Here is a 58,043-nt window from a genome sequence, read left to right on the forward strand (position 1 = left end):
ATAACTTTACGAGAAAAAAGTCGTAATATTACGAAAATAAAGTCATAACTTTAAGAGAATAAATTCGTAATATTACAAGAATAAAGTCATAACTTTACGAGAAAAAAGTTGTAATATTACGAGAATAAAGTCATAACTTTACGAGAAAAAAGTCGTAATATTACGAAAATAAAGTCATAACTTTAAGAGAATAAATTCGTAATATTACAAGAATAAAGTCAGAACTTTACGAGAAAAAAGTTGTAATATTATGAGAATAAAGTCATAACTTTACGAGAAAAAAGTCGTAATATTACGAAAATAAAGTCATAACTTTAAGAGAATAAATTCGTAATATTACAAGAATAAAGTCAGAACTTTACAAGAATAAAGTCGTAAAAAAATTACGAGAATAAAGTCATAACTTTACGATAAAAAAGTAATATTACGAAAATAAAGTCATAACTTTAAGAGAATAAATTCGTAATATTACAAGAATAAAGTCATAACTTTACGAGATTAAATTCATAATATTACGAGAATAAAGTCGTAACTTTACGGGAAAAAAAGTCTTAATATTACGAGAATAAAGTCAAAACTTTACCAGAATAAAGTCATAATATTACGAGAATAAAGTCATAACTTTACAAGAATAAAGTCAGAACTTTACGAGAAAAAAGTTGTAATATTACGAGAATAAAGTCATAACTTTACGAGAAAAAAGTCGTAATATTACGAAAATAAAGTCATAACTTTAAGAGAATAAATTCGTAATATTACAAGAATAAAGTCAGAACTTTACGAGAAAAAAGTCGTAAAAAAATTACGAGAATAAAGTCATAACTTTACGATAAAAAAGTCGTAATATTACGAAAATAAAGTCATAACTTTACGAGATTAAATTCATAATATTACGAGAATAAAGTCGTAACTTTACGGGAAAAAAAGTCTTAATATTACGAGAATAAAGTCATAATTAAAAAAAAAACACGTAAAATTACTACTTTATAATATTCTGACTTTATTCTCATAATATTACCTACCATAGACCTACAACAATGATAAATAAAAATTAAAATGTAAACAAAAAAATAGTTATTCATTTCCATTTCTAAAAAAATCCACAGGGAGCCACTGGAGAGGAGCTAAAGAGCCGCATGTTGTAGACCCCTGGACTAGGATATATTTCAAAAGAAATTTGTGTTTTCATGGCAATATTCTCCATTAGTGGTTGAAACAGTGCCAGAATAAATATATATATATATATATATATTTATTCTGGCAATGAATAGCTTTATATATATATATATATATATATATATATATGTATTTATTCTGGCACTGTTTCAACATATATATAAAGCTATTCATTATTTACAAACCTCAAACGGGTCTATTGCGGTAAAAGACAGATGAAATAATTCCAGAAACAGAGTTAGCTTGTGTACTCACGGTGATTTTTTATTGTCATTGTTAAAACAAACACAAACAGTCATGAAAGACGTCATGAAGTGGTTAGTAAAGCTGTATGGTCCTCATATAATCAGGAGTAAGAGCGTCGACATGAACTGAACAGACAGGTTTTTCCTGATCTCTCCTCTACAGAAGGACTTCAGTGAGAGGCCACAGTGGAGTGGATCCAGTCAGTAAAATGGCAGACCTGTGGAGAACAAATTATAAATATTACTTTAAATAAAAGAAGATTGAGTTGGTTCAGTTTATATATTTTTTGGTGACATAAATAACAAGCAAGAAGAGAGACTTTAGGATGCTGCACTCAGATAACAGTTGACTGTCATCAACTAAATTACAATTTACTCATGTTTATATTTATTTTAACTGCACTATTTTATGCCTTAGATTAACATTTACTTTTACTTGTGTGATTTTTCCTTTTATATTATACGTATTTAATGAGCATTGTTTAAGGAACCTGAGACCAAAGATTTTCATTCACCAATGACAAATAAAGAACCTTGATATAATAAATCAGATATAATTAAGGTCAAAATGGCATTTGGATGAACATTGTGTAAGATATCAGTAATTTGAATATATTTTCTGTGCATATCAATTCCAAAATACAAGTTATTGTGTCCTCAGATATTACATTTTGGAGTCTAAATAACCTTCAGATATGACTGATTATAACACAACACAGCAACTCCCAATACAACAAACACATTCATTCATTTCACAAAACATGACACCAACTCTGACAAAATCCTCAAGAGATAAAAGTAAATAATTGCACTTTTTGAAGTGTTGTAATTCAAGTCCTTAACTGACAAAATGCCTGTGCACATTGGAGTATTTATTTAGTACGCACCTTGGCGTAAACCCCGGGACGATTCTCTTCAGCACAGCCCCATCCCCAGGACACCACACCCTGGAGCTCCCCGTTACACACCAGGGGGCCACCAGAATCTCCCTGATGGAGAAGGATGGAGAAATAGCACTCTATTAAACAATAACAATCATTAAAGAATAACAAAATGTAATAAGAGTAATAATAATAATAATAATAATGAGGAAAGAGGAAATAAAAAGAAGAAATATTGCAGTGCAATTTGAAAACCCGAATATAACCACACACCAATACATTGATATCAGTTTGGAAACACAAAAGCATATCAACAGATGGCGAAAACATGGGCGAAACCAAAAACATGACATAACACAAAAGCTCTAATATTGAATGAAAAAAATATATTTTGTCCAGGGCTGTCAAAGTTAACACAATAATAACGCGTCAAATTCATTTTAACGCCACTAATTTCTTCAACGCATAAACGCAAGTTGTGATTTTTAGGTTTTAGCGGCTCAGTTTTAAAGCTAGAGTGAAGATACTGGTATCATAAGAAACTACTAAACCTACTGTACCAACTGTCATACTAGTTTGTCATGAAGGAGGCTAAATAACGCTCCAAACTTGTGCATAATTTTGGCGAAGAAAAACTGGCATGGCCATTTTCAAAGGGGTCCCTTGACCTCTGACCTCTGACCTTATACATACATTTGCATAAAGCAGCATATCTGTCCACTCCTATGTTGATAAGAGTATCAAATACTTGACAAATCTCCCTTTAAATTAAATATTTTGATCGATTGACAGCCCTAATTGTGTCATATGAAACTGATTTAACAAGATGAAATCTGTGAAGGTACAACATTAACAGGATTATTATTATTATTATTAATATCAGAGGAACAGAATTATTCAAAACAAAAATCAAATTGACCGATGGTCTTTTGTATATTTGGGCCTTCATGTACCTGACAGGAGTCCTTTCCTCCCTCCAGGAAGCCGGCGCAGAACATGGAGGAGGTGATCCTGTTGGGGTAGGAGCGCTCACAGTCCAGCTGGGGCAGGATGGGCAGGTCCAGGCAGTGCAGGCATTTCAGACAACCGACTGAGTCACACAGACAGAATCAGAGAGACATTTTAATAGGCCTCATCATCTGCAGTCACACAATCAGATCATGAAGTAATCTTTGACCCGTGACACAGATTTCTCTCCTTGAACACATCTTTGGCACAGATAAAAACATCATGCCAGACTTACAGGGGCTCTGGGTGTTTCCCCATCCAGAGACCAGACACTGGGTTCCTGCGGGGGCACAGCTGCTGGGCAGGGCGACCGGCTGGACGTACTTATCAATCTTTGCTGGCTCAGCAAGTTTAATCAGCATGATGTCATTGTTGATGGTGTAACGGTCGTACTCCGGGTGGGGGATGATGACAGCGGGAGCGATGAACTGCTCGGGGCCGTCCTTGTAGCCGATGTGGTGCTCACCCAGACGCAGCTCAATATCCTCACCCCTGAGAGGCCACAGTGGGAACAGAGAGTGGAGCCATTTACCCACTGATACACCATGGGTATGTGGTATACGTACGCAGGCAAAAGAGTCCATTATCCAAGCAAAGTTTCTGTGTTTTTTATGATTTATTTCTCCAAAAACAAGCAAGTAAAGGAAAGAACAAATGTTTGTCGCTGCCTGTCTTGCTCTAGTAAAAAACCAAAGGCCCACCCAGGTGCATGATGGTCCTATACCTGCCTACCAACATATAGAACCGCAGTGTTACCCAATTCACAAACAAAATACTAATTACGCAAAAATTAAATATACTAAACAAGAAAATAATTAAACAAATAAGTATCAAAAGAAAACACTATAAAAAATATAATTAATTACTTATTATTAGTAAAACAACTAAACACTACTGACAAATAAATACTCTCTTACAGAGAGTGAGAAATGGAAGATAAGCACATGCAGATGGATACTGTCAGTACAGAATGGTGTGGTAGGTCTAAATCAGTCCCTAACTTACTTGTAGCAGTGTGCAGCAGTGACGACCCAGCGGTCGTTGATCAGGGTTCCTCCGCAGTAGTGCCAGCCGTTGTTGAGCGACACCTGCCAGGGGACGGAGTGATCCCTGCACTCGTAGCCACCGACGATCTTATCATCGAAGCCGAGGGCAGCTGTGCAGTCGGCGGCGAGAGAGAGGAGACGGGGAAAAGTGTATGAAATAAGCAGAACAGTGGCATGTTTGACTTGTTTGAATCACACGTGAAAATGCATCATGATCTGGAAAAGGTCATGACCCCGAAATGTAATTTACACTTTAGAAAATTTCTAAAACTGAGCATGCAAAAGAAAGATTAAGGCGTTTTAAATCTAAAGTGTAAAAGCTTTATTATCACTTAAACTCACCATTGGTGCCCACCAGCACAAGTAAAGCGAGGAGCAGCATCACGACTGTGGTTTGGACGTCTGCAGACGGGGAGGCGTCTCAGATTTAAGGTGTGTTTGCTCCCCACGTCAACATCACTGACAGCTGATAAGGAGGACTGACCAATAGAAGATGCTGTAGAAGAAGAAGAAGAAGAAGAGGGAACCGATGCCCAAAAAGCGCCACCATCATATACAGTATACTGTATGGGAACTCTGACAACTGCAACATGTGCAAACACCTGGTGTAGTTATCATGAGGGATGGGAAATGTCAAGCTGTGTTAAATAACTCTGAGGTTATCCTGCCCGTGGGGTTAAGGATTATTTTATCAGTAATAACAAGTTTGTGTTCAGTAATATTAACTGTCCACCCATGAAACTAAATTCAACATGGAGGTTTTACGATGTTTCTACATAATACACGCTAAAATAACCACAACTTAAAAAACATCTGGTTAAAATAACATTTCTGGTTTACATGTTTTACATAATCCTAACGGGGCCAAGGGGTTTATCAAGTGGCTGCACAGGTTGTTCTAACAGAGGAGGTAACACTCAGATTAGAGTCCTACTTAAGGCAGCAGTAGGCAGAATGTTTTTGGCATCATTTGGGCAAAAATTCCATAATAACCTTTCAGCATATTGTAATTCAAGTGTTCCGAGAGACTTCTGCACCTCCTCATGGCTGTTTTCAGGCTTTAAAAAAATCTAGCCCGTGACGGGAGTCTTTGGCCAATCACAGGTCATTTCCGAGAGAGAGAGCTTTCCTATTGGCTGTTCATTCAACGGAGGCAGCTGTCAATCACACGCAAACTCCGATCAAACGGTCAAACTAGGCAGCGTTGATCAAATATGAATCAATATCCTGTTACTGCAATGCCTATTTCTCGCATAAAACATCTTGTTGTTTCCAGAAACATCTTGTACTGTACTGTTCCGGCTGGTGGGCGGTGCTTGGTATTTCCTCAACTTGACGGCCGGGTCACAAACTTTCTCATTTTACAGCTAAACAGTACACTACAAGATGTTTCTGAAAACATTTGAGGTGATGAATAGGCACATGATTTTTTCTCATGCACTACTTTCACAATATAGCAACCGTTTTATAAAAATAACTTTTAAAAAAAAATCATATTTACTCCAACCTGCCTACTTTAGATTTAATAATATGTCAAAAAGCATCAAATAAACACAAGTGATCCCTGCAAGTTTGGATTTAATTCAGACTTTAAATATAACAACAGAGTTAAATATTTATATTAACAAAGATTAAGAAATCCTTTACAGTAGAACAAGCTACTTTCATAAGACACATCCACATACTCCTGGTGAACAAAACAATATAATGGTAATAGTAATAATAATAATAATAATAATACAGTGCATCTGGAATGTGTTTCCTGTGCGAGTAAACCTTTAATCCTGGTCAGTTTTTGCAGTAATGTAGGCAAAGCTTTTCTTTGCACACTTGAGCAGCACTTTAAATTTAAGGCACAACAGCTCCCTTCACTGACATACAGTATATCAGTTAAGGGACGACTGCAAGGGCTGGTTAGAGTGAACGTTCTGTCATTCTGTAATATTCTCAATGTGCGTTTTGATCTAAATCTTCAACATGTAAATCTTGGTAGAAAAATACTTGATTATTTTAGTCTTCATTAAGGATCATGTTAGAGCTGGTTTATAGAAAGTTAAAGTTTTTAGTTTAAATGTTGTGCAATAGAAGTTTCAAGTGCAGTGTTCCGAAGCTTCCTCTACTTTTACAGTTTCTGTTGCCTCCTCAAACTTTCCTTTTCTTAAATTCCCTCTCATCTCTCTCACATTATGTCAGATCTCTGTTTCATCCAAGAACAACAAAGTCCCACGAATGACCAGATAAATCAGCCTGATGGATCGACGCTCTGACTAGTCTCTTCCATCTTTGGCCGTTTGCGAAGAGCGGGGTTTTCCTCCTGAAAAATCTTCCTCATTTCATCCACGCAGATTGTTGCTGCGACATCCGTCTCCTTGGCGAGCTGCGTCAGGGCGAGGAAGCCGTGAGGCAGGTCCTCCACCACCGTCAGACTCACAGGCTGGCCCATGCCTCGCAGCTTCTTGGCAAACATCACAGAGTCGTCCAGCAAGGCATCCAGAGCAGAGGCCTGTGAGGACACACGCAGGAATCAGGAAACAAGGACTGGAAAAACACTCAAACCTTGTTGTGTTGCAATTGCTACTGATATATCTGCAATAAGCTAATATCGGCCAGGCAGATTTATCGGCCTAGCTCTATAATAGATCCAACAAATATGAAAATGAAGCTGTGTGTGTGTGTGCATGAAACTGGACCATACTGAGCCAGTAAACTGTTTTTCTCGCATGCTTTAGCAGAATTAATACTGCTGACCGTTTATCCAGCCTTTGGATGGCAATCACTTCTGTTGTGGAAACTGCTCAGAAACCCCCTTAGTGTTAATCTAGCTAGGAAAACCATCCATCCTCTGAATGCTCTAGGTCTCTAGTTTGTGGCTGTAAAGTTTCTCACTACAATGAAATGGCTACTATGGGGATTAACATCATCACACATGAATACAAGAGAGTCTCAGCTTTACAGTGATACCCAATTTATGTAATTCAAGACTGTTTATGGACTCTAGTATGCAGAAATCATTTTAGAATAGGTGAAAATAACACACTTATACAGCATTCAAAAAAGACTGCATGGTTTTTGCCCAGAACTGCATGTGATTATTATAAAGTGGGCATGTCTGTAAAGGGGAGACTCGTGGGTACCCATAGAACCCATTTTCATTCACATAACCTGAGGTCAGAGGTCAAGGGACCCCTCTGAAAATCACCAAGCTAGTTTTTCCTCGCCCAAATTTAGCATAAATTTCGAGTATTATCGAGTCTCCTTCCCAACAAGGTAACATTACATGGTTGATACCAATGGATTCATAGTTTCATATTATACCAGTACCTTCACTTTAGCTCTGAAACTGAGCCTACTACAGCCTATGAAAGACGGTAAAGTCGGTCATGATTGCCGGCGATCCCGTGGGTCTCAGAAGGTTAAGTAAAATGGCATCAGAGTCTGATTATTAGGCTAAAAATCGTACTCGTTGCCTCTATAATTTCCCCCGAGAACTTGTAGCTGTGCCTCCGCTGAAGTTACACACCCTGATGAAAATAAATGTTTAAATTGACATAGATGAGATTTTTCAAGAAAATATAAGCTCTTCCCTTTCTTACCACTATGTGAACAGGCGGCAGGCCTCTCAGCATGTCGTCAGGAGCCAGCAGGGGCGACACAAACGGGTTCCTGATTATGGGGCAGGACGTTGGGCGAACAAAAGCCAGGATCTTGGAGCGCAGGGGCTCAAAGCCTTCTGGGTAATCCACGTTACTTTCACAGTTTTGCGTGGCGCCGTGAGTCGCGTTGCTTTCAGACCTCCACGGCGAGGATGACAGCGAGCGTGCTCCACCTGTAGTCCGCATGGGGTCCAGAAAGGACTGGATCCAGTTGGAGGCTCCCTGGGTGAGATCACCGAGCAGCGCAGCGGTGTCTCTGCCCAGAGCGCCCAGGCTGCCGTTTCCCACTGCACGCTCAACCGTCTGACAGTCCGTACCTGGGAGGGAGATGATGGGACGTAAGCGGATGTGTCAGAGAAACAGACAAAAAGACACCAGAGAATTTCTTTGTGTAATGACAGCCTTAGTATTTATACGAAGGCTTTTTGGCCCTGTGGTCAAGGCTTTTCAATTTTGTCCTCAAATATCATTGATCATAATTTCTTATTTAATATGTTCAAATAACCACGTGGAACTAGTCAATATGTGCGGGTCGCATCAGGCACTGCTGGATAATACAGAGCATTTAAACCAATTATAGTAATCAGTCTACACACACACAGATTTATCTGCAAATGTAAAACCACAATCCTGTTTACTTTCAATGGGAAACAAAGCCTTCTCTCATACAGAGATCAGCTCTCTGGCATAGGATCTCCAACACCTGAGACGTGAGGATTAATCAAGTTTAAAAAGATATGAAGGCAATATGATAAAATCTGCTTCTCTTTTCTACATAGTTTAAGGTCACATAGCAACAATGAGTCACTACTCAGACTACTGGTTTGAGTCTCTCTATTCCAGGAAGAGAAAATGAACTGTTTATGTATTCAGCATTACACTGTTGGAGGATTCAGATAGCTCAGCGACAGACTCTCCAGAGGCTTTCAGTGTTTACAGTTGCAATGAGTAATATCAGGCTGACCAGCCAAACCAGTAAGCCAACTAGGTGGTGCCACAGTGGTGAGGATTAAGCCAAGTCAGACCATGGGTTGATACAGACTTTATATGTAGAGCAGGAGTGATTGTTGGTTTGACAGTGTACATGACAGCAGGTGTTTAATCATTATCATCTTCCTTTCCTCCCACGTTATCCGGTTTACACATAAATCCCTCTGAGATTCTGTTTTCTGTTCCAACAGCGCCGGAAAGTGCTCTCAAGTTAAATGAGGCGTGAAACAGCACACGGCTAATGCTGTGCACGCACCCACCCACATACCTGCATAGGCATTGATGCACTTTGTGAGAACACCAAGAGGCAACAGCGGGTCGATGAGCGTGAGCAGGCGGGACGGCGAGGCGTCAGTGGTGAGCAAGGTGGCGGGGTAGGCGGCCATGATGCCGTCGGCGACCCGGATGCCGGAGGACATGGCCTTCATGGACACGGTGATGCAGAGGTTTCCTCCAGCGCTGTCACCTGCCAGACAAACGCGCTCCGCTGTGGAGCCTGAGACACACACAGACACAACATGTAAATAATGATGATCATTTAAATCATATTAATAAAGAACAAGGATTTTATAACAGGCTGTTTCATAGATGTCACTTTGGGCATTTGTGATGGGAATCTTTCTGACATTTTATAGAAAAATCAATAACTGAAAACATCATTTAACTAGGGCTGTTAATCGATTCAAATATTTAATTGTGATTCGTCGCAAATTAATCACACATTTTTTATCTGTTAAAAATGAACCTTAAATGGAGATTTATCAAGTATTTAATTCTCTTATCAACATGTGAGTGGGCAAATATGTTTGCTTTATGCAAATGTATGTATATATTTGTTAATAGAAATCAATTAACAACACAAAACAATGATAGATATTGTCCAGAAACCCTCACAGGTTGCCAACATGGCAAACTGCAGCCCAACAGGCAACAACAGCTGTCAGTGTGTCAGTGTGCTGACTTGACTATGACTTGCCCCAAACTGCATGTGATTATCATAAAGTGGGCATGTCTGTAAAGGGGAGACTCGTGGGTACCCATAGAACCCATTTACATTCACATATCTTGAGGTCAGAGGTCAAGGGACCCCTTTGAAAATGGCCATACCTGCTTTTCCTCACCAAACTTTAGCGTAAGTATGGAACATTATTTAACCTCCATCGCATGACATGGTTGGTACCAATGGATTCATTAGGTTTTCTAGTTTCATATGATACCAGTATCTTCATTCTAGCTTTAAAACTGAGATCGCTACGACCTAAAAATCACATGTTGCGTTGCGTTATTATTGCGTTAACTTTGACAGCCTTATATTTAACAGATACTTATAATAAAAATAAGCATTAGTTACAGCCCTGATACCATTACATCTTTAATCCTGTCATAATCGGTTTTATAGTGTACCATATACTGTATCTTTATATTTTTCCACCTTTTCTGCATGTGAGCGGGCACACTTGACACTTTCCATGATCTGATAATATACAGATAACAAATCACGTGCCATGTTCTGTAACTGTGCTGCCCCTCCTCCCGTGGAGCCAACCAGTAGCGTCACATATGAAATTGGAACACTATGTACATGTGCTATCTACATCTGTGTCTGTGTTTACACATTCTCTATTGCTTTCTGTACAAATACAGCCGTCTGTAGAGCTGATTGTGTGAATACATGTGTGGCACAGACATTTGCATTTTAAATCCACACATTTTGTTATATTTATAAATACTCATTTGCATATATTCAAAACAGATTTTCCTCTCATATCAGGGCCGTTGTATATGTATATGTGTAATAACTGTAAGTAACTGCTGTGGTTTACTATTCTTTCATATTTCACTCTACTAATATTCTAACTGCCTTTTTCCTTGTGTTGAGTTCTCTCACTTCTGGGTTTCTTTACACTTTTCTATCTTAGGTTTCTTATCTTTTAAAAAAAGTAAAAAATAATAATAATAGTTAAACAGTAACTTTCTAAAAGGCAAATAACAAATAAAAGAACTGAAATCTTGAACACAAAAAAAAATTCCTACAGTAATAAATATACAGTTAGTCCCCAAATATTCACATATTAATCTGTTAAAATAAAAGACATGAATTCTCCCTATTGGTTTACTGTAGCTCTGCGTTGTCTGTCTTAGTAGGACGTACGTGGCACACATACCTAGCAGATGACAGTTCTTCAGAGCCCAGCAGTAGGCGTAGAAACATTCCTCCAGAGCTCTGGGAAAGGGCGCTTCGGGTGACAGAGAGTAGTCCACGGAGAGGATAGGTACGCTCAGCTCCTTCGACCAAGTCCGCAGATAATTCTGATTTATGAGGGGATGGACAGAGAGCAGAATAAACACGATTAATTTAAGTGTACTTAATAAATAATTTATGAAACACTTATAGGATTGAAAGATCTAGTGCTAAATATTTAATATTATATTATATTATTATAAGGAGATTAAGAGTATAAGTAGTAGTATTAACCCTATGATGACTTTTGCAAATATCTACTACAAATGAAGCTACAGTTAACACCAGCGTTGTGTACCTCATGGGATCTGGAAGTCTGGGCCACGAAGCCCCCTCCATGGAAGTGGATGAGCAGCCAGGGGGAGCGAGGCTGCTTCTGAACCCAGGGGAGGTGGGACGTGGTGACGGGGGGAGGAGTGTCTCGAGAATAAGCTAGCAGCTCTTCACTCTCCTATAAAGTTGGGGAGAAGTCATAAGGTAATTAATGATAAAGGACACGAAGCAACAAAACATTTCATGCTCTTCACACAATTAAGAGAACTAGTTCTTGGTCTCTAGTATTGCTGCTTGCAGTTTTCTCGAGAGCCGCTCATCCAAACACCTTCACACTCAACACTGCAATGTCGAGAAACTAAAAGTACAGAAATACATACATACATATATACAGAGACTCTTTCCATTTTAGCTAGATGACATAATGAAATTTTTCCCACCTTGACTAACATATTTTCTATGTCATTGCCTTTAGCTTGCATTCTTTCTAATAGCCAGCAGGGGGCGACTCCTCTGGTTGCAGAAAGAAGTCAGATTGTATAGAAGTCTATGAGAAAATGAGCTCACTTCTCACTTGATTTATTACCTCAGTAAACGTTGTAAAATCACAGGGTGACGTCACGGTGACATGCACTTCTTATAAAGAGTCTGTGGGCATAATGTACCACCACTTTATATTAAATTCCCCCCAAAAAATGTTGTATCAGAAATACAATACTTCTTCCATTTCCCCCCTCGTATAAAATAAAACATTTTTATCTCTCTTACTTGTTTCTCATTGGTTTACATTTTACAATAATTATGTCCAAATGCAGCATACACTTTCAAATGATATGTCATGGGTACTTACCTTGTGTTGTAGTAAATACACACATTGGTAATATATCGATTGGGGTCTGCTTGTACATTCATGTGTACACTATTATGCATTACACTGTATCTCTCATGCAACTGATTAGCTGATTGATTGGGCTTTCACATTTTAGCCATTGGGCTAAACTGTGGAGTTTTTTAGACTTTTTCTAACGAATGCAAAAATGCAAAATGCGAAACTTCACCAAAGTTGAACTCCACATGAATGTAAAGATGTGAATTTGCTTTGCCACCAGAAGCGAATGTTTTTCCGCCCCATTGCTTGCATAGAAGGGTAGTGAATGGGAAGCGAACGTTAATGTCATGCATGTGTGCCTTTAAAGGGAGATCCCTTTGTCAAAATCGGATCATATATAAGCAGATTGTATCACATGGCGGACAAAAGGAGACAGAAAATTCACGTACAAACTTCTGACACTTGATCAAAGATCACATTTTTTAGGACAATTTGTAATCATTAGATGCTCCATCTAAAACTATGTCTGGTCCAGATTTGTATTCCTGTACACGTTCCTCACCACATCCCCGTATTAGACCTGTGGAGCCTCACCTGTCCTTCTCGAAGCTCACAGGAGATGAGACGCATGTGGACCGGCCCGGGGCCCCAGTGGGCTATCGGAGGAGACACGGTGGCCGTTAGACTGGGGTCTGAGGCCAGTGGGAGGCGCAGAGTGACAGGAGGAACAGTCAGGGTGAAGTTCACCTGCACTGGGGTCGAGGCTATTCTGCTGAAGCCCTGGACAGAGGGAGACATGCAGGGTGGTTGACCAGTTAAAACATTAAAGAGGATTTCAGCTAATTTGAGAGTCAGAGGAAGAATATTTGACCCTGCCTACTGCTAAAAGGCCGGACTCTGTGAGGTTCCAGAAGGACTTCCAGAACTGCATGTCCAGGTTCTGGGTAATGCGTTCAAACTCGGCGCCCCGCAGCTCTGGATCGATGACGTACTTCCCTGATGTGAGGAGGGAAAGGGCTGCCAAACCTGGAAAAGGAGGGATGAATTTAAGCATGAACACATCTGAAAAGGCCACAACACGACCTTCCATCAATACCATGGAAAAAAACAGAGAATAAAAAAAAGACTAACCCAAACCAGACTGCTGTTTACCATACGTCTCTCCGTATGTAACCATGCTTATGACAACAGTCTGGAGGAACGGACGTAGAGTTGGCGAGAACTGTGGAAAGAGACAATGGACCGTTAATAATAAGAGCTTTGGTTTCAAATAATTAGAACAAGTGACACACACTTTTTCATTCTTAAAATACTATATTAATAAGATACTCATTTCTACAAAAATAGAATATTAAACTGGTTATCTGATGTTACATATTCAGAGAGCGATCAGAACACTCAACAGGCTTGTATCCAAGTTATTTGAATTACATTTTGGTGAGAAAACTAACTTTAACGTGCTGAAAATTGGACAAAATAAAACCAACTGGTGTGAAGTAAGTCTGTTTTAGTTGGCTGACCTGAAAGCCCAGACAGCGGCCGTAGAAGCAGGCTTTGTGCATGGAGCTGTACTCCTGCACAAACCTGCCGCTCAGGTCCCCGTCCTGCAGGGAGTACAGCTGGCCACATTCGTTTTCGTTGATCAGCTGCTGGGCGAGGTGGACCAGGGCACGCAGCTGACACAGCGCGCTGCAGTACGCCTCCATCTCAGAGGCATTGTGGTCTGCCCTGAAGAAGGCACTGTTGTAATTAGAGGCAATGTAGCGGCCCTTGTGGATGATGTGCATAAGGCAAGACAGCAAGACCTGAAAGAAAGAAAGAAAACTAATGTAACTTCTGCTGAGAAGGTAGGAAGTCTGCATTTAAAGGATAAGAGTGATATTCTATATTTTTGTTATTATGGACAAATCCCATGAAAAGACCAAAAACCAACATTGAATACCAAGTATAGTTGGTGTAGTCAAAGCTTGATCTAGCTTTCACTGTGCCATAAAGCTCCATTGTTCTCCAAAAATAACAAAACGAAACAAAGAGCCACACTGAGTGCCACAGACAGGGCAAGAAAGTACTAAGAGACAAACTAACACATTGTTGGTTTTGGTCTTCTAATGAAATTTTTGTCAATAATAAAAATACAGAATAAAAAACAATCCCCCCCAAAGTTAATCGTAAAAGTAAATTTTAAAGCAAACATAAAAAATCACTAGTTGCAGCTTCTCATGCGTGAATATTTGCTGGCTTTCTTTGTCTTCTATCATAACAAACAGAATAGTTTTGGGCTTTGTACTGTTGGTCAATACAAACAATTCAACTACGGTTTTGGGCAAGTTCTAAAATACTGTATATTTTTCACTATTTACTGACATTTTATAGACCAAATGATGAATAGATTCATCACAAAAACAATTAATAATGAAAATAATCATTAGTTGAAGCCCTTATGTTTTAATAATGATTTAAAATATTACACGTAACACCTTTAAAACACTGCTGTTAACAAACTACAAGCGAAATCAAACAGAAAATACACTGGCTTTTGTGTAACTCATTAGTAGAGAGTTCTCACAGCTCAGACATCAGCTGTGAGTGGAAAAGTGAGTGGGTTCAGTCATACCTTGACCAGGGTGCGGTAGCCATTCCCAGGCGTTTCTGCGTCCAAGTCATAATGATGGAATACAGTGGTGAAGCTGCCGACCACAGGCTCAAGGGCTCGGCCGTGCTCCTGAATCTGTCTCATACACGTTACCAGGCGCTTGGCAACAGCGCCGTACGGCAAATCAGACCCACACAAAAAAGAAATGTTGTCTTCACACACCGTCTCCAAGGCTGCGAACACAACCTTGTAATCCATATCTGAGGCTGGGAGAGAAAGAAGAGACAAGAGAAGCTTTATTGAACCTCCTTTATATCTGCCTCTGTAGCTCCCCGCACAGCAGACATGTGATGTGTGCTGTATATCTGGAAGAAAATAGATCATCACCCAAAGCCGGGTAAACACATAGATCTCAATGACCTCATCTACTGCAGCAAAACTCATTGCGTGATTATCGTCTGGTTATCTGTTTAGTCAGGGGTTGAAGTTCGATTACACCCTGAGGATTGTACTTAAATGACTTTAATCACAAGAAGAAACAATAGACCAGACAGATCATACACTCTAGGCTCTGTACATGTGATTACTCTTTTATGTCACTAACAACGAGGGATGATAGTGATGACACTGATACTGATAGCGATAACTGGACTTTGGGTATCGGCAGATACTGAGTACCGATCTGATACCAGTGTTTAATTAATAAAATGTATGCCTCACTGGGAGTGACTGGGATCATTCTTTTATGTGTAAGGCAACATCAGGCTTAAACATCGCTTTCTTAACTTTTTAAAACAAAATGTAATAAATGAATACGTAGCAATACATTTACTGAATTGATATTTATCATTAAAATAATAAATCGTTCGCCAGTAACTTGGTAAAAAATCTTCCAATTGCTCAAAACTTAAACAGGAATTAAATTTCCTGTCTATAATGTATATGGTATATAAACATAACACCGGTATCGGTGCATCCCTAATAACAACACAAAGACACGGACAAGGTGAAATGACTGGATGTCTTATTCAAACACGCATATCTGTTGTTAGATCGATTGCAAATATTGAAAACGTGTACATCAAGAGTCTGCTCTATTTCTAGATAGCTGACAAAGACTGAAAATGAATAAACAAATCATGTGCACTTTTTTTGATTTGCATGTACTGTACATACCACCATGCAAACAGGTATGAGTTTTACATGATCTACCCAAATCAAATCACACCCTAGAGGAGCCTCCATGAAAAATATACGGAGTACAATTTCACCACAAAAATAAAAAAAATATTCCCCAACCCCCAAGGCTTAACTGACATCTTTTAAATATTTTATAAAGGATTTAAAAAATATATTTTATATGGAATTTGACTACATCCGTGGGATGACATTAGTCATACATGTGTTGCCAAGCGACATTAAAGCCATCATGTTAACGTTCATGGATTGTAGACACTAGAGACGTTGTGCAGCGCGGCTTTAAATGTTATAAAAGTGGGAAATCTCTACTGTGTCAACAGCAGCTGTCAGTGTAAATAACATGGAGCAGAAACTGAAATCAGGACACTGTTCATAAACACTGAAGGCTTTATCACAGTTCTGATGCAAGCATGATAGCTTGATTCTGTTTGTCTATTTCTGCTCAGTAGCCAGTGTTTAAAGCAGGGGCGAGTCAGGTTATGTTTTTGTGTTATTGGGCAAAAATTCAATAATAACCTTTCAGCATATAATTCAAGAATTCAAGTGGTGCCCCGGGGAAGGCAGTTTTCTGGAAAAGTAAAAAAACAAAAAAACAAAAGCTAGAATTTGAAATTACAGCCCTCATCTTACAGCTCTCCTCTCTGTCCCACCAGACGAGCATGGGCACATTAACACAATTCATACAGTAGGCTAACCTACACGGTGCTAGTCATTCATTTCAGACATTATCCCGATCGTGGGTTGTGATCCCGATGATGTTATATAGCTGCATTTCCACAAGAATTACCATCCGAAGCGTTTCAGAGATGGAGAGAAAGGCTCCGCATACTTTTTCTTTTTACTTTTAGTACGTACTACAGCTGCCCTTACAAAGTATGTGCTGTTGCATGCAGTATGCAGACAATTGGGACATACTACTTATGTCAAAACATTGAGCCTTGAACTTTGACCATCTTACTCATATATAAGCTGTGCAGAGGATTGTGGGTCAGAATAGCCAGAAAAGTGTGCTGGCTTGCATGCTGCAAAATGTGACCGAATGTAGTAGGATATCCTGGTATTTTTTTGCATTCTGCATTTGACATATTATGTATAGGGACATGTTGTTCTGGCATACTAAATAGTATGCTAGTGTGGGTATTGGAATGCACAGAAAATGCCTTCTGTTAACCGTAGCAGCCATGGCTGCACCGCAGCAGTTAAGGCTAAACTATTAGAAAATGAATGCTTGCCCCGAGCTACCCCAGCCCTGTGAGAGTCACAGCCGTAAGCAGAAGGCTAAATTATTAGAAAATGAATGCTTGCCCCGAGCTACTGCCGTAGCTACCCCAGCCCTGTGAGAGTCACAGCCGTGAGCAGAAGGCTAAATATTAGCAGTATTTTCTCTCCATCTCTGAAATGCTTTGCCAATATTGTCAGACTCTCTTTTTGATGAGTCTGTCTTCCTTTGTGGGATGCTTTGCAGTTGTTGCCAATGCTGCAGTAGGAACTTCTCCTGCAGGAAATTCCGCCGTTGAGTCAGGCTTTCATCGAAGGGACATGCATGCACATCTGTATTTGTAGAACAGCCAACAGGAACGTTCTCTCTCTGAAATGACTTGTGATTGGCCAAAGTCTCCCGTCACGGGCTAGATTTTCTAAAGCCAGAAAACAGAGCCATGAGGAGGTGCAGAAGTCTAGTTATCTCTCAGAACACTTGAATTACAATATGCTGAAAGGTTATTATGGAATTTTTGCCATCTCGTAATATTAAGACTTTTTTCTCGTAAAGTTATGACTTTATTCTCGTAATATTAAGACTTTTTTCTCGTAAAGTTATGACTTTATTCTCGTAATATTATGACTTTTTTGTCTTTAAGTTATGACTTTTTTGTCATATCATGACTTTTTTCTCGTTAAGTTATGACTTTATTCTGGAAATCTCAGATTTTTTTCCCCTCAATGTGGCCCTAATACTCCTGCACTTGCGGGCCCTCACTGCATTAGACTTATATACTATATACTATTAACTGTGTTACCTTCATCACAAATCTCAAATGTTTTGCGGCTCCAGAATGTTTTTTCCTTTGCCTAAAATGGCTCTTTTGATAGTAAAGGTTGCTGACCTCTGGTCTATCTAAATGAAATCAAGGTTTTATTAGATAGATAGATAGATAGATAGATAGATAGATAGATAGATAGATAGATAGATAGATAGTAGCTTTATTGATTCCGAGGGAAATTCAAGTTTCCAGCATCACAGTTCCATAGTGCAAAACATGTTAGTAAAAAGGCAGTAAAAAAAGTTAGAAGTGCAAAGTAGAAAGTACAAAAGAATATACCAGATATAAAAATACAAGGAGATGAAGAAAACTGTTAAAAATGAGTATAGTGCAGGTTAACTCCAGTAGCTTAGTCTAGGAAAGTGCAGTTACATAGTACAGCTTAGTTTCTTTTTTACGTATTCAGTCCATGAGTTTCAGTTTCTGTTTTGCATAACACACTTCTTGAATCCCTTCATTCCTCCTGCTGAATCTCACCATTTAACCAAAATAAAACACCCAGGTTGTCCTCCAGCTGATAACTGACCTGTCAACAGGCTCGTCATCGCCTACGTCACCGTCACCGTTACTGTTACTGTCCCAACAACACTCATATCAGTTTCCAGCACAGATATCAGCTTCTCCTTCTGTTCTTCTCTCATTCAGGAGGTTTTGGGAGCAGCATCAGGCTTCTCCTGCTAGCTTGTTTCCATTCCCCTCACATAAACATCACTGACACATAACCGTTGTGTCTACAGTGTCTACCGAGCACCGGTTATCTTACCGGTGACAACTTCACCACCAAGTTTGTACCGACTTCGACCACCTTGTTTCTGTTCTTCTTACAGCCGTTTAAAACCGTTAAAATACAACGACATTGATTCATATTCGTCTCTAACATCCAGCGCCGCCATAACACGCTATAAATGTGCCAAAACACGACATAAAGGTGTATATAAGTGTATAAAATGTGCCTTCTCTTACCGACCTGCATCCTCTTCCTCCTTGATGTTTCTGTTGCTGTCAGAGCGCCCGCGCTGCATGCTGGGTAATGTGAGCTAGAGTGCGAGGCACCCGCCCACCGCGCGTGCACCAGTGAGCATGATGGATCAACAGGTAAACTACCTGTTAGCGAGCATATTCACACTTAGGCTGCATCCCAAAGCTCTTAATTTTCGTTTCCTCGCTCCTCGATCCTCGCTTGAACCGGAATTAGTTCTGGTGCGCCATTTTGAAGACCGTCCCAAAGCCCTTATTTGTGCATCGAGGAGCGAGGATCGAGGATCGAGGAGGCTTGCCGGAGGAGCTATGAGCGAGGATACACCAGTGTATCCTGCACGGAAGTCTTTTGCCGACCGACACGCCCCCTTATTGGAGATCAGTTACTGATTGGACGCTGCTGCCGATCAGACTGATCTGATAACTTTACCTCTCAACATCACTGGAGTTTTATACCGGAGTGAAAACAGATCACAGATTAAACGTTTTATAGTTTAGTTGTCTTCTGATTCACCATCTAGTTATAATCTGTGTTAATTGAAGCTCTGAGCAGCAGCAGAAGGATCTGCAGTAGCTCTCCTTCACACACCGTCAGTGAAGCAGCCTGACAGTCAGAGGGGTTTATAAAACCTGACAAACTGACTTAAAATAACTTTCTTTATTTATTAGAATGATTTTTCTTTTCATGATCTGTTATTTCCCCCGTTAACTTTTATTAATGAAACTATTAAAGTCAGAGCGAAAAGGAGAGTCTGTCTGTCTGTCAGCAACAAACACCTTTTACATCATTTATCATCATTTCCATTCAGTCACATGAGGCTGATGATTCCTGAACGTCGGTTTGATATGAGTTACATCATTTACATTTTCCCTTTAGCCTAATAAATAATGTCCAGTGTTCAAAAAACACCACAGTCATATTCTGGGTTATTAAATAATTAACTCACAATCAGAATATCAACAACTACAGACGCTAATAATGAATCAATAATATAAAGTTATTGTGCCAGTAGAGATGGTTCCTGGTCCTCTAAGCAGGACTCAGTCCATAGTAGAAATACAGGCTGCAGCTTGCACTTGTCTTTATTAGTATTAGTACAGTTCAGACACAAACAGCTGTTAAAGCTGACTGACAGCTGATCCAGCTGTGATCAGCTGCTGCTGTCATCAGAAACGGACGTCGCTTCACGTGACGCTTCAGAGGAAACGACCGTCCCATGTCGCTTAAATCGTATTTCCTCGTTTCCTCTCTCCTCGCATGGTTTCCTTGCGTCTCTCCATGCTTCCCTGGTGGGAGGGACTAAGACGCAAGGAAAAGACGCAAGTGAGGGAAACAGGGATGCAATTAAGAGCTTTGGAACGCAGCCAGAGAGTCAGTGCTGGGAATAACTAAGTACATTTACTCAAGTACTGTACTTAATAACAGTTTGTGCTTTACTTGAGTCTTTTCTTTTCATTCTACTTTTACTTTAATACATTTTCAGAGGGAAATGTTTTACTTTTTACTCCACTACATTTGTTAAGTACGACGGAGTATTAGGGCCACATGGAAGGAAATAAAATCTGAGATATCGAGAAAAAGTTGTGTTATTACGAGAATAAAGTCGTAATATTACGAGAATAAAGTCATAACTTTACGAGAAAAAAGTTGTGAAATTACGAGAATAAAGTCATAACTTTGCGAGAAAAAAGTCGTAAAATTACGAGAATAAAGTCGTAATATTACGAGATAAAAGTCATAACTTTACGAGAAAAAGGTCATAACTTTACAAGATAAAGTCTTAATATTACGAAAAGAAAGTCATAACTTTACAAGAAAAAAGTCGTAACTTTACAAGAAAAAAATTGTAAAATTACGAGGATAAAGTCATAATATTACGAGAATAAAGTCGTAATATTACGAGAATAAAGTCATAACTTTACGAGAAAAAAGTCGTAAAATTACAAGAAAAAAGTCGTAAAATTACAAGGATAAAGTCGTAAAATTACAAAAATAAAGTCGTAATATTACGAGAAAAAAGTCATAACTTTACAAGAAAAAAATCGTAAAAGTACGAGGATAAAGTCGTAATATTACGAGAATAAAGTCATAACTTTAGGAGAAAAAAGTCGTATTACGAGATTAAAGTCATAACTTTACGAGAAAAAAGTCGTAAAATTACGGGAATAAAGTCATAACTTTACGAGAAAAAAGTCGTAAAATTACGAGAATAAAGTTATAAATATGGAGGAAAAACACTCTTGTCAAAGTGCTATCACACAGTTTTTCATTTTAATGTCATGTCAAGCTATTTGCTTATTGAGGCGTCTTATTAAATAGAGCTTTTTCATAGCAGACAACACAGGTTTTACTAATGACACTAACTATGGCTCTGTTCTCTTCAAGTTGACAGCGTGATAATGTGCCAGCATGCACAATAACGGGACCCTGAAACTGAAGCAGCTAAATGGATTCAGCCATCATTAATAATAATGTCAAAGGTAGGTTCATAAGTAATGATTTCTGTGGAAAAAGGCCTATATACTTGTGTCCTGTCATCTTACAGACTTCTGTAGAAATTCTAGCACAGTTGTTGCTCCTCTTCGCTGTTATACAGGCACAGAAATATAACAAACAGTAATGAAATGGTGTGCATGAAGCATACTGTATACCGCAGCAGTATGTGATGTGATTGGTGATGGGAGTCTCTAGTGGCCATCAGATCAATTACAACACTCTGGATATGGGTGAAGTTTTGCTCTACAGAGTGCCTGGACTTGAACCTTAATGCCCACAGCTTCACTTAATAAAAACAGAACTGTTGGTCTTCTTGAATTTCGGTGAGGAACACAGAGTATTAATTCAGTTAAATATGGCCAAAAAAATATATTTAAGTATCTTCCTTGAAGATTGTCACCTTGGGCTCTGTTGTAATTGTGACTTTCTGACATCTAATAAACGATTAATACAAACAATTTATATAATACATATTACATTACATATTACATATGTTATATTATTAACATACATACATATTATCATTAATTCAATACTTTTTTTAATAGAAAACTCATTGTTTCCCTAATTAGGATTTATCTTACATGTATATCTCACATTCACGCACGTCAGGTGTACTGTATCCGGACTATGATTCGGTATTGACATGTAAATATCCTCAAATGTCGGAAATCCCCAAAAAATCCAAAAAATCCAGAAAAAGAAATGTCTGAAAAAAGTTTTTTAAAAATGTCCGAAAAAAAGTTAAAAAAAATGTCCAGAAAAATTGTTTTAAAAAGAAATGTCAGAAAAAAGTTTTTTTTTTTTTTTTAAATGTCAAAAAAAAAAGTCCAAAAAAAATTGTCCGAAGAAAAGTAAAAACAATTTCCTGAAAACTGTCTGAAAAAATGTTTTAAAAAAAGTTTTTTAAAAAATGTCCGAAAAAGTCAAAAAAAGATGTCCAGAAAATAGTTTTGAAAAGAAATGTCAGAAAAAAAGTTTTTTTTTCAAAAAATTGTCTAAAAAAAAGTTTTTTAGCTGTCCAAAAAAAAAGTAAAAAAACTTAGCCAGAAAAATGTCTGAAAAAAAGTTAAAATATTGGAATTAAAAAAAAAAAAATCTCTGAAAAAAAGTTTTTTAAAAAATGTCCGAAAAAAGTAAAAAAAAATTTCCAGAAAAATAGTTTTGAAAAGAAATGTCAGAAAAAAAAGTTTTTTTAAAAATTGTCTGAAAAAAAGTTTTTTAATTTTGTTTTTTAATTGTCCGAAAAAAAGTAAAAACAATTTCCAGAAAACTGTCTGAAAAAAAGTTTTTAAAAAAAAAATGTCAGAAAAAAAGTTTTAAAAAATGTCAGAAAAAATATTGGAATTAAAAAAAAAAAAAATGTCAGAAAAAAAGTTTTAAAAAATGTTGGAATTAAAAAAAAGAAAAAAATGTCTGAAAAAAAGTTTTTTAAAAAATGTCCGAAAAAAGTAAAAAAAAGATGTCCAGAAAATAGTTTTGAAAAGAAATTTTTTTTTAAAGATTGTCTGAAAAAAAGTTTTTTAATTGTCTGAAAAAAAGTTTAAAAAAAAATTTCCTGAAAAAAAGTTTAAAAAAAAAAATGACAGAACAAAAGATGGAATTAAAAAAAAAGAAAAAAAATTTCCTTTAAAAAATCCAAAAAAAGAAATGTCTGAAAAAAAGTTTTTTTAAAAAGTGTCTAAAGAAAAGTAAAACAAAATATGTCCAGAAAAATAGTTTTTAAAAACATGTCCAAAAAAAAGTTTTAAAGTCCAAAGAAAAAGTTTTTAAAGTCCATAAAAAAAATGTCTGAAGATTTCTTTCAAAAAATTATCTAAAAAAAAGTTTTTTAACTGTCCAAAAAAAGTAAAAAAAAATTAGCCAGAAAAATGTCAGAAAAAAAGTAAAAAAAAAAAAATGTCAGAAAAAATGTCAGAAAAAAGTAAAAAAAAATGTCCAGAAAGATAGTTTTTAAAAGAAATGTAAGAAAAAACGTGTTTTTTTTTAAAAAATGTCCAAAAAAAAGTTTTTAAAGTCCAAAAAGATAATGTCTGAAAAATGTCTGAAGATTTTTTTTTTTTAAATTGTTTGAAAAAAAGTTTTTTAATTGTCCGAAAAAAAGCAAAAAAAAAAAATGTCCAGAAAAATGTCTGAAAATAATTTAAAAAAAAAAAATGTCAGAAAAAAAATTTAAAAAAATGTCAGAAAAAATATCAGAATTAAAAAAAAAGTAAAAAAAAAAAACATCACCAATGTTGCATGACAACGCAAACGTTTGATAACGTTTTATCACAAAAATGATACTGACCGAATTTGAAGTAGTTCAAATGAATTCTGTAGGAGGAGTTTGTTACAGTACACTGCCTGTAAAACGCTAAAAATGGGCGAAAATATGGCACATTCAATGAAAAATGGCTGACTTCCTGTTGGGTTTTGGCAATACCTCCAAGAGGCTTTTTTTGTGAAGGTGAAATCTGAATGAGGGGCTTAATTTTTCCAACTTTGTATGGGGCGCCAGCGAACCATTTTGCAAAACCCAAGCCAGAGACCCATAAAAGATAAAATTTTCCACCACGTGTGATGAGTGTGCAAAGTTTAACAACTTTCTGAGCACCATAAGGCCCTCAAAATGCGATTCATTTTAATAATAACAATAATTCCTTCAGTTTCAATAGGGCCTTCGCTGCCCGACGTTGTCGTAGCTCGGGCCTTAATAATTTGAATAAATGCCCCAGAAATGCTAAATATCCTCTGAAGAAACCTTTCAGTATTGATGATCGCTGTCTCTTCTTGTGATATGATCCAAAATGTTTTGAGATCGGTTGGCAACCACATTTTTATCTAGAATAAATACATGTAAATAAATAAAAAGATGTTGAAGTTATACATCTCACCATGTGAAGTAAAATGTAAAATAAAGTTCAAAGGGTCAATGCAGGTGTATCATTTTGCAGCCTAATGTGTGGGAGTTATATTTTATAATCTTCTCTATTTGCTGTCTTACCTCATTGAACAGCATCACAGGGGCAAGACGAGGGTTTTTCCTCCGAACCATCAGCAATTAAGATTACAGACGGCGTCAGGAATGAAGTGAAGTTCAGTTGAAGTTCCCAAGGTGAGTGACTACGATTATAAAATTAAAAAAACAAATAGAAGTGACTCATGTTTTCTTCAGAATCAGTTGATTTATTTGGTGTGGTGTTTATTGTGGTCATTTTTTCCGTGTATGACACTGCATTAAAGTGTTGATACGACACTGTAGAAAGTATATTCAGAAAGATCGTGACATATCAAAGGTCACCTCAGTGATCTCGTGTTGCTTCAACATGTCTGTGTTATTCACTTGAACCGTAAACTTTGACGCGTCCGTCATCCGACTGATGTCCATGCAGGTTTCACTGCTCTTATTTAACATCCTCTCCTCGGCAATTTGACACCGTAATCAGACTGCGAGGCAGATGCACATGCAGCGACTTTTCCTAAACAGCTACATTGATTGTTGCCAAGTTTCAGTGTCATCTATCTGGAAAGTGTCAAGAACAATCAGTCGGTTTTATAAAAGAAAAAGAAAAAACAGCAGAGTCACTGCCTGGGCATTTATTGACAGACACAAGTCTAATAAGGTATTTTCTGGAACGAGCACTTATCCAAATATTAACACTGATCACGATCACAAGAATGACGTTCTTATACTATTTGTCTCGCACCAACAAAGCCAAAGAAAATTCCTCGTGTATACCCCTTACACCTGGCAATAAACACCTTTCTGATTCTGATTCTGATTCTGATTCTGATTCTTTGTGACCCGCTGGTGTTTCTTCCTCTCTGTGACTCAGCATTTTTCTACTGTAAACCATCCTATCACTTAACATGCAAGTCAGTACTAACGATGATTTTGGTGTCTTAGTGATAATCAAGTTTGAACTTTAACTTTTGAAAGTGATTTTAAGAGGAGAGATTTTAAACTCAAGTCGATTTTGTGACGAATGCTTTCACTTGAGTCACTCTCAGAGACAAAGTAACTGTACTTTGACTTTGAGTGTGGACTGTCAATACTTCCTCTAATTATATTTTCCATAATGTTTTAGACACAATACTGGTGCCAGCAGCAACACCAAAGAATGTCAGGACGTCCAAAAATACAGATTGCACTGCAAAACTTAAAGTTACCCTTGAACGCACTGAGGTCTGTTACGGACGACAGAGCTGGTCTTACAAACCCTATTTCATTTCCAATGCCTGAGTTAATTTGATATTGCATGTATGTCTGTACATTAGGGCTGCAACTAACAATTATTTTCATCGTCAATTAATGTGTTGATTATTTTCTCAATTGATTGATTAGTTGTTTGGTTTATAAAATGTCAGAAAATGGTGAAAAATGGTGTTGATGAGTGTTTCCCAAAGCCCAAGATGACGTCCTCAATTGATATTAAAAAAGATATTCAGTTTACTGTCACAGAGGAGTAAAGAAACCAGAAAATATTCACATTTTGGAAACTGCAATCAGAGAATTTAGACTTTTTACTCTTAAAAAATTATTCAAATCGATTATCAAAATAGTTGATAATTAAGTGAATAGCTGACAACTAATCGGCAAAATAAAATAATAAAGGCAAATTGACCAAAAAATAATCCTTAAAAAAAAAAAATGCTGAAAAAGTCAGTGGTTTTCATCGTACTTTCTTTTTCACATGATCATGAATTACATTCTGATGGTTGTCTAATTTTAGACTTTATTCTAGATGGCCACATCCATGAGGGGTTCCTGAAGCCACGTCAGGATCATGACTATTCCATGAATGTATCTGGTGCATCTCAGGTAGACATAACTATATGTCTCTATATCTTTACATAACAAATAGTAGTTTGCTGCTATATTAATGCTCTGAATATCAAATTTAGCACCTTTAATGGAATCAAGCAAATGCTGATTTACTGCGTTTGTGACTCTAGTAGATGTAATTCTGATGATATCAAATCAAGGTCATTCTTTTATTTATACCACAACCAGCATGGTGGCCTGGTGTGGGTCTGATCCGGTTCCTTCCAACCAGTTTCCTGTTGACGTCAGATGTTAAAGGTCAAATCACAACCACCGGTCTTTGTTGACTAATGCCCTCACATAAGACCCCTTCTCATCACCACTGACCTTAGATACGGGTGTCAGACCTACAGTATCTTAAGCCAGCGTAGCAATCAATGCAGCCAGTTTACTCATAAACTGTCAACAGAGCTGACGTGCAAACAGCTCCCCTGAAGTCCATGCTGGTGTTCCAACGGAAGAGAGCACCAGCATGAAAATGACTGTGCAGGTTTCAGTTCGGTTTGATGTGTTAAGAGTAGTTTTAATTTCTGCTTAAGGTAGTTCAACGTAACAAGGTGGGAGAGAGAGAGAGGGTCTTTTTGTCCCCTTTTGTTTGCCTCTTCACTGCACTTATTTGTAGAATAATTTTTCTGTCTGGTTATTGATAAATCTTAAACACTTGTTTACAGATTTTAAGGAAATGTAGTGAAAAGTTGGGCCATGGGATAAAGAAGGAGATTTTGGTGCAAATCCATGAAAAAATACCTGAACTTTTTACTTTTGCAGTACAATTCTGAACAATTTTTGCTATTTTCTTGTTATCTACCGCACTTCAGATCCAGATATGTCTTATAGATCCAGAAAATATGTCAAACTGAAGAGTCACATTAAGAATTCTGTTTCAGTCTTATTCATTGGAAGGCTAATACTGTACATAAAAGGTCTAATTTCGTCATTAAACATCACTAACTCTTTGCAAACAAGCCAAGGAACAGGAAACTAGTTATGAGTTAAACATTTATTTAAACGCTCTCTTCTGTGTACGTTTGTTCTGAGGGATTTCTGTAAAATACTGGATTCCCGGAAAGGGTCCGATTGCACATTTCCTCAACCTCCCAGGTGTGTGCTCTGACTTATCCAGAGTGAGAATGAATAAAGTATCCAGAGGTTCCCTCCAATGAGATTAGGAGCTGATATGGCTGTTTACATTTTAACTAAAGGGATTGTTCCAGCAGGGAGGCAAACCTTGATTAACGGCTCGTGGAAAAGAAACGGCACGTCCAAACTAAGGTTCATTTACGAGTCTCTGTCACGTAAACACACACGTATGGTGGCAATGAAGGCTCAACACAAGTCACTGTCGTGCAGTGTGGCCAAGAGGAGGGGATGTCGGAGGGGGTGTGTAGGTGCTCCTTTCCAATGAGGAAGACAAACGGGTCACACTGCCTTCCTGTCCTCATTTCATTTCATACTTACTTCTGCATTTATGTAAAACTCTGAGAAATACACGCAGAGTGATTGTCACAAGCAAACAAGGACACAGCGAGGGGATAGAAAGGTCGGTTTTACTGTGAGAGGCCACCTGGAGGCGGTGTCAGCTTTCCTTTTTATTCTTTATTTAGCCAGAAAGGTGCCATTAAGATACAGTAAGATATTTATTTTTCCAGAAAATCAGTCCATATGAATTTGATTTCAGAAGGCCACATGAAATACATACATGTAGATGGTATTTCTCTCACAAAAACGCAGTGAATATACCTGAAATGTGTGTTATATTGTTCTATTCGCCCTGCAAAACTGCATATACAGTGAAGCCATGGCTCCCTGTAACCTCTCATAACAGACTGCATAATGTCCATTAGTGGTGACCAGGCCAAACAAAGAGTGATGTTTTTGTCTCAAATTGTTTCATTTCAAGTGTCAGATAAGTGAAGACATATAATGAAATAGTCACCAAAGACATATGCATCATTTTGTGTGTGTTTGTGAAGGTTCTTAGTCATCCAGGTCATGGTATCCGAGTAAGGGTTAAATCAGCAGCAACTAGACTCGGTTAAGATCCATGAAGACGTTTCACTTTCTCATCCAAGAAGCTTCTTCAGTTCTGAAGAACTGAGGAGCTGAATAGGCTTCTTGGATGAGAAGTGAAACGTCTTCATGGATCTAAACCGAGTCCAGCAGCAACTAGACTCGGTTAAGATCCATGAAGACGTTTCACTTTCTCATCCAAGAAGCTTCTTCAGTTCTGAAGAACTGAGGAGCTGAATAGGCTTCTTGGATGAGAAGTGAAACGTCTTCATGGATCTAAACCGAGTCCAGCTGCTGCTGATTTAACCTTTACTTGGATCATTTTGTGTATTAAAGGTGCAGTGTGTAGGATTTGGCGGTATCTAGCGGTGAGGCTGCAGATTGCAACCAACAGAAACTTCTCTTGTGTGCCAATTGTGTTGGAGAACTACAGTGCCCGACGCGAAAAACGCGAATGGCCCTATCTAGAGCCAGTGTTTGGTTTGTCCGTTCTGAGCTACAGTAGAAACATGGCGGCCGAACCCACTCCATATGTAGAAGTAAACGGCTCGTTCTGAGCTAATGAAAACACAGCGATTCTTATTTTCAGGTGATTATACACTAAAGAAAACAGTTAGGTTGTCAAAGTTAACGCGATAATAACGCGTTAACGCAAATTTGTTTTAATGCCACCGATTTCTTTAACGCATTAACGCAATCGATCTTTCAGAGGTTGTAGCGAACTCAGTTTTAAAGCTAAGATTCTGGCATCATATGAAATCATAAGAAAACCTAAAGAATCCATTTGGTACCAACCATGTCATACTAGCTCGTTGCGAAGGAGGTTAAATAACGCTCCAAATTCGCAGCAGAGGCAGAGATGAGCCTGACTTTTAGTACCTAATATGGGTTAAGTTCCAGAGTCTTCTATCTTCATTAGAAACTCTCTGCCTGGTATATGCTCATGTCTTTCAGACTCTACACCCCCAGTTTGTGACGCGGGCTTCCCAATAAAAATGTGTAATATCGAAACTGAGATGACAATAATGACATCATCAGGTTCATGTTTTCACTTTGCATAGCTTCTTTATAGACACTAGGGCTGCAATTAACCATTATTTTCGTTATTGATTCATTTGCCACATATTTTCTCCATTAATGATTAATCTTTGGTCTATAAATTTCACGAAATACGGGAAAATGCCCATCCCATTGTCTTCTGTTCTCTACGTCACAGAGAAGCGTGGAACGCCTACGCCGTTTCCCAGCAAGACTTTCCCCAATCACTACACCATTGTTATGGTAAAGACACAAGGAACTCACATGTAGATATTCTTGCATGCACTTTTCACACATATGCGTCACCTAAATTAAATTCTCATAAAAACTAAACTGCATTCTCAACGAGGGAAACACACTTTTAAATTCATCCTTAACATTGTAAATTGAGACAAAACAAAACGAAAACGCAACAAAACTACTTGGTTTAGTAAAAAACATCATGGTTTGGCTTAAAATAAGTATGTTTGTTACGTTATTTAAGTTACGGATGTAAATTAAAATAAGTCAAAGTTGACTTTTGGTTTCACACGGGACACGAACAGTGCTGAAAGTCGTGTGTTGACCAACCAGCAAACCTCTGGAAGCTGCGGAATGAAGCCAACACGGAAGTGCCAAAAACAGTTCCTGCAGTTCCTCAAATGGCCACTTGATGCTCAAAAAAGCGAGTCAATCTCTATAGACCTCCATGTTATAATGCCCAACTTTACAGCAGAAATATGTAAGGGATAATGCACAGCCAGCCAGTCATTATTGTGAAAGATACCCAGACAGGGCGGTGCTGTCTCTCATCGCTCTGAAGGGGATTCTTTCACCACAATGACCCGCTAGCTGTACATTATCCCGCTTATTATACTTACTACTCACTGAAGAAATCAATATTTTGATACAAAAATGGTCCGCCAGAGTCCGACATCAGAGCCCCGCCCCTAGCGTCGGTCTGTTATAGAGAAATTACAGACCGCAGAGCGCCTTGATTGACCAATCAGAATCGAGTATTCAACACAGCCGTGTAATAAACATATTTATTTCCTCAAGTGGCCATTTGAGGAACTGCAGTTTTTGGCACTTCCATGTTGGCTTCATTCCGCAGCACCAGATGTTTGCCACTTGGTCAACACACGACTTTCAGCGCTGTTCACCAATCAGAAATTGAGTATTCAACACAGCCGTGTAATAAAATCTCTTAAGCTCGTGTTAACCACAGACCTTATTTCAGGCATTGACTTCGCTAAAATGCGAAACTCATATCCTACAAATGTGTTTACAAACAGAAACCAGAACGATACCAAAATCTTGCCCCGTTGCCTACAGATTCCACTGTTCAGATTAAGTAGTTTGTTTGTAAAAGGACTTTTTCAAACAAGGAATTGCTTCTAAAAATTAGAGTATTTTGCAATAAATTCCATACAAGCAGTTTAACATGATTGAAAACTTGCTCATAAAGCTTTCACAGCCAATAAATAAAGGACGAGAGCATCAAATCTTCCATTGAGTAAAGTGGACAAACTAGCTGGTCTGGATACAGAGTGGGAGGGGACAGCAAGCATCAGAATGGGCTGAGTTTCACCTGCTCCACAGAGGTGTATCCTTAGCAGAGAGGAGAGAGCAGAGAGGAGGCCACAACACTCAGGCCAGATAAAGATGTGGACCGTTAGTGAGAACAAAGTGAAAGTGACCTGAGAGGGAAGGAGGAGGCACAGGAGAGGAATGAAAGGCAGATAATCTGAGGTTGACCTGAGCACTTGAGTCAACAGTCTAAGGAACTTTTTTGCAGTTAGTGGAGCAGTCTTCCCCAGACATGGCACCCACATGGCGATTTGCACTTTTTCTCTGCATGTTGCTGATGTGCAGAGCCCCGAGCCTGGCCAGTGATGAAACGGGACACGACACTGGCACCGCAGGACACGACACAGGCACCAACGACCATGGGACAAACTCCAGCACCGGGCACGAGACGGACTCAGGCCATGACACTGAACATGAAGACAGTGATGATCACGGAGACAGTGGTGGTCACGGAGAAGGTGGTCACGGAGGAGGACCCATCACCACTCTACCTATTGTGAGCTGGAAGTGGTCCCACGTCAGGGTCCCGTACCTGGTGGCCCTGTGGATCCTGGTCAGCTGGCTCTGCAAAATCAGTGAGTCCTACCAACTCTTGTCCATGAAGGGAGTAGTACTCTTAGTACTAAGTACTCCTAAAAAAAATATTTTAATAGTAAATATGATTTAGTTTAGCATATTTTTATATAAACTTGTTGTGGTGACTTAATTAGATGTTACATTAGATTGTGATTAGTCAGTGAGTAGAGGGCAGAATTCACACTAGCAAGGTAAAGATGGTTGATAGCAGCGGCTGCGGAAGAAGTACTTAGATCCTTTAGTTAAGTAAAATATCAAAACCACAGTGTACTCCAAGTAAAAGTATCAATACTACAGTGTACTCCAAGTAAAAGTATCAAAATCACAGTGTACTCCAAATAAAATTATCAAAACCACAGTGTACTCCAAGTAAAAGTATCAATACTACAGTGTACTCCAAGTAAAAGTATCAAAATCACAGTGTACTCCAAATAAAATTATCAATACTACAGTGTACTCCAAGTAAAAGTATCAATACTACAGTATACTCCAAGTAACTGTATCAATACTACAGTATACTCCAAGTAAAAGTATCAATACTACAGTATACTCCAAGTAAAAGTATCAATACTACAGTATACTCCAAGTAACTGTATCAATACTACAGTATACTCCAAGTAAATGTATCAATACTACAGTGTACTCCAAGTAACTGTATCAATACCACAGTGTACTCCAAGTAAAATTAGCAATACTACAGTATACTCAAAGTTAAAGTATCAATACTACAGTGTACTCCAAGTAAAAGTATCAATACCACAGAGTACTCCATGTAAAAGTACAAATATTTACATTAAGACGTGCAATATATAACCACAGTGCAACAAAGTAAATACAAAATGCTTTTAAGTAAATAAAAAAATACTGAGAAATGGGATCTATTAAGTGTGTCAGTAGATAAATCCTGTAAATCCTGTTTTACCATAAAGCAGATATTTAAGGTCTGGTTTTCTAAGATGTCTGTGTTTCAAATTCAAACTCTTTGATTGGACAAAATCCACCTCTGAAATACTGAACTGGGACCTGAAGAGAGCTTGACCTCTGTTAAACATCTCACCAGATGAAGAAGAGAAAAGTACTCGTCTTGTCCTGGAACATCATTTAGCATTTCATGTATACACAACAGACGCAAATGGGTTGAGGCACTGTGGACAATGTAAATGAATGAGCATGTGTGTGTGTTTGTGTTCACCTTCCGCTGACATAAATATGGGACCGTTGTTTTGTCTGAATAGGATGCAGGAAATGACCGATGTTGATAACCAAACACTGAAATCAGACACAACTAACTGTAGTAGACAGGTTGGCAGCCTCGATGTTAATCTGCCTTTGGCTACAAATGTTACAGCCGTGTTTGTTACGGACATTAAATTGCATGAAATATTATTAGTAATAACAAAGAAATATAGTTATGTTTGGTTTTGGCACATTTTTCTGCAACTACTGCCATTAATCCTTTGAGTTTTTTTGCTTCCAAATTGCAAGTTTGAGAAGTTAGATACTTTAAATGTGGCTCAACATAGTTTGAATTTGTTTAAATCTAAAAACTGATGTGCAAGTATGGGTTTTTAACAATTTTCTTGAATTAGAAATTGCAAAGGACATAATTTATTCATCCTCACCAGTACTTTGAGGATATTTTGAGTTAACACTTGAAATTGTTTAAAGAAAAACATTAGAAAGAGCAAAGGCTGCATAGAAGAAAAAAACATTTACACAGGGATTATTGGACTAAATCTGCTATATCATATATGGATAAAACCTTTATTGATACAGAGATAATAGGACTCATAACTGTTTGATCGTTCTGCAGCGTGAACTTTAAATATGTTTAGAAACTTGACACACCCGTTAAGAGTGCGATGTGTTTCAAGAAGAACTGATGTGGCCGTTGGTTTGACAATCTTATCTTTAAAAGAGCTTAAACAAATCAGTTTCATAAAGTAGTCTTGCAAAAACTCAAACAATATGTGCACACTATAAATGTTGACTTTATACTTACTCATCGTAGCGCGCAGTGCGGACAATGGCAAATCTTATTTCCTCTTCACAGATTCACAGTGCTTGCTTTCTTTCGCCCTCCTCGCTGCAGTCGAGACAATGGACAATAAATGCAGGTTTAATGAATCTGTCACGGGCTGGAAAGCTCCCTTTTCACCTGCCAGTCTAGAAGGTAACCCACAAGTAACTCTTGCAGGACAGTTGAAGTTAGGCATTGACCTCGAATGGTTAAGTTTAGGATAGGTCGTCAGGTTACCTTCTAGACATGACTCTGCAGAGATTTTGTTTCCTGCATTCTGGTGACTTTTAAAGAATGAAAATAACAAAATAATAAATGTACTGCAACAGCATTTTTATGTTAAATAGGCCTACTTTTAAATTTACTTTTAATTCTCAAGAAGGAAATTTAATAATTAAATCTAATAGAATTAGGGCCACATTGAGGGTGGAAAAAATCTGAGATTTCGAGAATAAAGTCATAATATTATGAGAATAAAAGTCGTAATATTATTAAAATAAAGTTGTTATTTAATGAAAATAAAAGTCGTAATATTACGAGAATAAAGTCATAACTTTACGAGAAAAAAAGTGATTTCCTCCTCCACTAAAGAGTCAGTTTCCTCATCAGGTCCGTGTGGTTCTTTCTTCGGAATAAACTCAGTTTCTTGCTCAATCTTTTCAAGGTCCTGATACTGATGATAATGTGCTGCTGATGTGCCAAAGATGTATTTGGTTATTTGTGAAAGCTAAACTAAAGTATCACTTCACAAGATGCTCCACTTTCCTATTTTTCACACAGGCGGCACGCTGCTCTATTTCCCCTCTAAAATAACACGTAAAATGACTACTTTATAACATTATGATTTTATTCTCATAATATTACGACTTTTTTCGCGTGAAGTTATGACTTTATTCTTGTAATATTATGACTTTATTCTCGAAATCTCAGATTTATTTTTATTCCTCAATGTGGCCCTAATACTCCGTCGTAAAGAATTTGGCCCTCTGGTGTGGATTTGTGTAAATCTCTGGCATAAACTTGGCTAATATTAATCAGGTTTTTTTTGCCCCTGCTTGAGTATTTCTTTCTCTTAGTTCTCTCCATTACTCTCTCCGTCTCTCCCTCACTGAAGGCCCATTCAGACAAAATGTGACAACGGCACCGCTGTGCTCTGAAACAAATTACTTCTAATGGCAAGCACCACGCCACAACGGCTTTTCACTGTGTCGAGCAAAAGCCCAACTCGGGGAAACTACATTTGGTGTAGTTCTACTGTCATCTGGGTGGAAACAGGCTTATACACACTGTACAGTGCCAGAAACAGGTTGAGATAAGGAAAAGGAAAAAAAAATGTGAAAATGGGGAGAAATACGGGAGGATTGTGACCCCGGGAGGAAACCGGGGGAGGGCAATGAAAAACGTGAGTCACACAGGAAAATGGTGAGGGTTGGCAAGTATGCCTGGAAACCTTTTATATTATCAAAATGGAATTATTCCACATTTCAGAAGTTTGGGTTCCTTTTTTTTTCGTCAAAATTTTCAGGTCAGGCACATTTTTCACATTTGCTGTCACTCTCAGTGTCTTTCACTCCCAACAGGTCGCCCCCTTATCAGGTTAGTGATGTTGTAATTTAGGTATATTTTATTGTCATACTCACTTGACATTCTTCAAACTACATAGTGTCCGGTGAATACGTAAAATGTATTTTTATCTACATTTGTAACACTGAAGCGTTTGCTGGGTCACAAATGACACATCTCATTGAGCAATAATTTATTCTTCACAGCAGTCAGACAAACAATAACTCAACAATCTTTAACTGCAGCTACTGTACTGTACCTCCCAGTCTGAAAACAACCTCCATATGAACTGTTCACAGAGCTGTGGCCACTTTAGAATGATTCAAAGGGTTCAAAGTTAAAGGCCAGCCACTGTTCAGCAAGATGTATTAGGTCATTAGTTAATAAGGCTCAACAGGGCAGTTCATGCTTCACTGTGCAGGCTGGGTGTCTAAATGGATGCCAAATCCTACACACTGCACCTTTAAAGTAGAAATTGTAGGTACTTGTACTTTTTAATGCAACTTTATACTTACTTATACTTATACTTTATACTCAACTACATCTTATATAGTGTACTTGTTACTCCACTACAATTGTCTGACACCTTTAGTCACCAAAAAGTACTTACGAAGTAAGTCTAAAGAACGTATGGGAGGAATCTGTAGAGTAGTGAGTGGATGTTTGAAGATGTGCTGCATGGATGTTGTGCTTTTAAAACAAAGAAAAGGAACCAAATACCAAAGTACAGAGGTATGGTGTGAGAGGAGATCTGACAACCACAAGCATAGATGATCTTATAGAATATGATGCATTACTGTAGATTAAACTACCTAACAGTAAAAAAAAACATCTACAGCAGCAAAATGCAACATATACATTAATGCAGCAGTGACATTAATCCAGAAACATCAGATATATAATAGTAAAACACTGACAGCATTGATGACTTCATTTTACTGCACAATGAGTACTTTTACTTTTCATACAAGTACATTTTCCTGACAATACTTTTTACTTAGCAAGGTTCTGAATGCAGGACTTTTACTTGTAGTATTTTCACAGTGTGGTATTAGTACATTTACTTAAGTAAAGGATCTGAATACTTCTACCACTGTTAGAGACCAAGAAGATATCTATCAAATATAAAGCTGATTTAAAGGTCCCATATTGTAAAAAGTGAGATTTTCATATCTTTTATATTATAAAGCAGGTTTAACTGATATATAAATACTGTGAAAGTATCAAAACACTCAATCCATGGAGAAATACACACAGCCCGTACTCAGAAATTGTGCGTTTGAAACAAGCCGTTAGGATTTCTGTCCATTTGTGATGTCACAAATCTACAATATTTAGACCATTTCACGGTTTTAAACGTAAACATACTAAATGTGTCCCAGTTTATTCCTGGTTGCAGTGTATGTGAATGTCATCAGCTGACAGGAAGTACACATGGATCCAAGCTGTTGCCTAGCAACGCAATTCTGTTGCAATTTCGTCGCATTTCCGTCATAATGCGCTAAAATGGAGCGTTCCAGACAGAGGGTAAATACAGGAATATTCAGGCAAACAGTATGAGGAAAATAAAGTTTTTTTTGAACATTGCAGCATGTAAACATGTTCTAGTAGAAACCCAAAATACAAACATGAACCTGAAAATGAGCATAATATGGGACCTTTAATCATTCAATAAACAAAACTTAGTAGTAGTCGTCAAATTATGTAACTGGATGAACATATGCTCAATTACATCAAGTCAAATAATACAATATATTTCCATTTGAGCAACCCCGGATGTTTTTGTCTCTTAGCAGAGACGTACAGGTTCACACCTGTGCCGTGTGAGAGCTCATGTATCAAATCATCAAACCAGTCCATCTTACTAAGGAGGCTATTGTCCCTTGTCCTGCTCAAACAGGACGGGACACCTGCACAAAAAAAAAACATCCAGTCATAACATGACTGCTCTTGGACTTAAAAAATCAGTCATATGAAGTTAATGTCAACAAAATTCAGGACAAAACAAACGAATCAGCGTATTAAATGAATCATAGCTCCATTATCTCATAGCAGGAGTTTATTCCGGGACTGCTAGAGGACAGCTTTCTCATCTTTCTCACGTCAAGGGACTGGGAGTCTTTAACCAGGATTGAGTAACGTCAGCGTCAATCATTAGTAAGCATAAGGCTGTGAGACGAAACCAGTGGAAATGTTCCTAAACAAACACACACATACTCACACACACAGGTGTTCGTCAACATCAAATGACCTCTGCTCCATCACTTACTCCCTCGCTCACAGACACACAAACTTGAGTTGATGCGTTCAGAAACCGGAAAAAGCACAAACTGAGTAATGACTGGTGAGTGTTTCAACCGTGACTGAATAACCGGAGACCTTTCTTGAACATCCGTTGCTTCCCCGCTATAATCTTCCAACCTAAACACACACACTCACACCCTTCGTCAGAGAGATACTGTACATATAAAAGGCTGAGTCCGGGCTTCTGAATTCCCTGCACCGCTACTGACCACAGACCTTGGGAGGACATAAAGTTGCAGTCTGAGACAGAAAGATGGAACACTAGAGGGAAAAGAGTAGTGAAAAGATAGTAAGTGATAGTAAATAAGAGTGAGTAAGACGGAGGAAGCTCAAAGCTACAAAAAAAAGGAGGGACAAGAGGTGTGACAAACTGTCCGGCACTCCAGTCTGGCCTTGGTACGGACAGGTCACTTCCTTCACATCTCAGATAAAGGATTTTTTTGGGGCTCTCTTTTTTAACTCTATTTTTAATAGATTTTTTAATTTGATCAAATGCAACGCTGCGGATATGTACACCTCTTGCTGTTGGGGTCAGCGTTACTGATCATCTCAGGGGTCACGAGGGTGAACGGGGACGCGGCGGCGCATCGAGAGTCTGAAGAGCTGAAGCCGCCACCTGAGTCCAAATCGAATCAGACCGAACACGGCCATGGCTCCAGCGTCATCACAGGAATACCCGTCGTCACCTTTAAGTGGCACCACGTGGAGACGCCTTATCTTATTGCATTATGGATAGTGGTGGCTGGTTTGGGTAAATTGGGTACGTAACAAATAGGAAATAAAATGTCTATAAAAGTGTTTTTTTTAAATCATGTAGACGGGTAAATATGAACTACCAGTCACTGACTAGTTTCTCATCATATATGACGATTGATCTTGAGATGAGAAAAGAATAAAGTGCCAGCTTGTTAGAGTTACGTCATGGAGAGTTTGGATGTTGCAGTCTGACAGATTCCTCTGTCAAACAAGATAACGTCAGGCTATTTATAACCCACCTAGTGCCAAAATAATTACAATGTTATCCTGTTCTCACAAAGACTCTGATCTTCCACATGTTCAAACTCTATTTATATAGCACCTTTCAAACAAGTCAAATGCAATTCAAAGTGATGTACAGACGGTTGATAAAAATGTAGAGTGTTAAAACTGGATTTAGAGACTAATGCACACCAAAACAACCAATGTAAAAGTTCATTGAATAAGAAAGCAATAAAAGATGGGTATTTAAGATAATAAAAGATAAATAATATACAAGGAAATAAGAAATAGCAATAAAAATAAATAAATAAAAATTGTGAAACTACACATAAGCAGATTTCTATTAAAATAATGAAATGTTAATAAAATAAATAAAATAGAATAAAAGAGATAATAATAATATACAGCAATAAAATGTTGATTAAATGAAATAGAGTAAAATAAACACTATAATGATGATGATAAATAAAATAAATATAAACAATAAAACCATAAAATTATAAAATTATAAAACACTACATAAATTGCAATCTGCAACCTTACCGCTAGATGCTGCAAAATCCTGCACACTGCACCTTTAAGTTTAAAATCAAAAAATATTAATTTAATTATTTTTTTTTAAAAGCCCCTGAAAAAATTTATTTAACTTAAGTGTTTCTTTACGACATTGACTAAAAGCTCAAATTTGTATAAACAAAATATCCTTATTTTATTATTATTTATTATTATGTAACTTTAACACTCAGCTGATCTGCCTCATCGGGACTATAGGTATGGGTGTGTGGGTGTGGTTTGATCAGATTTGACTGACAGTGCTGGCAACTTAAGCAAACAACCACATAACTGTTGTCAGATTTTGATTTTAACTCACAAGAGCAAGAACAAAAACACAAATACAGAAATCTGTGATGTGAAATAACCGAAATTGTTCTAACTTTGGCTTTTATTTTATGTTCATCTACTAGGACCCCCATCATTAATAATGAATACGTTTATTCAGGACTTTTAACCATGAGAAAGTATGTTTTCTGAAAGCGAGATTTTTTTTAATTGCACCAGGACATGCCTCTGATATTGTAACAGAGTGTCGCCTCCTGCAGCAGTGAACAGTAGTTTGTGTTATCAACGCAGCACGCTGTTCTCGAGAACAGAAGAGTTTCTTCTGTCTGTACTGCATTAGAAACTTCACAGGTTACCAAGAGTTTATAATCATTGTTTTATTGAATAGCACAAAACTCATGTGCTGGAAGAAGAGAAGAATCATATTTACAGGTTACACCAATCATCTACTTGCTCTCTTCTTCGGGTTCCACTCTCGTGCACAAATATAAACACAGCATTGGAATATAACAGACCTCCTTATCTTAATCTTTTGAATGGAACATATCAGCAGAGCAAAAGTGGAGCCCCGTGGGCTGTGAAAGAGAAATTAAGATTTTAAAATCCTAATGGTTCAGCAGGTTTTATTATTAAATAATCTTAAGTGACACTTTGTCAGGCCATTAAGTCAAGTAACCTCAAGCAAAAGTCTGTCTTTAGTTATGCAGAGAGAGATTTATAAACCTTCATATGCACCACCATGCTGGTTAATCATATGCCCGGAACAAAAAACTGTCACTTTATCGGTCGAGTGCGACAGTTGATCATTTGCGAATTTTGCAACTTCACAAAGTTTTAGTTTAGTTATGGTTTAGTCAGGGGGGCGGCTGTGGCTCAGAGGTAGAGCGGGTCGTCCACCAAGCTCTTCTTTTTCAGCTAAGGCTTTTGTCCAAGGTGAAGGCCTATCTGTCTCCCATGCTTTTATCACCTCTCGGTCAGACTACTGTAATTCTTTGTATGTGGGTTTACAACAGTCGTCACTCCACCGGCTGCAGGTAGTACAGACTGCAGCTGCTCGCCTTCTGACTGGAAAACGTGATCACATATCACCAGTTCTGGCCTACCTCCCCTGGCTTCCTGTCCGTTTCCGGATTGATTTTAAGATTCGTATTGCTTGTTTTTAATGTTTTAAATGGGCTGGCACCACCTTATCTATCAGAACTGTTGCACCTCCATACTCCGGTCAGAGCACTGAGGTCGACCAATCAGATGCTCCTGGATGTCCCCAGAACTAGACTCAAAAACAGGAGGCGACCGGGCCTTTGCGGTGGCCGGCCCTGATCTCTGGAACAGCTCACCTCTTCATATTAAAACTGCTCAGACCATAGAGAGGTGGCTATGGCTCACAGGGTAGAGCAGGTTGTCCACCAATCGGAAGGTCGGTGCTCCGGGTCACATGTCGATGTGTCCTTGAGACAGATACTTAACCCCAAATTGCAATGTCTAAATATGAGTATTTAGATTAGATCCTGATGGGCAAAGCTGGCCCCTTAGCAGCCTCTGCCATCAGTGTATGAATGTGTGTGTGTGAATGGGTGAAAGCTGACATGTAGTGTAAAGTGCTTTGAGTGGTCGGAAGACTAGAAATGATCTATAGAAATGCAAGTCCATTTCCCATTGTAATGCAATGAGTTTTAAACTTTGTCAGCCCCAAAGACCCAAAAAATAATAATTATATACATTAAATTGTATTTGTTTCTCTTCTTCTCTTCTCTTCCCTTCGCTCAGTCATCGAGGCCAACCACCATGTGACCAGCGTGATTCCAGAGAGCGCCTTGCTCATCTGCTTCGGCTTCATCCTGGGCGGGATCATTTGGGGCGCGGACCAGGCGCAGACCTTCACGCTGACCCCGACGGTGTTCTTCTTCTACCTGTTGCCTCAAATCATCCTGGACGCGGGCTACGCCATGCCAAACAAGCTCTTCTTCAGCAACATGGGCGCCATCCTGATCTACGCCGTCATCGGGACCTGCTGGAACGCCGCCAGCTTAGGGCTGTCGCTGTGGGGGTGTCACCAGGGAGGAGCCATGGGTAAGAGACTTTAGACTTCAGCAGGCTGCCTGCTGCTCACTGTAAGAGGGGATGTTCAGATCGAGGGACCTGAAGCGGCATTTTGAGAGCAATGTTGTAGTTTTTTCTGTAGTTTGTTTTTGAAGGGTTGTAAGATAGGACGGGGTTATTCAGAGGGACAATATAAACTTTCTAAGATAGGGAAGAAGCATCAACTAGTGGGGGGGGAGACATAAGGCAAAGATACTATATGAGGTCAAAGGGACAGTTTCATGCTGGTGTTCTAAATAACAACAGGAAGTTAGTTATTTTAGTTTGGCCCAAGCCCCCAGGAAGAGCGCCAGGCTGTGAAGCAAATTGCCGTAGTGGCCACACGGCGGTACTACAACTTCTGTGTCCGTCACGTGATGCCATTGGGCCCAAAAATACTTTTCCCATAGACTTACATCGGGAAAGAGACGTCTGTAACTCAGCGGATAATTTTTTTTAAGGTAAATTAATATCCCAGTACGAACACTTGAATAGCCCTTATTCTTTTTTATTCTTATCGTTAGGTTCTAAAAGTTGTAAAACACAACTGAATCCAGAGTTATTTTCCTGCCTCCGTTCATGTGAATGAGCTCCAGAACGAGGATGGAGCGAGGGCTGGGGGGGACGGAGTTACCCAGTTCTCTTTATACATCCATGATTTGGCCCCTGATTTGGTCCGCAATTTGAGTCAAACAATCACAATCCTTCCCTGAAGACTCAGACATGATACACATATTCCTAGATTCAGTGTGACTCACACCTTCCAGGAATATCATTATCTCCAATCGCTAATAAACGTCCATTATTCTGCTTAGAAATCATAGACCAGAACTTGCCTGAGACTCCTTACGTTTTTAAGTTTTCTTCAGTATCAGAGTAATCCAGTGGTAGTTGTCTGTACATCCATAGGTACATTGCAAACAGGGAGTGCTAATGGTTAATTCTGCATACTTTTAATGGTGCCAATATGCCAAAGAATGTAAACAAATATATAGGCTTTAAAAAAACAGTGCCCGCAGTATCAGGCTCTGAAACCATTGGGTTTACTAGGTTGGGACATACGTTTACTAGGTTTGGAGAGAGGTCTGAGATGTTATACTACTATTCTATTTCATGACAATCCATCCAATAGTTGTTGAGATGTTACAGTCTGGACCAAAGCGGTGGATCGTCAGACCTACTTAGAGCCATGCTGCTGGTATGGCTTAAAAACATCAAATGAATAGAGAGCCAGGATTGATTCTCTTACAGCTTCTTTCAACTTCCCGCTCAGCTACATTCAATGAAAAGCCAAACTGAGTGCATCTCCTGTCCATCCTGTGTGCTGCGCTGTAGGCGACCTGGACATCGGTCTGCTGCAGTACCTCCTCTTCGGCAGCCTGATCGCTGCCGTGGACCCCGTGGCCGTCATCGCCGTGTTTGAGCAAGTCCACGTCAACGAGGTCCTCTTCATCCTGGTGTTTGGAGAGTCGCTGCTCAACGACGGCGTGACAGTGGTTCGTACGCTGCGATGTGTGTTTTTTTCTTTGTTACCTGAGAAGCAGAACAGTTTGTGCATTTGCTGAGACATCCATCCATCATTGGAAAGCACACTTACAAGACGTGAAGTGTAAAGAGTGCAAACAAGGTGCACTTCAAAGCGAGGACCTTTACCCCCGACTGAGGTCTCGTCACCTTACCTGAATTTGATCCCTCACTGGTCGATCAAACTGTTCTTTGAGGAGGTTGATCTAATGAGAAATAATGTTTGTATGTGTTATGAATCACTCTATTCATTGCTGAAACTAAAGTGAGGAGTGAAAGGGAACAGAAAGGTGTTGCTTTAAACTTTCCACGCCTTTCTGATGACAGATTTTTAAGTCTTTTGAAAAAAACATTGCACTGTTGTCACGTCAAAACTTTGCTGCTTCGATTTTTGGGGATTTTCATATGGTAATAATCAAAGATCTTCACACACATCCACACTTTTGTTGCAGGTGCTGGGTGTCAATAATCTGCACCAAAATATGGAAAAATACCTGCACCTTGTTGTTTAGTCCCCAGTTCTTCTTTCATTCTACATGGACATGACAGTGTTTTCACCCCAAAGGGCCTTTCTTCCTCATGTATAGAGTGTAAACACACCTTTATATACAGTGTAGATGAGCTCCATATGAGGGTAACATGCTCATACAATTATTTAACTGCTGGGAGTGAAAGAAAGACTTTTCTAAAATATGTTCAAAACATGTGGAGGGCAATTAAAAAAAGATATTCTGTAAACAAAAAGTTAAAGCTGCAGTAGGCAGATTCTAGCAAATATGATTAGAAAAAGTTATTTTTATAAAACGTTTGCTGTATCCTGACAGTAGTGCATGTTTAGTTCAGGTAATCTGACATAAATCACGTGCATCTCTGTCCTCCGATGTCCTCCGGTGTCCTCAGTGTCCTTTGGTGCTCCTAATGGCATCTGCAAGATTTCACAGACCGGAGGAAAACAACCAATCAGAGCCGAGCTGGAGCCTTGTCGTCTCTGAGCAGCTGTCAATCACTCACAAACTCCGATCCAACGGTCAAACTAGGCAGCGCTGATCAAATATGAATCAATATTCTGTTACTGTAATACCTATTTCTCGAGTAAAAGTTTGTGACCCTACCGCCATGTTGAGATCAGTTGAGGAAATACCAAGCACCGCCCACCAGCCGGAGCAAACTTTCTCATTTACAGCTAAACAGTACACTACAAGATGTTTCTGAAAACATTTGAGGAGAGAAATAGGCATTACAGTAACAGAATATTGATTATATAGTGATTGACAGCTGCCTCCGTTGAATGAACAGCCAATAGGAACGCTCTCTCTCTGAAATGACCTGTGATTGGCCAAAGTCTCCCGTCACGGCCTAGATCTTTTAAAGCCTGAAAACAGAGCCATGAGGAGGTGCAGAAGTCTCTCAGAACACTTGAATTACAATATACTGAAAGGTTATTATGGAATTTTTGCCCAAATGATGCCAAAATATTCTGCCTACTGCTGCTTTAAGTAAATGTATCTGCATAGCCTAATATCTAATATGCAGTCGCAATCAGCACTACAGGCCCAAATCACAGGGAAATTGAAGAAACCTAGTGACAGGCAATTCAAAGCATGTCGATGTAGGAGCTGTAGATAAGGAAGAAAACATTTAGATGTAGATCAGTCCAGTAATTATTATACTTTATTTTACCTCCAATAGATGAAAAAAAATTAATTTTCTCCTTCTTCTCTTAGGTGCTCTTCAATGTATTCGATGCGTTTGTGTCACTGGGAGGACCCCAAATTGATGCTGTGGAGATCATTAAAGGAATAAGTAAGGAGTGACATTTAACTATACATTAACAGGGAAGAATGTGGTCCTGCCTGGCTCCATAGACTCTACCAGGCTACACTGAATAAAAGTGTTAGATATGCTGAATATGAAAATAACTTTTTATTCACGTGTCCCCTCTCTCTCTCTCTCTCTCTCTTGCTCTCTCTCTGTCCAGTTTCCTTCTTCGTGGTGGCGTTCGGCGGTTCCCTCGTGGGCCTCATATTCGGCCTGCTGATCTCTCTTCTGACCAGATGCACTAAAAACGTCCAGATCATAGAGCCGGGCTTCGTCTTCGTCTTGGGGTACCTCGCCTATCTGACTGCTGAGATGCTCTCCCTGTCTGCCATCCTTTCGTGAGTAATCCGTGAAACAAACATCTCCTTTGTTTTAGTATTTCTGTATCCATTTTATTAGATTTATAGATGGAGGATTAAAAGCCATAAACATGTTTAGTGGTATTAAAGGGATAGTTTGGGTGTTTTTTAAGTGGGATTGTATGAAGTACCTCTCAGGTGTCTCAGAGACAGACTACCAGCACCGGAAGCAAAGTGATGTACTGCTGTGGACGGGGGGGGGGCAGCAGCAAAACATATTTTACACACCTAAAAGACAAAAAATCAGTTTAAGTGTACGTTATATTTAGAGTATTTTCACCGCTTTACCTTGCTATGAGAAAGCCCTTTACGACGGGGAACTGAAGCCGTAATCTATGCTCTCTTCAAACCCACCAGACTCCATTGAAAAAAACTGTAATTTTACCTTGCAGAACACAGGGGTTGCTGGTCTACCGCTGCCTTAATTGGTTAGTTTGTTTGTGCTATTGTGTGAGTTTTGAGACTCCGAACTAACCAAAGTCACACAATAAAGCAAACAACCTAACCGATCGAGGCGGCGGTAGACCAGCAACTCCCGTGTTCTGCGGGGTACAATTACAGTTTTTTTCAATGGGGTCTGGTTGCTTTGAAGGTAGCGTAGATAACAGCTTCAGTTCCCTGTCGGAAACATAGATTGTATAGCTGTCTCTCACGCCAAGGTAAAGCAGTTAAAATATTCTAAATATAGCGTACACTTAAACTGATATTAATTTATTGGTGTCTAAAATACATTTTGCTGCAGTACATTGCTTTGCTCCTGTTCTGGTACTCCTGTCTGTTTCTCCAATCTGGTGGTGTGCCGACCGCCATCTACTCTAGGTAATACACTGACTACGGATAAGTACCTCATACAACCCCACTTCAAAACACCCGAACTATCCCTTTAAATGAGTGTTTTTTGTTCTGTAGGATCGTCTTCTGCGGTATGGCCTGCCAGAAGTACATCAACGCAAACATGGACGAGAGGTCCGTCACCACAGTCAGATACGTCATGAAGGTTTTCGCCAACGGATCAGAAACCATCATCTTTGTGTTCCTCGGCATCTCGGCCATCGATAAGACAATCTGGGTGTGGAACACGGGCTTCATCCTCCTCACGCTCCTCTTCATCTTTGTGTACAGATTCATCGGTGAGATGTTTGTCTTTTTTCGCCGTCAGTTTTGAGTGCAAACAAGTCTGTTGGCTATCTGAAGTCAGAGGTCACACAACAGACTTTGTTTTGTGTGTACTCCAGGTGTCTTTTTCCTCACCTGGATCCTGAACAAGTTCAGGCTGGTCCCCGTGGAGTTTATGGATCAGGTGATTATGAGCTACGGTGGCCTGCGAGGGGCTGTCGCATATGGCCTGGCTACGATGCTGGATGAGAACAAGATAAAGGAGAAGAACCTGATGGTCTGCACGTCTCTCATAGTAGTGTACTTCACTGTCATTCTTCAGGTGACCACTTTTCTGTCTCGTTACCGAGCTATGCTTGTTTTTTGTAGCTTTCTTACACAAAATGAACAACAGCTCACTTATGAATCTCTTTTTGTCGCAGGGAATAACGATGAAACCTCTGGTGAACTGGCTTAAAGTAAAGAGAGCTGCAGTGACGGAGCTCACACTCGTAGAAAAACTGCAGAACAAGGTAGTAAAGCTCAAAATGAAACCACAGTACGAACCATAAAGTACCCGGCTGCAGTCCAACTATCACAGCATCTCTGTTCTTGTTCAGGTGTTTGATCACATGCTTGTCGCCATAGAAGATGTATCTGGACAAATAGGACATAACTACATGAGAGACAAGTATGTAAAGACGCCTCAGAACCATTTAACTAGTACAATTTAAACTGTTCTTTAATAAAGCTACAATTCTCTCACTGTGAAGGTGGAATCACTTTGAGGAGAAGTGGATGTCGAGGATTCTGATGAAGCCGTCGGCGAGGAAGAACCGCGACTACGTCTTCAACGTCTTCCATAAGCTGAACCTCAAGGACGCTATGAGCTACGTGGCTGAGGTGAGGGCCAAACAGCTGCACACGTTTCAAGTATATTTCAGTGTATTTTTGTTCGAGTGTTCGCCGGTCTGTGGCAGCCGGTGAAGGAAGTCCTCTGGTCTCGATGTTGCAGGGTGAACGCAGAGGCTCTCTGGAGTTTGTCCGCAATGAGACCGCGTTCATCGACTTCAAGAAGAAGTTTGGTGACGAATACTCCGAGTGTATGCCTGACATGATGGCCGACACGTCAGACGATCAAGACGCAATGTCCTCTATAAGGTGAGCAAATGCTCCTCTTTATCTGATTTACACCACAATCACAGGAGAGCCTGCGAGGTAGTCTAAAGACATGTTTATTTAAAGAGGACCGATCATGCTCATAGGTTTCTTTAAATATAAGACACCAAAAACATATGAACTATTTAGAAGTTGAAAACTAGAGTTGATCTACTGATTTGATTGAACATTAGATCTCTCATCAGACACTGCTCCCTGGTGACCACAAGCAGTCACAGCATTTTTCTAGCAGAAATGATCTTGCACTCACCAGCTAACTCCAATTCTCCACCATATTTTGCATGAGAAGTCTAAATTAGTGATTTTTCTTCCTGCTGTAGAAGAGACCCTGTGCCGTCAGTGAGCCTGGAGATGCACGACCAGATCATGAACGGTATGAGAGAAACAGAGGACATTAACACTCACCACCTGCTGCAGCAGCATCTGTACAAGGGCAGGAAACTGGTCAGTCACATCACTATACACATGATATTCATAACATCACACTCCACTTTCATATAGTTGAATAACTCACAAGAGAGATTTTAATGGTTAAAATTGATGCAGCAGAGCCAAAATATCCTGATTTTTAGTCCCTAATTTGCCTCAATGCTGTATCCTACGTTTCCCATAATGCAACACAGTAGCATGTTTTGTTATTTGCCCACTTCTTTCAGACCTTAAACCCTCAGTTTGTAATGTAAAATAACCCATTATTAGTCTTTTTTCTAACTTATAAGCCATAGAAGAGTGTCCCTTTAAAAAACAATGTTTGAAATTTCTGATAAACTTTCTGGATGAATAATGAGTTACTTGTCCTCTTTGTCTTCTTAAACCTCGGCTCTCAAATTCTCATACTGACTCTTTTAATTTTTGTTTCCTGGTGTACAGCACCGGCACAGATACAGCCGGAGCCATTTCGATGTCAACAAAGATGAAAACGAGGTGCAGGAGATCTTCCAGAGGACCATGAGGAGTCGCTTGGAGTCCTTTAAGTCCGGAAAGATGGGCGTCGCTCCACCAAAGATGATTACCAAGCACTCAAAGAAAGACCAGCAGCAAAAGGTCATTTTTATTCAGACAATCTACAGTATGACATGCATCAAAAGGGCTGGGTATTAAACCGCAATAATTGTTTGGGGAGCAACCGAAATGTGTTTATAGCGTATCAAAAACTGTCGACGAAAGCTGTCATCAAATATCTATAGAGATTGATAATTCCAGTGTGCCTAGAAGCACAAGGCAAAGCCTTGTGCAAAGCACACTGGTCTATTATTCGACGCGTTTATTCCAGTGTGCCTAGAAGCACAAGGCAAAGCCTTGTGCAAAGCACACTGGTTTATTATCCTGCGGGCTTATTCCAGTGTGCCTAGAAGCACAAGGCAAAGCCTTGTGCAAAGCACACTGGTCTATTATTCGTCGGGCTTATTCCAGTGTGCCTAGAAGCACAAGGCAAAGCCTTGTGCAAAGCACACTGGTCTATTATTCGTCGGGCTTATTCTTATTCAGACTTCTGCCTAAACTTTGGCGCGCTACTCCTCCGGCAGCGTTGCCAACACCTGTACAAAAAGTACATCAAAACGTGCGGAATGATCGGGAATCGCGTGCTAAGAGATTCGCGCAGCGGTGTCCGAGCAAATCGCGCGAAAGCGCGATTTTTTTCTCCATTGGAATGCATTGAAAATCGATGTGAAGAGTGCTCAAAAGCACTCCTCTTTGGGGCCATACAGAATCGCCATACTTTAACGTACAAGCGTGATTAAAAGTTTAAACGGGTCACGAGACATGGGACTTTATTTGGCCAAATGGAAATTTTTTGATAGCTGGCACGGTTTTCACGAAATCGTCCACTACTCATACACAATTAATACATCAAAACGTAGGTATTTTTGTGCCGGTCGCAAACATGTAGCTATGGAATCAGTCGGACTTACACATTTGGCGACACATGCCTGAACGTGAGAGCAACTGCAGGCTTCGCTCCCATATGCCGCGCTACTCCTCCCTCAGCGTTGCCAACAATGCCTGGAAGGCACGTTCACATTCATCATTCCATATCACTTTCGAGGTTGATTTTTTTGTTAGTTCGGTGAGTGGTGCCGCCAATGTAGAGAAATGGGGAACAAACCTTCTGTACCACCCCACCAGTCCTAAAAAGGATCTCACTTGCTTCTTGGTCAGGGGTCTTGGAATCATCTGTATGGCCTTTATCTTCTCTATTTGTGGCCTTATCTGCCCACGGCCGACCAGGTACCCAAGGTATTTCACCTCCTCCTGAGCCCAGGAACACTTGTTTGCATTCAGGGTCAGCCCAGCTTCCTGTATCTTGCTTAGGACGATTTCAAGATGCTGCAAGTGTTCTTCCCAGGATTCACTGTAGATTACCACATCATCAAGATAGGCAGCTGAAAACCTGGAGCAATCATTAAGAACAATGTCCATTAATCTTTGAAAGGTCGCAGGTGCGCCATGAAGGCCAAAGAGTAACACAGTGTACTGGAACAAGCCCATCCCTGGAATCTGGAACGCTGTGTATTCTTTGCAAGATGGGTCAAGAGGCACTTGCCAGTAACCTTCATCCATCATCAAGATAGGCAGCTGAAAACCTGCAGCAATCATTAAGAACAATGTCCATTAATCTTTGAAAGGTCGCAGGTGCGCCATGAAGGCCAAAGAGTAACACAGTGTACTGGAACAAGCCCATTCCTGGAATCTGGAACGCTGTGTATTCTTTGCAAGATGGGTCAAGAGGCACTTGCCAGTAACCTTTACAAAGGTCTAATGCTGTGATGTAGTTGGCTTTCCCGATTCTCTCTAGCAGCTCATCAATACGGGGCATGGGATATGAATCAAAACAGGAAATACTGTTCAGTTTCCTCATGTCTGAACAGAACCGAGGTTGAGTACAATTTTTCTTGGGAACAAGCACTATGGGGTTTGACCACTCACTTCTGGATGGTTCAATGACTCCCATGTCCAACATCATCTGCACCTCCTTCTTCAGTGGTCCCATCATTCCAGTGTGCATAGAAGCACAAGGCAAAGGTATTCACCTACTTTTCAAAATAAAATCCCTCAACTCTTACTGTATGTTAACAGGAAACTAAACACTCCTCACGGCCCCCCAATCACCATGGCAACCACTGACAGACACGCACGCAGCGAAAGGGCCTACAGTTATGACCTCACTATGGACCTCAGACAGTCTGAATCTGCCCACCCCCACCCATCCCCAAGTACCAGGCACACTGGTCAAAATTTCTTGCGAAATTTTCTAGTCTTTATTTATTATTTAGGCATTTCTTGTGCAAACTTTGATTTCTTTTGCTAAATTAAAAATAGATTATTTTGCAGAAAGACTTGATTACATTTACCAAAGTAAGGTATCTTACTATATAGGTATATACATCATTTGTATATTGTACCAAAAATCTTCACTAGAACCAAAAATTGCAAAAAACATGTGCATTATGACTTTGCTTTTCACATTTTGTAACTCTGTTTAAGATATCATTTACAAAAAACTATTTTACCACCTGCAGATGCCAAATGGAAAATCAACGGACAGAAGTAAAAGCTACTATTCTGGTGATGAAGGTTTGTATCTGTGTTTCAGTATTTAAAAATACACATAAGCCCTGAACTGTCCAAATGCTTAAATTAATGTAAGACCTTTTTTGAAAAACAATTTCTTATCTTTTCTTTTAGATTTTGAGTTCTCAGAGGGAGACAACGCCTCTGGCTTTGAGGCATCGGGTGGTTCTTTCCCCATGAGGGTCACCTACAGAGCAGGAGGTAAAACAGATCCACCATCTCGTCCATTTATCTTTAGCCAGTGGGGGGAAGATGTACTCAGATTCTTTACTTAAAGATAGGGTCGACGATGTTGGAAAGCTAGTATAATTTCAAAGTAGCATCGCCTCAGGAGCTCCGTCTAAATCCCCCCTTCCCCTCGGGGCTCCTTCCACACACATGCACGAGCACCGCCGCATCGTAACTACTTTACAGACACAGAGCGGAGAGAGGACCTCAATTCAACAACGTTACCTCATGGCTTGTAACCGCGGCGGTGCTACTTTTGGCTGAGTTGGTTGCAATCTGCAACCTCACCGCTAGCTGGCGCCAGATCCTACACACTCTACCTTTAATGTAAAATCTTTATCAGAAATGTAACTTTAAGCTGTCAGATGAATGTAATGGAGTAAAAAGTACAATATTTCCCTCTGAACTTTCCATCGATGTCTTTAACCCTCAAACCCTGTCAGCACTAATTTTTTCTTTCGTCTAGCTGGAATTGAGAACCCAGCCTTCATGCCGGACTTTGACCCCATGGATCCGATGCAGATCCCTCCGTGGCTGGCGGAAGCCGAGCTGGACCCCACCATGGTGGCTCCTTCGCAGCGGGCCCAGGTGAGGCTGCCGTGGACGCCCAGCAACCTGCAGCGCCTGGCTCCTCTCCGCCTGAACACCCGCTCCACCGACTCCTTCACGCAGGCCGACACCCCCGCCTGGCAGCAAGGGGACAACAAGCCACGTCCACCACCACCTCCACCTCCACCACCACCCATGTAGCAGCACCCCACCCCTCCTTCATCTTCTCTTTAACCTGGCTGCCTAACACACAGAACCTAACCTCAGACTTTGCTCCGTCCACTCTCAAAATATTGACTAGGGAATGTTTTCTTTTCCGGCCCGTTGCTTAATGTTACTCCTGAGCCTCTAGACCAAACATTCACAGTCCCACAACCTTTGTGCCCTTCTCTTCAGCTTCTCTTGTTGCTCTAACTTCACCCTTCACTGAGCAAAAGGGAAGCTGCACGTAAAGCCAGAGCTCCTGTATGCAGGCAGTGGCACGTTATTCACCAGCACTTGTTGAACATTGTCATATTTTCTCCTCTGGTTCACAGTGAACCAGTCAAACATTGTCCCTACGGAGTATCTTATCCCTGAATGTGATGCCGAAACCTTTTTCAAGAATGTAGATAGATAGATGTAGATATTTATGAATTGTGTTGTTTATAAAGATTCTTTTAATTAGAGTGACATGAAAATAATTCCAGCTTTATAATCTGAATATAACATTTTGTGTTTTCTCATTTGTCTCAGAGCAGTACTTGAGGTTGAATATTTAACTTGGAGAACAAGACCATTGTAAATGATAGAGACATATTATATTTATTCAAATCTCAAATCTGTGCACAAGTGAACAGATACATGTATATTATATGTATCTCCAAGAAAGAACAATTTGACTGACTGGTTTTGAACTGTATGTGTTTAAATATGGATTTATTAGAAATAAAAATGGAGACAAAAATAAGTCTTTGTGGAGTCAGTTACACTTTGTATTAAGTCAAATGATTAAATCACTATCGCTACATAGATAACTAATAATTTTCTCTTTTTTTAATATTATTTTTGTATATTATTACTGCAGATGAAAATGAGCCTTTTAGCTAAATCTAGCACATTTACATCAGACTGAAGGTAAAGGTCCCATATTGTAGGAAGTGAGTCTTTTTTTATATTATAAAGCAGGTCTGGGTGCTGTATAAATACTGTGAAAGTATCAAAACGCTCAATTCACGGAGAAATGCACACAGCCCGTATTCAGAAATTGTGCCTTGAAATGAGCAGCCGGGACTTCCGTAAAGTTGTGATGTCACAACTGTACAGTCACCGGTAGAAGCGACGCTAAACTCTGTGTAGTTGACACACCCGGTGAGTCCGTGGCTGCAGTGACGCTACTAGGCGGCGCTAAAAACGGAGCGCTTCAGACAGACGGGTGAATACAGGTACATTCAGAGAGACGGTATGAGAAAAATTGTGTTCTTTGAACATTAAAGCATGTAAACTTGTTCTAGTAGAAACCAAAATACAAGTATGAACCTGAAAATGAGCATTTATTTAATGTGTGATGAATTTATTTGTCACGTACTTAAGTAACACCACTTCCGGAGTTATTTTAAGCCAAACCACGATCTAACGTCTATGTAGTCTAGTTTTGTGGCCTAAACCTAACCAAGTCGATCTTTTCCTAAGTCTAACTAAGTCGTTTTATTGCCAAAACCTAAGTAAGTCGTTTCCTGTGAAGACGGAAGTATATTTTGAAAAGGGTGTACGCATGTAACGAGCGGAAATTACACTTGTTGCTGGACATTCGCAGGAAAATGAACGAAAAAGGAGGAATAACTTTTTCGTAAGCCATCATATGAACTGTTGCATGAGAATACGTTGCCTGATGACGTATCACGGTCCTTTTATGATTTATTACAGTAAATATATGACATATTGGTCCTTTAAAGTAAAAAAAAATATGACCTTCAGCAATTGGAACTTGTGATAGACATTTTTTACTATCTTCTGACTATTTTCTATTTCGGAAATTAACCTTTTAATTGATAAGAAATAAGCATCAGATTAATCAATAATAAAAACAATTGTTAGTTGAAGCCCTAATATTAACATGTCAACAATCAAAATTGTACTGAATGACTCTTTAATATCCACCAGACAATTCTAACTTTGTCACACAATCTTACACATCTGAATTAATTTCCATCACAATGAATTAGTAAAAAAAACAAAAATAAAAATCATCATTAGACACAATATACAGTGATTTCATTATAAATAGTCCATTTCTGATGTTTCCACCTGCTTTGTGATGTAGTCTAATATAATTCTTTCATTTCCAGAGTCCTTCAGGTAAAAATGAGCTCCGTCGAGCATCCTGACGGTGAAATCTCCCGATGTGATGCTTTTCCAAGCTGTTGACGAAATACAAAAGAACAGGGAGACATTCTTTCATTCATGTCTTTGGCAAACACACAGACAGCCCTGTATTAACATATATGTACACTATGTTTTTATATATTCACAATGTTTGCGGTGGTTTTCCTCACTGCATGCTGGTGCTCATAACCATGACGTTTATGTGTTTTTCTCTTGGTGTCACAGACTGTGGCTGCGCTCCAGCTTATTCCCCTTGTATTCCCCACTCCTCTTGTCTTCCACGTCCCCGGCTTATCTGTGTGTGTGAGTCTCTTCCTGTCCTGCAGTCCACCTGGGCCCAGTCTACCTGTTAACCTGCCATCAATCAGCTCGTCACCTCTACCCGGATCACTGCTCTAGTCTGCACACACCTGTCAGCAATCTACTCATCAACTACGCAGTATGTCAGCCCTGTCTGGCTTTCAGATCATTGTCTCAGCTACTGGTGTAGTTCATGCTTCAGGCCTCAGTAGTTTCTGTGAGGACGTTCCCTGTGTTGTTCTTGGAGCCTGCGATTAACTGCTTTTCAGCTATCGTCAGCCTGGCGACGCCACTCACCAGTCTGTTTCCCGTCATCGCCCCTCTGCCCTCTGTCTCAGCCAGCCGTCACCTTCTCTCCACCACACCTCCCTTCTCTGTGGTTTTACAATAAATCCTCTACAACTTCACCCACCTCTTGTCAGTGTCCTGCGTTTGGGTCCATCATAATATATCTGATCAGAACACTTTGTGATGTTCACTGTATTTATTTGGCACCAAGTCAATAATCTTAGTCCACCTAAACAAGCTGCCAACATGTATAACGAAAAGTTAATTTGTCTAGACCAAATGTTCCATGATTTCTGATCCAGAGACCTACTGTACATGCTCCCTGTCTATAATAGGGTCGGGTGATGAAGCAATGCTGCAGGACACGAGAGGACTGACCTTGTAAGTCATGAGGAATGTCCTCCTTTCCATCAAAACACGTGACGGGGCAGGAGAGGAGCGGACCGTCTGGCTTGTCACACCTGCAGGAAAGTCAGCAACTCAACTCACTACAAACATTCATTCTGAATCACAGATGATTTAAAATTAATGATTTAATACAGATTCAACTAAAGAGGACCTATCATGCTCATTAGCAGGTGCATATTTGTATTTGGGGTTTTGACTAGAACATGTTTACCTGCCGGCTGTGCTGCAGCACCCTCTGTCTGAAACGCTCTGATCGGTCAGCTGGCCCACTTTGTTGTGATTGGTCAACCAAACCAAACTCTTCGGACTCCGCTCCAGAGGCCTGCACTACGAAGCAGGATTTGACCACTTAGCGTGATCTCGTTTGTTAGGGTTAATTAAGCCAGATAACGAGAAGATACCCTGGGTATGTTGAACTCGCTTCGTAGTACAGGCCTCTGCTTTACTCTAACTAGCTTTGTTTGAGGGCGTGCCAAACTAGCCCCAAGGCAGGTATTGTGCAAATGTGTTACTTGGTGACATCACCACGTTACGGGGAAAAAAAGGCGTGACTTCTAGCGAGGCGTTTCAGGCAGTTCAGGAGCAGAGTTTCTGTGCCGGAGAGGAACTCCCTTTGGCGTGGACTTTGTAACTTTGCAGACCTTTTACATGTACAAAAAAAAATATATATATAACTACTGTATATATGGCACAAAAGCATAATAGGTCCTCTTTAAGTAACATAGTTGTCAGCCCACCTATAGTTCTCCACAACGTGCAGGTCGGCCTTCAGGGCAGGAAGGAAGAGCTTCAGGACTTCGGGGTTCGCCAGCAGCTCAGGAGGAGTTCCTCCAATCGATATCATCCACTTCAGAAAATCGTCATCAGATAAGTCGCTTCTCTTCGGGGCTTTGATACGCGTCTCTGACTAAAAGACAACATATTAATGGTATAGCATCAACACCAAACCTTTGTCTTCTGTTAAAGAGTCTTAACTGTAAGTGTATACAGTTGTGTATATATACAAGGAAACAGATGTTTTGGTCCGTAGACTTTCATCGGGTAAGAATTCCTTCTGATTAAATAGAAATATTGCACATCTGGAGCAATTGATTTACCTCACAAAAATAATTATTTAAATGATTTCAATTTGGAAAATGTGCAGCCTCACAATGCAGGTTTAGTTCCTCTGTCTCTGATTTATTTTAATAAATTTGCAGAGCATCATAAGGAATATTCTTTTCATTTTGAACCATGGCAAATTTAAAAAGAATGAAATGAAAATATTATGGTTAAGATTTGATACTGTGTAAGTTAATTACGAGCCTTTGTTGTTATGGTAACTGAAATCTGGACACTTAATCAACAGAGTTTGCAGAGACTCAAAGCCTCTTTGGATACATCTATTGATACTGGAGTGGATAATCCTGGCCAAATATGGTTAAATGTAATAAATAAACTCACATAAGGTGCAGAGGCACCAGACAGGAAGATGTGAACTGGTTCCAGGTTGTGCCGTCTCTTCAGAGCATCAGCCACAGCGAAACAGGTGAAGGCACCAAAACTAAAAACGGATCAGGGTGGTGAGAACGTTAACAGAGAAGTTGTAAGTTGTGGAAAAAAAAGTAAGGCAGGTTGTCATGACAGATATGATGTTACTTATAAAGCCCCTATTGTTATCATACAGTACCTGTGTCCAAACAGAGCAAAAGGCTTCTCTTTCAGCACCGGTAACAACACGGCAATAACCTCGTCCACAATCTGCTGCATGTTCTGAAAGAACGGCTCTTTGGCTCGACTCTCTCTGCCGGGAAGTTTGACAGCAAACACTGAAAGTGATGGATAAAAAAAAAGGTTAAAAATAGGAATATAATCACATGTTTAGACTTTGTTTTCACAGCAAAATGACATGTTTTTAATTTGATTTAATTTAGATAAAGGACTGCATTAACAATATTTATAAACATATGAGGAATTGTGAATATGGTGCAAACAGTATATAGATAAACAGTGCAAAGTGCAGCACTTATACGTGGCGTGTTACCTTCTATGGAGCTGTTGAGGACGTTACCCCAGCGTGCATAGTGGATGGACCCTCCACCTGCCCAGGGGAAGCATATCAGCCTGGCCACGGCGTCTGGGCTCTTCTTGAAACAGTTGATCACCTTTTCCATTCTAATTTAACACAAGAGTGAAGATCCAAGACTGATGATTCACACATCTGCTGGGACTGAACTTAGTGCTCCTACTTCTGTTGAAACAAAGAGGAAACACTATGTAATACTGTTGCTCCACCACCAAAACAATCCAACCTTAAAGCAGAAGTGATTTAAACATTTAGGATGTAATAATGTAGTAATTATAAAGATGTTAATTCACACCTGTTTGTTGTTGCTGGCAGCTCCATCAACTTCTCCTGCAGGAAAACAGTGATTCCTCATGCTGAAGCTGAAGTGGAACACTTCCTCATTGTCTTCTTTTATGGTTTATCTGTATAAAAATGAAGGATTCTGGAGACATCTACAGTATGGAGTGTGTATGTCCAGAAGAATTAACAGTGAATTGTGTCATTTATTAGTTCATGTCATATTTTGTAAAAAAAAAAAAAGAAAGAAAAGAAAAAGAAAAAGACATGGTGGATATGAGAGGAGAGAGACCTACAACACTTGTTCCTGGAATACAAGCATGTATCTCAAACCATGACGTAGTTGAGGTAAAAAGTTTCCCGGAAGTGACGTTGTTTTCTACGGTTGGTATTTCCTGACGGATTTCCCTCAGTGGTGGTGGTGGAGGAGGAGGAGGAGGAGGAGGAGGCAACATCTTCATCAAGTTAGACACAATTAAACAAGGTTATACCGGAAATCACCTTTTTTTTAATTTATTATTTTATTGAAGATAATTAATTTACAAACTGTAAGGCATTGTAATCTAAACACAATAAT

At 39.4% G+C, this 58,043-nt stretch overlaps 4 protein-coding genes across 11 annotated transcripts; 1 reads left to right on the top strand and 3 right to left on the bottom strand.

The window, feature by feature from the left end:
- Nucleotides 1-1,424: 1,424 nt before the first annotated feature.
- Nucleotides 1,425-5,796, bottom strand: LOC141754965 (trypsin-2-like). Its single transcript, XM_074614453.1, has 6 exons — nt 4,699-5,796; nt 4,316-4,466; nt 3,546-3,802; nt 3,256-3,392; nt 2,309-2,410; nt 1,425-1,639 (listed from the first exon to the last, which is right to left on the bottom strand). Exons 1-6 carry the CDS (start codon nt 4,736-4,738, stop codon nt 1,592-1,594), a joined length of 735 nt encoding a protein of 244 aa, XP_074470554.1. The 5' UTR covers nt 4,739-5,796; the 3' UTR covers nt 1,425-1,591.
- Nucleotides 5,797-5,917: 121 nt separating this feature from the next.
- Nucleotides 5,918-19,270, bottom strand: lipea (lipase, hormone-sensitive a). Of its 4 annotated transcripts, none has more exons than XM_074614450.1 (11): nt 19,142-19,270; nt 14,958-15,196; nt 13,864-14,148; nt 13,475-13,565; nt 13,224-13,369; nt 12,938-13,123; nt 11,540-11,692; nt 11,165-11,309; nt 9,268-9,495; nt 7,950-8,326; nt 5,918-6,859 (listed from the first exon to the last, which is right to left on the bottom strand). In XM_074614450.1, the coding sequence occupies exons 1-11, from the start codon at nt 19,149-19,151 to the stop codon at nt 6,599-6,601; spliced, it is 2,121 nt and encodes a 706-aa protein (XP_074470551.1). In that variant the 5' UTR covers nt 19,152-19,270; the 3' UTR covers nt 5,918-6,598. The 4 variants fall into 4 exon arrangements, with proteins under 4 accessions (XP_074470551.1, XP_074470548.1, XP_074470550.1 ...); XM_074614447.1 differs by having other exon boundaries at nt 19,146-19,265; XM_074614449.1 differs by having other exon boundaries at nt 14,958-15,202; nt 19,142-19,195.
- Nucleotides 19,271-21,542: 2,272 nt separating this feature from the next.
- LOC141754962 (sodium/hydrogen exchanger 3-like) lies at nt 21,543-52,708 on the top strand. Of its 4 annotated transcripts, none has more exons than XM_074614445.1 (17): nt 21,543-21,637; nt 24,652-24,750; nt 41,126-41,428; nt 42,773-42,933; nt 44,686-44,764; nt 44,940-45,117; nt 46,048-46,268; nt 46,374-46,576; nt 46,677-46,766; nt 46,854-46,924; nt 47,007-47,136; nt 47,249-47,394; nt 47,733-47,856; nt 48,283-48,456; nt 50,934-50,988; nt 51,100-51,186; nt 51,680-52,708. In XM_074614445.1, the coding sequence occupies exons 3-17, from the start codon at nt 41,305-41,307 to the stop codon at nt 51,961-51,963; spliced, it is 2,127 nt and encodes a 708-aa protein (XP_074470546.1). In that variant the 5' UTR covers nt 21,543-21,637; nt 24,652-24,750; nt 41,126-41,304; the 3' UTR covers nt 51,964-52,708. The 4 variants fall into 4 exon arrangements, with proteins under 4 accessions (XP_074470546.1, XP_074470544.1, XP_074470543.1 ...); XM_074614443.1 differs by lacking the exons at nt 21,543-21,637; nt 24,652-24,750 and adding exons at nt 26,423-26,457; nt 31,363-31,652; XM_074614442.1 differs by lacking the exons at nt 21,543-21,637; nt 24,652-24,750 and adding an exon at nt 31,099-31,652.
- A 1,165-nt stretch (nt 52,709-53,873) lies between these two features.
- Nucleotides 53,874-57,642, bottom strand: olah (oleoyl-ACP hydrolase). 2 transcript variants are annotated; one of them, XM_074614451.1, is made up of 7 exons: nt 57,483-57,642; nt 57,146-57,352; nt 56,792-56,930; nt 56,566-56,665; nt 55,860-56,029; nt 55,093-55,175; nt 53,874-54,161 (listed from the first exon to the last, which is right to left on the bottom strand). In XM_074614451.1, exons 2-7 carry the CDS (start codon nt 57,273-57,275, stop codon nt 54,019-54,021), a joined length of 765 nt encoding a protein of 254 aa, XP_074470552.1. In that variant the 5' UTR covers nt 57,276-57,352; nt 57,483-57,642; the 3' UTR covers nt 53,874-54,018. The 2 variants fall into 2 exon arrangements, with proteins under 2 accessions (XP_074470552.1, XP_074470553.1); XM_074614452.1 differs by having other exon boundaries at nt 57,146-57,349; nt 57,483-57,621.
- Nucleotides 57,643-58,043: the final 401 nt, after the last annotated feature.

This window comes from Sebastes fasciatus, chromosome 17, assembly GCF_043250625.1.
Source record: "Sebastes fasciatus isolate fSebFas1 chromosome 17, fSebFas1.pri, whole genome shotgun sequence".
Classification (NCBI taxonomy): domain Eukaryota; kingdom Metazoa; phylum Chordata; class Actinopteri; order Perciformes; family Sebastidae; genus Sebastes; species Sebastes fasciatus.

Bases quoted from the DNA above. Each gene is read 5' to 3' on its own strand.
- LOC141754965 (XM_074614453.1), bottom strand. From the start codon at position 4,738: ATGCTGCTCCTCGCTTTACTTGTGCTGGTGGGCACCAATG. The intron at 3,803-4,315 runs GTAAGTTAGGGA...GTGGCCTCTCAG, and splicing joins ACTGCTGCACACTGCTACAA to GGGTGAGGATATTGAGCTGC. The intron at 3,393-3,545 runs GTAAGTCTGGCA...TGTGTGACTCAG, and splicing joins GGGAAACACCCAGAGCCCCT to TCGGTTGTCTGAAATGCCTG.
- lipea (XM_074614447.1), bottom strand. From the start codon at position 19,200: ATGCAGCGCGGGCGCTCTGACAGCAACAGAAACATCAAGGAGGAAGAG. The intron at 13,566-13,863 runs GTCAGCCAACTA...CTCTTTCCACAG, and splicing joins GCCGCTGTCTGGGCTTTCAG to TTCTCGCCAACTCTACGTCC. The intron at 9,496-11,164 runs GTATGTGTGCCA...TGTGTGTCTCAG, and splicing joins GAAGAACTGTCATCTGCTAG to GCTCCACAGCGGAGCGCGTT.
- LOC141754962 (XM_074614442.1), top strand. From the start codon at position 31,310: ATGGCACCCACATGGCGATTTGCACTTTTTCTCTGCATGTTGCTGATG. The intron at 46,269-46,373 runs GTGAGATGTTTG...TGTGTACTCCAG, and splicing joins CTTTGTGTACAGATTCATCG to GTGTCTTTTTCCTCACCTGG. The intron at 50,989-51,099 runs GTTTGTATCTGT...CTTTTCTTTTAG, and splicing joins CTACTATTCTGGTGATGAAG to ATTTTGAGTTCTCAGAGGGA.
- olah (XM_074614451.1), bottom strand. From the start codon at position 57,275: ATGGAAAAGGTGATCAACTGTTTCAAGAAGAGCCCAGACGCCGTGGCC. The intron at 56,666-56,791 runs GTACTGTATGAT...ATCCGTTTTTAG, and splicing joins TTTGCTCTGTTTGGACACAG to TTTTGGTGCCTTCACCTGTT. The intron at 55,176-55,859 runs GTGGGCTGACAA...ACTTTCCTGCAG, and splicing joins CACGTTGTGGAGAACTATAG to GTGTGACAAGCCAGACGGTC.